Genomic DNA, 55,678 nt, shown 5'->3' with positions numbered 1-55,678 from the left:
ATACATGGGAGGTTCACACAAGTGATAACGTATCAAGCTTGTGACCCACAAATTCTCCATCTAACCAAAACTCTCAAAGCCCTTAAGACTACATTGTGAATGCTGATTAAGTTAGAAGGAACATTCCTCTATTTATAGAGTCCTAAACCTTTTCCTACAAGAAAAGGATTAGTCAATCCAAAACCTTTTCCTAAAAGGAAAACCTATTCATGGTAAGAAATTTAGGGAAAATAAAACCCAACAATTCACTCTCTCGAAATGAATGTGTGGAGGGTTTAGGATTTAGTAGTTTTGGTTTCAAAACCTCTCTCTTGAGTAAGCCAAAAACACTAAGCTAAGATTGTATTTGCAACTACAGTCAGCCACAACTACTGAACGGAATCACTTTTAAACAACAAATAAACTATCAGTTAGCAATACCCAACAGTTATATCTACCCATAATTACATAATCACACCCCAAGATGTGGGGTTTTAACTATACATAGTAAAACGCAAGAAATTGTTGCCAATCTGTGTTATGAAAATCAGAAATTACTGGTTGTAATATATCAGTCAGAAACACGAAGTAACTGAGATTTTTAGAACCAGTAAATAAGATGAACAGAAATTTATTTGTAAAAAATAATTGAATCTGTAAAACTTACCAGAATCTGGAATACTCTTTTTGATAATTTAGGAAGAAAATCAAGTCCACTGAATTCACAGTGTCCCCTTAAGGAAATTATTCCCCTCTAGTATCCGAGGTTTGATTTGGAATATAACCTCCCAGGGTAAAATGATCTTAATCAGTAGAGTATAGATACCAAAAACTCTACTGTCAGCGAATCAATCCACAGCAGGAAAGTACACGAAGAAATATGTGCTTTTAAGAAGAAGGAAGATCAGAAAATTCGTTGAAAAATATTCTGAAGACTGAATGGTATTTATAGGCAAGAAGAATATATTCTGAAAGGTTGCAACCCTTTCAGAATTGACACGACCATTAATGAAAGGTTGCAAACTTTCAAATGGTATTGACTGTTCCTGAAAGTTGCAACCTTGCAGAACAGTCATGGCGGGAATTTTTAAATATAACGGAATTTCATACGGGTCACGCGCGCGGATCCGAATCGGGTCGGGTTAACTAAAAAGTTGAAAACATTTCGGTTAACTTCTGTTATCAACTAATTAATTGAAAATAATTTTTTTGGCCATTAAATTAATTAAATAAATAACTAAAAAAAAATTTGTCCAAAAAATTATCTCTCGATCGATCATTTGCCAAAGCCGAAGCCGAAGCCGAAGCCGAAGCGAGCGAGCGACGACGACGACGGCGCGAGGGGGGTCCCTCTTTCCAACCCTTTTAACAATTAATAGGAGTGTTTATTTATTTAAACTCTCCTATTTTCATTTCCATTACCGATGAGGGACTATTGCCTTTTTCATTAAAGCATTAGAGGACTTTTCAAGTTCCCAACCTTTCAAGTTCTAAACTTTTCAAATTCCTCTCCTTCCCTCTATTTCCCATCAATTCTTGCTACATACCCAACAATCCCCCACATTGATGGGGAATAGTTATAACATAGGAATGCACGGACAATTGTGTACTTTACAAGCAAGGATTAATTGCATCTGGATAAGTAGGTTTCCCCTTGGACTTTCCGTAGTGAACATATGTCGGATATACTCGGTCAATCGGTAGATGTGATATCTTTGAACCGTCGAACTTTGGTGTATACCTAGACAACCATATGTCACACAATTAACCCTTTACTGTTTATGATTCTTACGGTTGTGTTCGTTTCAGCCATGAACACCTCCTGGTTTCATGAGTGTACAGAGAATAGGCTTTTGACATAAAATTCTCTTTGAAGCGGCTTCCACTTCACACTCACATAGGTGATTTCTAACCGTGTCATCTCGTAGATACACTATTTGGTCAAATCTACCAAACTTAGCAAATCATTAAAAACTTTAAGCTTTATTACCTCATTAACAAGCCTTAAAGTCTTAACCTTTTCCTGAACATTGTCTTCATCATGAGAATGGATTGAGTTAATTGACAATGTCGAACCGTCAGCCACAACTTTGTTTTTCTCCTTGAATCTAGCTCTTGGGATCTCCAGTCTGCTAGATAGAGTTACCGTCATGCTGACTTGTCCTAAGCCGTAAACCCATTCCCTTAGATGATCTTTCAACTGCCTCTCTCACTAGGCCTTTCGTTAGTGGATCTGACACATTATCGCTTGACTTTACATAGTCAATTGTGATAATTCCACTAGAGAGCAGTTGTCTTATGGTGTTATGTCTACGTCGTATATGACGAGACTTCCCGTTGTACATAACGCTCCCTGCCCTACCTATTGCTGCTTGACTATCGCAATGTATGCAAATTGGTCCAACAGGTTTGGGCCAGAATGGAATATCCTCTAGGAAATTCCGGAGCCATTCCGCTTCTTCACCAGCCTTATCCAAAGCAATGAATTCAGATTCCATTGTGGAGCGAGCAATACATGTCTGTTTGGAAGATTTCCAAGAGACAGCTCCTCCACCAAGTATGAATACATAACCACTCGTGGATTTTACATCATTTGACCCGGTGATCCAATTTGCATCACTATATCCTTCAATCACAGCAGGATATTTATTATAATGCAAAGCATAATGTTGTGTCCATTTTAGATAACCCAACACACGTTTCATAGCCATCCAGTGAGTTTGATTCGGATTACTAGTGTACCGACTCAGTTTACTAATAGCACATGCTATATCTGGTCGCGTGCAATTCATAATATACATCAAACTTCCCAACACTCTGGCATATTCCAATTGAGAGTCACTTTGACCTTCATTCTTTTTAAATGTACAACTTAAATCAATTGGAGTTTTGACTACATTGAAATTCAAGTAATTGAACTTATCCAATACTTTTTCAATATAATGAGATTGAGATAATGCTAGTCCCTGGGGAGTTTTGATAATCCTGACCCCTAAGATCAAATCAGCAACTCCTAAGTCTTTCATATCGAACTTGCTGGACAACATGCGCTTAGTAGCATTTATATCGTCAATTTCTTTACTCATTATTAACATGTCATCAACATACAAACAAACAATGACTTCATGATTCATAACGTTTTTAATGTAAACACATTTATCACATTCGTTAATCTTGAATCCATTTGCCAACATTATTTGATCAAATTTAGCATGCCATTGTTTGGGTGCTTGCTTGAGTCCATAAAGTGACTTCACAAGTCTGCACACTTTCTTTTCTTTACCAGGAACTATAAACCCTTCAGGTTGTTCCATGTAAATTTCTTCCTCTAACTCTCCATTTAAGAAGGCTGTCTTTACATCCATTTGGTGGATTTTAAGATCATGCACTGCTGCTAGTGCTATTAACATCCTAATTGATGTTATCCTTGTTACTGGAGAGTATGTGTCAAAGTAGTCCAGACCTTCCTTTTGTCTGTACCCTTTGACTACCAGTCTAGCCTTATATTTGTCAATAGTCCCATCAGGTTTCATTTTCCTTTTAAAGATCCATTTTGATCCTAAAGGTTTATTTCCTGGAGGAAGATCAGTCAATTCCCAAGTGTGATTGCTTAAAATTGATTCAATCTCACTATTGACTGCTTCTTTCCAATAAGTTGACTCTGACGAAGACATAGCTGCTTTAAATGTTTGAGGCTCATTTTCAAGCAATAGTGCTACAAAATCTGGTCCGAAAGAAACAGATTTTCGTTGTCGAGTACTTCGCCTAGGTTCCTCACTAGTTAGAATATTTTCCGTTGATTCTTCTCGTGGTCGTTTAGGTCTTTCACTTGTTGACTCACTTTCAGTTTTATACGGATAAATGTTTTCAAAAAACTCTGCATTATCTGATTCAATTATCGTATTAACATGAATCTCAGGATTATCAGATTTGTGAACCAAAAATCGACAGGCTTTACTATTCACAGCATACCCAATAAAGACACAATCTATTGTTTTGGGTCCAATTTTAACCCTCTTAGGTAAAGGAACCTCTACCTTGGCTAAACACCCCCACACTTTGAAATATTTCAAGTTGGGTTTTCTTCCTTTCCACAACTCATATGGAATTGATTGTGTTTTTCGATGGGGTACTCTATTGAGTATTTTATTAGCTGTAAGGATGGCTTCCCCCCAAAGATTTCGCGGTGAACCAGAATTGATCATTAAGGCATTCATCATTTCCTTTAATGTTCTGTTCTTCCGTTCTGCCAAACCATTTGACTGTGGTGTATAAGGTGCAGTAGTTTGATGAATAATACCATATTCCAAACATATCTCTGCAAAAGGAGATTCATATTCTCCACCCCTATCACTCCGAATCATTTTTATCTTTAGATTCAATTGGTTTTCCACTTCATTTTTGTATTGCTTAAATGCATCAATTGCTTCATCCTTACTATTAAGCAAATATACATAACAAAATCGAGTGCAGTCATCAATAAAAGTTATAAAATACTTTTTCCCACCACGAGATGGTGTTGACTTCATATCGCATATATCTGTGTGAATTAAGTCTAAAGTTTTAGAATTTCTTTCAACAGACTTGTAAGGATGTTTAACAAACTTACTTTCCACACAAATTTCACATTTCGACTTATCGCATTTAAAATCAGGCAATACTTCTAGATTAACCAATTTTCGCAAGGCTTTGTAATTTACATGTCCCAAACGGGCATGCCATAAATCACTTAACTCCAATAAGTAAACAGAAGCAGAATTTTTATTAATACTGTCAATAACCATTACATTTAGTTTGAAAAGACCCTCATTGAGGTAGCCCTTTCCTATGAACATTTCATTCTTACTTATTACAGCTTTATCACTAACTAGGACACACTTAAACCCGTTCTTAACGAGTAGTGCAGCAGAAACTAAATTCTTCCTAATAGTAGGGACATGCAGAACATTGTTTAAAGTCAACACTTTGCCGGATGTCATTTTCAACATTACTTTCCCAGTTCCTGCAATCCTTGCTGTTGCTGTGTTTCCCATGAATAAATCTTCATCGTACTCAGCAGGAGTGTACGTTGCAAAGGCTTCTTTTGCAGAGCAAATATGTCTAGTGGCACCTGAGTCGAGAAACCACTCCTTGGGATTTCCAACTAAGTTACACTCCGATATCATTGCACACAAGTCATCTGCATCTTCCATCTTTTCCACGATGTTTGCTTGACTTTTGCCTTTGCCTTTGTTTTTGTCCTTTCTTGGAGCATGACAATCAGAAGATCTATGACCAGCCTTGCCACAATTATAACAGTTGCCTTTGAATTTCTTCTTGGCCTGTTCTGACTTCTGCCCGTTGGACTTCTTTCTCTTTTTGTCTTTGGTAGGAGCTTCTTCAACAATATTAACTCCAATGATTGTTGAACTCTTACGCGACTTCTTTTCGGCATTTCTGTTATCTTCCTCAATCTTGAGCCGAATCACAAGATCTTCAAGCTTCATTTCTTTACGCTTGTGCTTAAGATAATTCTTGAAGTCGTTCCACAAAGGAGGCAACTTCTCGATCATTGCAGCCACTTGAAAAGCTTCATTTACTACCATATCTTCAGCAATCAGATCATGGAGAATAAGTTGAAGTTCCTGCACTTGTGATCCAACAGTTTTACTATCTACCATTTTATAGTCTAAAAACTTTGCGACCACAAANTAAAAACTTAGCGACAACAAACTTTTTCAAGCATGCATCTTTTGTCTTATATTTCTTCTCAAGTGCATTCCACAACTCTTTTGAAGTTGTTATTGCACAATAGACATTATAGAAGTCATCCTCTAAAGCACTCAAAATGTAACCTTTACATAGGAAGTCTGACTGTTTCCATGCTTCAACAATCATAAATTTTTCCNATTTTCCATGCTTCAACAATCATAAGTTTTTCCCTGTCTGGCATATCATCAGCAGGAACTGGAGTATCTTCACTTGTTAAATTTCTGCAGACCAAGAGTGGTAAGCCAGAAAAATACTCGTTGCTGTCATCCTTTGAAATTCACACCTGTGAATTTACCCGGTTTCTCTGCTTGTGATACAAGAGTTCGGGTTGGTGCAGCAACAGCCACTGTAACACCAGTGTTTTCCATTTCTGATAAACAAATTTGATACAATATAAGTAAGCAATAAATTATAATTGCAGACTTAAAGGAGTATAAAATCACAAAGATTTTTGTCTCCACCAGAAACACAGATTTAATAATTTCCTTAAGATTGTTGCCAATCTGTGTTATAAAAATAAAAAATTACTGGTTGTAATATATCAGTCAGAAACACGAAGTAACTGAGATATTTAGAACCAGTAAATAAGATGAACAGAAATTTATTTGTAAAAAATAATTGAATCTGTAAAACTTACCAGAATCTGGAATACTCTTTTTGATAATTTAGAAAGAAAATCAAGTCCACTGAATTCACAGTGTCCCCTTAAGGAAATTATTCCCCTCTAGTATCCGAGGTTTGATTTGGAATATAACCTCCCAGGGTAAAATGATCTTAATCAGTAGAGTATATATACCAAAAAACTCTACTGTCAGCGAATCAATCCACAGCAGGAAAGTACACGAAGAAATATGTGTTTTTAAGAAGAAGGAAGATCAAAAAATTCGTTGAAAAATATTCTGAAGACTGAATGGTATTTATAGGAAAGAAGAATATATTCTGAAAGGTTGCAACCCTTTCAGAATTGACACGACCATTAATGAAAGGTTGCAAACTTTCAAATGGTATTGACTGTTCCTGAAAGTTGCAACCTTTCAGAACAGTCATGGCGGGAATTTTTTTTAAATATAACGGAATTTCAAACGGGTCATGCGCGCGGATCCGAATCGAGTCGGGTTAAATAAAAGTTGAAAATATTTCGGTCAACTTCTGTTATCAACTAATTAATTGAAAATAATTTTTTTGGCCATTAAATTAATTAAATAAAATTAAAATAAATTTGTCCAAAAAATTATCTCTCGATCGATCATTTGCCAAAGCCAAAGCCAAAGCCGAAGCCGTAGCCGAAGCGAGCGAGCGACGACGGCGACGGCGCGAGGGGGGTCCCTCTTTCCAATCCTTTTAACAATTAATAAGAGTGTTTATTTATTTAAACTCTCCTATTTTCATTTCCATTACCGATGAGGGACTATTGCCTTTTTCATCAAAGCATTAGAGGACTTTTCAAGTTCCCAACCTTTCAAGTTCTAAACTTTTCAAATTCCTCTCCTTCCCTCTATTTCCCATCAATTCTTGCTACATACCCAACAGAAATTGATACCAACTGGTGTTTTCATCAAATGGGTACGATTGATACTGTCTTTACAAAGGTCTACGATGAAGAATCTTCAACATCCACTTCTAATTTCTTGATTTTGGAAATCTTCAAAATCCTCTAAATTCAAGGAAAAATGTCTCCAAACTTTAAAACTAAACTCAAAACTAGATAATTGATAGATTGTTTTCAATACTAAATCATTAACTATGAATTTAAAAATGTAATTATAGTTGTCAAAAATTGTGCTACAAAGGATCAGTCGGTGCAATAAGTCGGGATCGTCGATCCACTCGAACATCCGGCCTTTGTCATTCGTATCGCCGTTTTGCTTTTGCCTTCAACATAATTGAGGTTCTGTAACTTTGGGCGACATAGAACTGGACCGCTGAAAAGTTCGGCGACTCGCGAACTAATCCTCTCAACAGACGACTTGATTTTCTCCTTTAGGGTTTAGCACACTTGAACATAAGGCAAGACCAAGGCCATTCAGCGACTCGCCTAATTGGTTAGGCGATCCTCAGGCCTTTTTTTCTTCGTTCTTTCAGTTGCCTTGATCATTTTTTCTCCTTAGTGTCCATATTTTGTTCCTCAATCCAAATCCTTCAAAATCAAGGATTTATATAAGTTATTGGGACAAAATATGCATTTGATTGATGACAATAAATCTATATAACTAAAGCCGTAAATGGGTTCAAATCGTGGATTAATCAACACTCCCAACCTCAACATTTACGTGTCCATCATGTAAAACTCAAGTTCAACAGTTCAAAGAGGATGTCTCATACAGTGCTACACAAGATTCAATCATGAATGCACACAAAACGACTCAACTTACTCATGCAAGGATCAATTGTGCATTCAAAGATTCAAGTTCTAACTTAACATTACCAAAGAATCTCAAGCTCTCCATACTTGCTTCAAATGCAAGTTTAAGCTCAACAAAAGTGTTCAAGTGCCCTCACACAAAGAATGATTCCATATCACGTATAATGGTTTACAATTTAAAACTCCGGAATCAACTTCAACACTCACTCTCACAAAGATGAACACGATGCATGATTTCACCCATAGGCTTGCCTGTAATTTCCTATCAACCTTTTTTTCAGCTCACTAAAGATCAAAAAGGTACTTTCAAGGTTTATAATGGGACTGGGAGCAAAGGTATGGTCATTTAGGTCCAGTGACTTCTATCATCATGAAATGGGTGTGAATCACACTTCCTTCCCTTTTCTTCATCATTTTTTTCGTGCTCACAAGTCATCCCATTATTCATCTTTCATGGACGGTTGGAAACACCTTTTCTTTTTATATTTTTCAAATTTATTCTACATTTTTTCCTATTTTCTTTTTCATTCTTTTCTTATTTTTCATCTTTATTTTTTATATATATGGAGGGGTTCCATTTTTCTAAAAACCATGGGTCAAAGGGGACTTTCTTGCACTTCTTGATGTACCTTCTTTTTTCACCACACCCCAACTTAGGATTTTGGCCTAAGTTGGCTATTCACATTGACCACAACTTCATGAGGATTATGAGCAATGGATTAAGAAAGGTTATTATTTCGTCAAGTTTCTTCCAAGAAAAGGGCAAGACTCAAGGGGTATTCAATCAAGTATCACACACTCACAAGGTTGGCCACGAAAGAGGTATATGTCAAATTGTTTCACACTCTTCAAAGTTTCTTAAGATCATATCATGAGATCACATCACTTAGTCAACTGGACCGACAGGGAAAATTCTAGGTGTCATCATGCATGGTTCACAGTAAGCTCATCACATAAGACATTGATACTAACATCAAAAAAGACTCCACACTTTTGTTAGTGTGCAAGGTTAATATCAAAAGACCCAATTTGATACTTGGCAAGTCACAAAGAGATGTAAACAGTTCACATATTATCTATATAACTTTATTTGGACTCATGGTAGCCACAGATTCATGTTTGTTTAAATATGAGCACTATTCAAGTGATCGATTTAATTATAAGCACTATTCAAGTCATCGGTATTGATCAATACCGGGACTCAAATTTGAAAGGAACAACCATATTCAAACATAAACAAGAGGTAGGCAACAGTTTTCAGAAGGGTCGAAAATTATTCATAGTTTAAAATAGGAGCCACAAGCTCAATCATACACAATATGCAATTAAAACACAAGATAGAGCTAAAAACTCAATTACAAAAACATAACCATTTTCACAAAAATTCAAAAAAGGTGGGCTTCATCTCACCACAAAATAAAAATCATTCGTCCTCAAATGCAAATAACAAAAAAATATCCAAAGTCAAAGTAACAAAGAGGGAGGTAAATAGGGTATCCTCTCTAGTCATTCTCTTCATTTGTTTGGACTTGGGCCTCAATGCCCGGGGTCACCTTATAAGAGACAATAGTTGTATTAGAGTATGCCTAGAGTCTATCTGCAAGAAAGGTCTCCACAACTGCATAAACCCCCCGGGCCCATGAAGAAACAGAGCGGTCTCTGGGAGTAGTCTTTTTGTTAGAGATTGCCCTTTTTCCCTTGCCTTTCCCTTTTCCAACATCAAATAAAACATGAACTTATAAGCGAGATGTGGAACTTTGGCGAACCGCCGAGTGGTTCAGCGATCTTGAACCAGCTTAACAAATGATCTAACGTGCCTACATTCACCCAACTTCTCAAATTCAACCCGCAACGCTTGAAAAAAAAATCAAAGCATGCACAAGTTAAATTCAATTTAAATAAGATTCGTAATACCCATCACCCCGGAATACTCAGCTTCTTCCGGTTTTGCCAAATTTTATCCTTAAGAATGACGTCACCTACTCTATCATTGGGTAAATCACGACATTTAGCACAAATATAGGCTACTTAGACTTCACCCGACTAGACCCGAAAACATGCAAACACAACCCCAAAAAATTCCATTCATATTAAAGCACAAAAAACACCCGATTTGAACATTAAAAGCAATATGGGAAAGATTATCAATTAATACAGGTTCCAACAAAAACAATTAAGATCGGAGAGGCCTGGCACACTTCAACAAGGTAAGAGCATTTGCAAATGAGTACAAAATGCGATAAAACAAACATGGGCTTCGGAAAACCAATCCCTTATGTCAAACAATATAAAATTTGAAATGCTAGGCGGCAAATTTTTCCAAATTTTTCCAAATTCAACAACTAAAACACTTACAGAATGCAAAAATATTAAAAATACTAAAGAGGTGTGAGATTTGAAAGATTACAAGCGAGGGAAAGTGAAAGAGTTTGAGGTTTAAAACTTTGGCCTTTTGAAAAACCATCCAAATCTCGTATATTTGGCGACATTAGTCATGCTCGCCGATCCACTATGCGACAAGTTGATTAGTCACTTACCTCACCAAGTTTTAAAGGTCCTTGATGTACCGTGGTTTCACGGTACTTTCAATACTTTTTCCTTAAGTTTAGTGTGTGTCTATGGCCTTTTTGTAGTAATTTTATTGTGTTTTTATTTGTGTTTTGCAGGAAAGTTGTCCAAAAAGGAAATGCAAAAGGCTGTGCAGAAATCAGTACAGAAGTGACCCATAAAGCCATTGATGGCCCATCGTCTCATCGAAGGACCGTAGGTGGTGACCGTCGATTGAAGGTTCGAGCATCTGGAAGCAACTCGGGGAATTCTGACCAAGTGTGTGGTTATGGAAGGATCAACGGTCGGTCGATTGATCGACAAACCATGCTGGCAAGTCGTCGATGTGATCAGAGACTGCCCCAGTACCTGGTGTTAGAGAAAAGATTTACTTAGCTCGCTCCTTGCTTGCGGAGCGTCATACCAATAAAAACAAAAGAGTTATAGGATTGGAATCGATGACTTAAGACTCTTTCTTAAGGGCCTTTAAAGACAGACCATTATCAAACTCTTCTAAGTATGGAACGACGATAAGCATCGACGGACTGTAAGTGCATCGACGGACCGTGCTGTTGGTCCGTCGATTGGATCAGAGAAGGTGCGATTTGGAGGCTTGAAGAAGATTCTAAGTATGGACCGATGTAGGCAGTTGACGGTCCGCCATTTCATCAACGGACCGTTTGTGGAGTCATTGATTGAAGACACGTTTTGGGACAAACTCTCCTTATTTTGAACTCCTTTTAATTTAGGATTTTGTTATTATAAATAGGGTAAATACCTCGATTTTGGGGTTAGACTTTTTATTATTTTTCATACTTTAGTTCTTGGAAATTTGACTTTGAAACTTGGGCAATTATATTAAATTTCCGGAATCGATTTACAAGTGAATTTTGCTATTTCAAGTGTTATTGTTGGATTTTCTTCAAACTTGTCAAAATAAGTACATGAATTATTATTTAACAACGATGAATCATTTATTTCTAGGCATGTGCAACTAAATCTACAACTAGGGTTGTGGAATAATGGGTGATTCATAAGGTAAAACTAGCTAAATAACAATTCTAGAATAGATCTTGCATGTATTGATAATTCTTTCATATAGAAGTCTTTTTAACGAGTTCACGTGTTAGAACTTGCCCTATTTCTACTTCCCGGACCAAGGGGGTAGTTAATAGGAAAAGAATTATCAACATAGATTTAGTGGACACTATATAATAGGCTAGTTTCGATTGGTGCGAAGTAGTAACTAAGTCATACATCGAATATGATGCTTGATATGAGGTAAAGGTAAGGTTTAGTAACTTAGACACACGTAGCCGGACCAATGTACGGGGCGAAATTTTCTAAATGCCAGACCAAGGATTTAGAGATACATCACTTATCACTTTGCATGCAAGACACTAGAAAATAATTGTTATAGCTAGGATTACCGCGTTATGAACCTATAGGGAACACTTACACCCTAGTTTTTCTCACCACTTGATAAACACCGAAGTTTTAATATTGTTACTTGTTTTACTTAGAAATAACTGAACATTTTTGTTTCATAAAAACGCCCCCTTTTTAATTAACTGTTTTCGGAAAGGACTTGACTAAATAGAAGTAACCATAGACTAAAGTTAAGTCTAAACCATTTTCCTTGTGGGATCGACCCAAACCTAATAATTGAGTTCTTTACTTGATATGACAGTTTATACTTCTTTAGGAAAGTATAATTTGAGCGTATCAGTCCTCCAGTCGATGAGGGGATCTAAATGATGGTCATGATTGGGATCGACGACCTGATTGGCGATTTCCCAACAATTTCTTGGGCTCGTCGAGTTTTACAGACTTTATTTTGATTGATTCCAATGATAGTATAGGTCGGGATCTCCAACTTCTTCGGTGATTCACCAATTGGAACTTTTAGTTAACCAATTTGCACTTCTCCAACACTTTCCACACTTCAACCTGCACAATCAACACATCGTTATTTCTAAAACAAAAATAAAGCAATAAAAAGGGTCTTGGGTTGCTTCCTAATCAGCGCATTAGTAAACATCACGACACGATGCAAGTCCACACTTAAGACGCATTATAGGGTTCGATATAGTGTCACTAGGAAGCCCCTCCGTAGACTGTGACACTACAAGACTGTTAGTTAAGACCAATATTTAGGGGAGAGCTAGTAATCTCGTCTCTAATAACATATGTATTAGGACGATATTATATTCCGGTCCATTTATATATTTTATTGCGAAGATACTAAATCTGGTCCCTAAAGAACTAATTTACTAGTCTCAAATTCTAACTGAAGGACTTAATCAGGAAAATACACTTCCACCTAAATTAATAAGAAAAGCTTTTCCTTCTACCAAAATTTCAGGCACCAATTTTTTTTCGTAGAAGCCAAAAAAAAGTGAAAAACTGCTCGGTTTCTGAAAAGTAATTAAAATGTAAAAGGAAAGGTCTTTATTTTTTTGGTAATATGGTCACAACTTTACCCTAGCTATCTCTTCGAATCATCAGAATCGACACTCCTATAGTATTTTTCCAGCGAAACTCAGCCCTAATCTCAACACCTGTGTATTTCCATAGTAGCGGTGTCTTCTCGTTGTGCATACGTAATTGCTGCTTATGTTATTAGCTGCTCGATTGGTGAAAACACAGAGGTTTGTTTCCTCTTTTATGTTTCCTCTTTTAATTAAATCGAGTTGCTTGTTTCTTTCATAAAGTGTATTGATGACATCTTTTCTTGTTTTATTCAAGTTACTCTTCTTCTTCCTCTTTTCTAAAATTAAATAGGGTTTAAATTTCAATGATTTGCTCAGTTTTCTATGTACAGTTAGTAAAAGATTATTGGGTTGAGCTTTCTGATAGTTACTCGATTTTGTGAAATATATTATGAGGCTGAAGATTTATATTTTATATAGAGTGCTATGGTATTTGAAGAGGTTCATAATCTGCTCTGTTTTGTATATGATAGTCTGAAGATGTATTGTATCTATAAACATACATACATTTTACACACAGCTTATTAAGCAAGAGAAATATGAGCGTGTGCATATTTGTCGCTTCATCATATTTAAAGACAAAGGATCACGATGAACCTAGAAAGAAACAATTTCTCTATTTGTTTTTAAAATTTAATCTTATATGAAATCAATGGCTGCATTATATAAAAATATTGATTTTTTTTATGTTTTTTCGTGTAAATCTTCATAGAGTAGGAGTTAGGACTCAAACCATCTCGTTTCCACGTTCCATTATCTCGTTCTGTGCACAAAAGGTTGAGTAGGATGCTTTTTTTTTTGGAAGATATAACATTTGAACCTGAGACTTAATATATGACAGCAGGGGTGACTCAACGTAATTGGGGGCCTAAATTGAAATTTTAATTTGTGGCCTAAAATATAAATACACTTTATATAAGTATTTATTCAAAATTTATTTTTTCACACTATTTAGATGGAAATTATTAGTGCTTAATTTTGTTTTTTCATTTACTAGTTTTAGGTAAGGTTTTATCAGCTCAACATTGAAAAACATCTTTTTAAGTGAGACAATTATTATATATATTGTTAATGTAATGCTATAAGTAATAAGTTGATAAATATTAAAACCATAGAATTTGACTCAAGAAGTTGATAACTTGGCATACCTCATTTTAATATGCTTATACTCTAGTAATTCTTGAAACTAAAATTTAAAAAGACATTGTAATTCACTTTGTCCAACACTTTTTACTATTATTTCTTATTTTTAACAAATTGCAAAAGATGTTAAAGTGAATCATATAATCTATTTTTAAAAAAGTTATACTTTTTATCATAAATAATCAATTTTTCTATAAAAATTTTAACACATGATTTATTCTTGACAAAAATTTGGGGGCCTAAGGCAAAGGCCTTAAATTGCAAAACATGGAGCTGCCCCTGTATGACAATGTCTAATCTTGGATATATTATTAGATATGCACACTGATCATTTGACTGATGCATGAAGTAACACCTATGCATAAGCTTCTTGTTTGTGGTAATTGGTTAACAATGTTGCTGGCCTGACAAATTTGTTAAAATAGCTTGATTATTATCAGTTACATATTAAGTTTAGTATTGAAAAAGTTGGGTCAAATATAGAAGGGTTGTATAGCTAACTTGAATCAGTTTTGGGATTAAGGTGTCATTTATTGATCGACTTATTAAAACAGTTCAAAAGTGAGGTCATGGGGAGTAACTTTTATTCTTGTCTACCATACGTAAAGACTTCTCTTTTTTGTTGAACTAAAATCTCAAGCAATTAGTTGTGTTGGTTGCAGGTTCTTGTAATTGTACTGGATTTATTTCTTTAGGCGTAGATTTTCTTGGCCAACGTAAATGTGCAACTATTTTTTTCAAGATTTTGATTCCAGCTAGTTTTATAACTTGTTGAGATTGTTAATTAATAGCCATTTTATTCTCGAATTATGGTTGGCTAACTTGCTTCCTGTTTATTTTCTTACATTGATAAAGGTATTGGCTGGTGAATTAACTACCCAATGATTTGCATGTGGACGGTTACTCCAATAACTTTATAGTTATCTCAGTTTTCTTCTTTGAAATTTAGTTTCTTACATACTTTATTGATAACAATCAAACTGTCTCAGCTACTGGTAAACACAACCAATAGCTAACATTCCTTTCCAGGTTATCATTCATGCCAATTATTGTTTCCATCCAAGAAGTTGTCTATCAATACCTTTCCAATCCAATGATTTCCTCCAGCCATACGAAGTGTAAGGACATATAAAGATCATGTTGTCAGTTCTCTATAATATACGAATAGATGTCATTATAAACAGTAAACAATTATAAATTAACAGGCAGTACTTACCTATACTCATGCACACTGAGAAAATCCTTCTTAAGGGTAAGAAATTCCCTTACCTTAGCCTCTTTCCATTCTTGGGGAAACAAACGTCCCAAGAAAGCTTCTTCAAAACATGCCCAACTCGAATGTGGTGCATCCTCATCTCTACCCTCCTTCCACTGATCAAACCAGGTCCTAGCAACATTTTTCAGTTGATATGCTGCTAGCTCAACTCTTTCAGCATCCGCAACTTGCGTGACATCGAACACCTTCTTAAGTTCCTCAATGAAACTCTCTAGGTCCTCAGTAGTGCTTGAAGCGGTGAAATTTTGAGGGTTCATACTCAAGAACCCACAAATCCTTGAAGATTCAGCCTCTTATTGTCTAGCTCCTCGTTTTTCCCAACTTGGTTAGTTACCACTTGGCTTAACATCCTAATAGCCTAGCAGTACCCAACTTTGATAACTTCCCCTTGAGGTTGCACTTCAGGTGCATTGGGTAACTCGAGTTCCTCTACATTCCTCCTAGTTGGATGACCTCTTGTTACTCTTCGTGGAGGCATGATTATCTGAAACACGTGCAAGCATGAATTACAGAGAAAATTTTAGAGATAAACTCTAACGCACGAAAAGAGTGTGACAGAAGTGAAGGAATTCCCTTATGTTGCAGCCTACTAATTATTGATGTTGTGCGCTTCACACCGATTACAAGGACTCTATAGACATGGCTTCATACTCCTAAAGATTCTTAAACATTGTGCTCTGATACCAAGTTTGTCACACCCCGAGCCTACACCCTGGACGTGGCCGCCACCCGAAACCATTGATGGCCTCGAGAGGATCCTTGGTATAGCTTACTTACACAGCGGAAGACTTAAACACAAGAGACAACTCTAGAAATTTCTTAAAAGTAATACTTAGCCAAAATAACAACTCAAGTCTTAATCGTTTACAAGTGAAATGAAAAGACTAAAAAAACTAATACATCTTTCTATGAAGCCGCTAAAATAAAGAGGGATATTGGAACAGGACCCCCTATAATCATAACAACTGAAAACTCAAAACAATAACTGAATGATAAAGATGTCCTTCGGAATGAATAGAGGCTCACCAACTGACTCTGAGTTGCTAACTGGATCAACAGTATGTCAGATGCTGATCCTAGCTATCTGCGCCTGCATTATAAGACTATGCAAGCCAACTGACATCAGTTCATTGGATGTACAAGTATGCGAGTTGGAATGCTAAAACGACTTAAGCTTGAAAGAAGGAAAACATACCTTGACTCTGCTCAACTCATGAATAAATTAACTCAATATCAAGCAGTAAACTCATGTGATATATATTTATATGTATAAAACATATAGAGCAACTGAAAATAATCTTAGTTCATTAATGATAAAGCAATAACAAACTTAACTTAACTCATTTAAAGTAATATAACTTATGTGGAAGATTCTCTAACTGAACCATCACTATGAGCCTAATTGATGATAAAACATTCTATCTCACACTGTCGAGGACTATCCTATACCTTGTTATTGGTATAGGACCTTAATAAACATAATGGATCCACTAGCTTAACTTACGTGATCATCTAAAAATTATGAATCATTAATAACCATGATGGCTACATGGTTTATCGAGACTTTAGTTATTATAAACTCGCATTCCTATATCGATGCTCAATACTACTCCCAAAAATATACTTAGCTCATGTGTTTTTAAAATAACTTCTTTCTTTGGGTTGAGATAATTGCTCAACACTTAGCTTTAAAAGCTCTCTTGGAACCAATGTTTCCTTTTCTTTCTCAAAAATCTTTTGGGAAATCATAGTTTCCTCTTATCTTAAATGTGAAAACATTTATAAACTCTTAGGGAATACTTAGTTCCCTTATAACTCTTGAGAAATGAACTCAACTCTTTACTTAGATTGAAACTTGAGTCTTAAAACAACTCTTAGGGAATACTTAGTTCCCTTGTAACTTTTTGAGAAATGAACCCAACTCTTTACTCTTTACTAAACTTGAAACTTGAGTCTTAAAAACAAGGTTAAAACGTTTCTAAAGACTCTTGGAAAATGTTTAGAATTTTGCTTTAACTTGCTTCTTAACTTCTAGATTAACTCTTAACTTCTTTGACTTTGATCTTAACTTTCCTTGAATTGAATTATGGATTCAAGGTTCATGATCTCATGATGTTTAGATGTACCTTTAGAGTGTTCAAATCAATTAAGAAACATAGGTACATCACTTAGGAACTAGTACAAAAATATGGGGGGGAAATGGGGAGAATTGGCGTCCCTGGCACTCTATGAGGCGCGAGGCGCCAACCCTCATCATACATAGAGAAGGGTGGGGCACTCTAGCTGGCATGGCGCCCCAACCCCTATACCCAGGTTTTCTCAACTTTTCTCCTTCGTTTTTCATCTCTAAACCCTCTAAACTTCTATTGTTCTTTTCCAAACACTTAGGATCATTAGTACCCTCAATACCCAATATATTCAACCCCAAATCACACCCGGAAACATGGATCAAAACTTCAACAACACATACTTCAAGAATTCAACAAAAACTTCAACACTATTCATCAAGAACTCAATGTCTTAACATTCAAATAGCTTAGATTAGCTGAATTAAATAAAATTGGCGTGTGGTGAACTAACCCAACACTGTGCGATCTCACACACCTTTTTAGGGATCACCCCCACGAATTCCATATGCAATGCTTGAATGTTCTTGACAAATTCTTGGTTTTCTCCTCTTTTCTTATTTCTCCAAGCCCTAGCATGAATACGAAATCTTTCTAAAGTGAATGAAGTCTAATTTTACCCTAATTAATCCCTAACATTGAATTAATATGAGTAGGTAAGGAAAAGACAACTTTGCCCTTCCCAAATTCGGATTGGACTTCCCTTAATCCAACATCCCAACTTCTGAAAGACATATCTCACTCATACAATATAGAAATCGCGCAAACTCGTCGTCATTGGAAATATTATTATACAGATTTTCCAACATTATTTGGAACTACCGCTAATTCATCTTGAGCTAGGAGCTATTTTCTTTTGAAAATTACCAAAACTCACATCCTAACAAAGATAATTTCCCAGATTTTTTGTTATTCTTTCCAAAAATAAATGTCTGCAGATTTTAACCTCTTTTCTAGTCATTTCTAGTTGCGAGGTGCTACAATGGGCTACTATAAAAATCGGGTAACTGCAATTAGTAGTACACAACCGCATATAAGTGATTAAGTTATACTTTAGTGGGGTAAGCTCGTTCTAGAGCTAATTAACTAGAATCTTATCGGTTTCTCTCGAATTCTAATAAGCGGCAATTAAGAATAAACTTCGCCTTAGTCCATTCACTCTCTCGAGTCAAATGTGTGGAAGAGGGTTTAGGATTCACTCTTTCGAGCTGAACCCATGACAACCCACTAAATATAGACCATTGATTCAGTAGTTTTGGTTTCAAAACCTCTCTCTCGATCAAGTCAAGAACACTAAGCTAAGATTGTTTTACAACTACAACCCATTATATTTAACCACAACTACTGTAGGAAATCACTTTTAAACAACAGAGAAACTATAAATTAGAAATACCCAACAGTTATATCAACCCATAATCACATAATCACACCCCAAGAATTTGGATTTTACCTAGACATAGTAAAAAGCAAGAAATCGATACCAACTAGTGTTACCATCATCTGGATACGATCTATATTGTCTTTACAAAGGTGTACAATGAAGAATATTCAACACCCATTTCCAATTTCTTGGAATCAGAAATCTTCAGAATCTTCCAAAGCTTAGGAAAAATGTCAGCAAACTTTAAAACTAAACTCAAAACTAGATAACTGATAGATTGTTCCCAATACCGAATCATTAACTAGGAATTTAAAAATGTATTTATAGTTGCCAAAAATTATGATGCGAAGGATTAGTTGGCGCAATACATTGGAATCGCCGATCCACTCGGCGATCTTCCCTTTGTCATTTGTATTACCGTTTTACTTTTGCCTGCATAATCCTTGAGGTTCTGTAACTTTGGGCTATATATCACTACATCACGGAACCATTCTATGACTCGACGGCTACTCCTTTTGATCACCGTCTTGATTTTCTCCTTAAAGGTTTAGCATACTGGAAAATAAAGGGAGACCAAGGCCATTTGACGACTCGCCTAATGGGTTAGCTAAATAACAAATGTCTCAAAGAAAGGATTGCAATAAATAATAATGAACTCAAGCTGAATGTAAGGAAATAAAGGAGTAAAATCAATTAAGGCTTACTAAATACTTTCTCATCTCTGAACTCAACATTTTAAGTGACATATAAAATACTTTTTAACTCTATTTTAGAGATTCTCTAACCTACAACCATCACTATAAGCTACATGATAATATTGCATCTCTCCCACACTACGAGAACCGTCTTATACCTTTTTAAGTTATAGAACACCTCAACTAAGTGGATCCACTAAGTTATGCTGAAAAATAAAAAGGAATCATCTAAAAATTATAACCTTTACCCATGTAGGCATATATGGTTTACGGGAGATGTGAGTTGTTTGGATTCTCTCCCATATCGGTGCTCAATACTACTCTCAATAATATATACTTATGACATATGTTAAAAATAACATAACTCTTTCTCTGGTTTGAGATAACTCAAACTACTCTCTTAAATAAGGTAAGTAATCTATAAGTAACTTTTGAACTCATAACTCAATTAAAAATCTCAGTTTCTCTTTTTTCAATATAAAAACTAATGGTTCAAGAAATACATAGTCCCCTTATACTCATACTTGAAAACTCTTTCTCAAAAATATTTCAAAATCATATTATAATATGATCATTGATGAATCGGGAAGTCATACAACATAATTATTGATGGTACATCCAGATATCATATTTCTTAAACATGGATGACATACTTGATTGTCATACTAATCATGTTTTAGAAACTCTTTCTCAAAATTCATCTTTACTTCCTCAAAACTCAATTTAAAACTCAAATGTTGGCTTTAAAAAGATTCTCAAAATTTGTAACTCAATTCATAGGGTTCATGTAGAATTATGGACATGAACGATTCAAATTGGGGATCTTAATAGACTCAGAACTCAAGAAGCAAGAACTCAAGCTCACTAGTCATCTCAAGAATACGCAATTCATAGGGTTCATGTTGAAATGTAGACAAGAATTAATTAACTCAAGAATATTAATGCATAACATATAGAAATTCATTAATTAGAAATAAAACTGCAAAAAGAATCAAGAACTCAATAAATCAAAATCAACTTATTTCAAGAATACTCAAATCTAGGGATGTTATCCTAGATTTCTCTTTTATTGATTTGAAAGTAGATGTAGCGCGTGAGAAAAAAATATTCCAACACTATGATAGCCTTACATACATGAAAGAACATGCTTCTTTAAGAATCTTGAAAAATCTTGAAGACGAACTTGATTAGTAGCTTTGAAACCCTAGCTTGAATGTAAACAATCAAGAAAATCTTTTATTAGATTCTTGAATTGGTTTCTTGAAATCTCTATGGATAAGAATTATGATTTTCGTTAGTGATTCCTAATTGTACGGATGAATTTGAGTTTGAAAGGATGGAACTCTTGGAGAAAGACTAACCTTAAAGAAGAATGTTGAAAAAGATTGAAACAATCTTGAATAGAGTCTTCTACATTGATTTTTCCTTGGAATTTTGCCTTAAGGTTTGAGAGAATATAAATTAAGAGATTAAAACCTAATTGTTTTGGGTCCTTAATTAGTCAAGAGATTCTCTTAGGGTTTTCTTAGAGTTAAAAATACAAAATGCCCCTTTTCTCGTCGGTTAATTCGTCACTGCATTGTATTAGGTTAGTAAAATGGTCATAACTTTTTACATGAAACTAGGATTGATGCAAAATTGGTGGCGTTGAAAAGAAGATTCAAATAAATTCCATTTGATAATTTATGAAGCACGTAAATCTTTTTATTCTAAGAGATACTATCGTTTAAATTTGACCCAACTAAACTCTTACATCAAAACTTAATCGGTAAGGAAACTTTCAACTCAACTTTGTGCTAGAACTTTTTAGTGACCTTAGTTGATATCCAAAATCATTCCTATACTAAATAATTTACCTTTACAAATATGAGTAATTTAAGAATAGCCCGACCAGACCTTATGTGAAAATAAAGAATAGTTCGGGCCTTAGCTTAAATTTTTTTGGGGTGTTACAATATCTCCCCGTAGGAATCATTTGTCCATGAATGGCGATTAAATAGAGCATAAAAGGGAAATGAGTTACACTTATTGTATTCTAGCTTAACACTAAATCACAAATTAGTTTACATAAGGTAATTATTCTAATTTAAATGACGATATTTGGGTTTTATACCTCTATAAGTATCTCATACCAAGAATACTTCTCTCTATGACTATATTCAACCAACCTCGAGCTTAATCAAGAAACACTTAATGCATCATGCGTTCATCCACATGCGCAAACACCACATTCAGCCCTAGTACTATAACCACTCCATTGACTCCTACTAACCAATCCTTATAAGAATTCCTCATTATCACTTCCAAGAGAACTTCCATGCATTATTACTAGGAATATGGTTTATTATTCATTGTAAAACCTTATCTCCTTCTCCCTCCACATTCATAACCTTATATGGAATAAAAACACCGTCACTATCACAATAAGGATAACAATCTTCTTCTCTATCATCATATTGCTACTATCAACAACCTCACTCTCAAAATTAAAAGGGTAACTGAATGAGATTTAGGGGAAAATATGATTAGTACAATTCTCTCAAAATATCTGATAGAAGAATATGCATTGCATAACATTATGTTGCTAGTCATTGAGAGTAAATCATGAATTTGCGAGTCTAGGAATATCATGAGACATGGGTGCTTTTATGAATAGGTACATATTATGGGGATGGTATGTATAACTTTTTGGAGTAAGATGGAGATCAAAGGGCTAAAAACTTGGCCCATGATTCTAGAAACTGAGCATGGATGTGAATCTCTATAAAGTGTGTGAGCATAGCTCATAAACACAATTTTGATATAAGAAACAATATCTTGATGTTGAAATGAATGAATTTTTAGGAATACACAAGATTATAAATGTATTTATATAACTCTAAAACTCTTCCGAAAGACATCATTATCTCATCCTCAACAATTGACTTTGTTTTTCATCTTATCATCTCTCCCTTGGGTCTAAAGCTGACACTTGAAAGCTATGGATCTATGTCATCATCTCTACACTAATCTATATTTCTTTACTGTGATACATAGGAAAGGCTTTTCTCATGGATATTAAACTCTCCATATGTAGTTACTAAGACTCTTTCTGAGACTTCTTTCTAAATAGTCTTTGGCTTATAAGGCCTCTTCATTTAACTCTTAAGAAAAAAAATAGTACTTACATCATCCTATTCAACATTGACAACTCAAATATACTATCTAGGCCCACATGGAATGCCATTCACTTAATTGGAACCTTGTCTAAAATTACATACAATCTCGGTACACCTCTCAATGCTATTTTTACTCTTATGACTTAGACACACTTAATTGACCTTGTCTTAAAAGTTAGGGTCTCTCAGTTATACCACTCATATTTATTGTATCTAACATCTCGATTCCTCACTTAGTCTATGTCAAGTCTACCAAATCTGATCTCAAAACTAACATCATCACCCTCATGTTGCATTCTTTTGATCACGATGCTCATCTCAAATTCAAGCTTAATATTTATTACTTAACCCGGATAAATATGATTACTCGCTTACTATACTAACTTACAATACTAGATATAAATTAAGAAACACTCACACACTAAACTCTCATGACAAGTGGTCAAACTTTATCTCTCTTCCTACATCTTATGAAATATTGTCTCATCCAATTTCACTATTTAAGTACTATTTACTCATTCACTATACATCATTGCCTAATAAGTATTGTAACACTATGAATTTTATGGTCTCTCCCTTAAAAATCATAAGCTTCATTTAGAGATAGCATATCATGAATACTCGTGCTCTTCTAATCTACACTTACACTTGGTTATTACTAACACAATGACACATCATCATAAACTACTCTCTAGTTAAATGTACTTCTAACTCATCTATACTAACTCATCCATACTAGTAACTCTTACTCTACCTCCCAACATGAAATCTGCATAAATTCATCACTTCTTAGTCTACCCATAAGGGCAAACTCCTCATTAATAACTTACGGGGTGCATGACTATAATAACATAACTTGCCTCATCACTATCTCCCTTTCTTCGGTTACTGAACCTCTGCATGTATTTCTTCTAACTTTGGGCACTTTTACTACTAGTGATTATAATCTCACAAAACATACTATTTTTTTCGGGTGAAAACACTACCACAAGCTCTAAAACACATTTCCCTATAAGAGTCTCAACTAAAACAAGGTTTAGGAAATTTTTTTCTGAGAATACATCTTGCTTTAGCTTGAAATCACGAATCATATGAATAAGAGTGTATTCTTTTGAAACTCAACACTTAACTTATTCGTAGACTTCAATCAATTCCTTCTAGAGTCTCATGACTTTCTCAAGACTTTTGATGAGAGCGACTCATCGATAAAAATCCAACTATGGGGGTAGTGACACAACTCTATTGCATGATTTAGAATATGAAAGAAGGGAAACCTTTCTTGAATGTCTGTAGTCCCTCATTTATAGAATTGGAGCCATCACAACCATAAATACGATCCTACTTGACACAACTTCATAGACACCCTATGACACTTGAACTTTGTGCTTTGATACAATGTTTTTTACAACCCAAACCTATACCCTAGACGTGGACACTACTCAAGAACCATTGCTGGTCTCCAAGAGAAACCTTATCTTTGTTGAGTACAAGCCGAAGAATACTATGAGCATACATAACCATCAACTTAAAAGAAACGTTTAAAAATAGTTTACTGAATCTCAAAATTTCACTTAATATACTGAGTATGAAACATTAGTTTTAAATAAAATATCTGAAACAGATATGCACTCCAAAGTTGTCTATCTATGAAGCCTAATTTATATATTGAAGTGTGTAAGGATAAGATCCAAGACTCCTCAAAAGAACTACTACTAGCAATTCATAAAACTAGAGTACTCTGAAAGCAATGAGGTCTCACTCAAAAGTAAACGAGCGAATGAAGTGCGCTACGTGATGATATAACTTCTCGCCCACTCTACCAAAAAATGTCCTATACCTTGCCAGGGTATTGAACACCTGAACTAAGTGGATCCACTAAGATATGCTTAAATCCAATAAGGAATTATCTAAAAAGTATGACCCTTGACCCATGTTGGAATACATGGTTTATAGGGGCTATAAGTTGTTTGACCTTTCCCTGATATCAATGCTCAATACCACTCCCAATAATATATACATGATCATATGTTAAAAAAACATAACTCTTCCTCTGGTTTGAGATAATTGTTCAAACTACCCTCTTAAAAGAGGAAACTACTTTATAAATAACTTTTTAACTCACAAATCTTAAAAACTCTCAGTTTCTCTTTTATCAATGTAAAAATTGATTCCTCTAGGAATACATAGTCCTCTTATACTCATACTTGAAAACTATTTATCAAAAACATTTCAAAATCATATTATAATATGATAATTGATGAATTAGGAAGTCATACAACATAAACATTGATGGTGTATCCAGACATCATACTGCTTAAACATAGATGTCATACAGGATTGTCTTATTAATTATGTTTTCGAAAATCTTTCTCAAAATTAATCTTTACTTCCTCAATACTCACTTTAAAACTCAAGGGTTAACTTCAAAGAACTTTTCAAAATCTATAACTCAATTCGTAGGTTCATGCGGGATTATGAACATGGATGATTCAAATTAGGGATCTTAATAGAAATATGGAAAATCAGTACTCAGAACTCAAGAACGCAAGAACTCAAGGACACTACTCATCTCAAGAATACTCAATTCATATGGTTCATGTTGAAATATACACATGAACGAATCAACTCACGAATCTTAATGCATAACATATAGCAATTCAATAATTAGTAATAGTACTTCAAAAGAACCAAAAACTCAAGAACTCAAAATCAAGTTATGTAAAAAATATTCAAATCTAGTTTTTAATGAGTCCAAGATTTGGACTCATTGAGGGCTTTGTTTATATAGATTTAGTGCCCTGAAATACTTTATTTGATGCTATAAACGGATGAAGAATCCTTTATTTTAAGGTACACGGATTGAGGAAAAAATCAAGGACATTAAAATTCAAAAGGAACAAAACAAACCGGAGAATTGAAAAAAGGCTGACCTGCTGATCACCAAGATCGTTTGGCGCATCGCCGAAGGGTCAGTTCCACCGCCTAAAGTTTTAGTGTGCTAGCCTTGAGGGAAGAAACCAAATCAGTGACAAGAAGGAGCAGTCAGTGCATCGCCGAGTAGTTCCTATATGCAGTGGTAGATCGCCTAAAGTTATAGATACCAAGGATGCTAAATGACAAAGTGAAAAAGCAATGAAAGAGAGTAGAGGGTGGCTCATCGAGTGGTTCGGCGAGGCCGACTTACTTCACCAAATAGTCTTACGTAGCTTACTTTCGCTGACCATAAATACGTTTTTAAAAATTTATTTTAGAATCTTTTTGGAATCTAACATATAGTTTTATAACTCTTTTACATCTGGAGACAGTTTTCTCTAGACTTTTTCCTTAGCTTTGAAGGATTGACGAAATTCACTTTTGAGAAATTAGAAGTGGGTCTTTGAGATTTATCGAATTGAAATATTGTAAATACGCCAATTGATGGAATAATCAATTTGGTAACTGTGTTTACATTTTTATAATGTCTAGTTAAAACCCCAATTTTTGGGGTGTAATCATGTGATTATGGGCTGATTTAGCTTATGGGTATTGTTAACTGTTAGTTGAAATGCTATTTAAAAGTAAGTTTAATCATTAATTGTGATTTAATTTATGAATTGTAGTTGAAAATGAATTGTATGTGTGTGTTCTTGGCTTTCTTGAGGGAGAGCATCTAGAGCCAAGGTTTTTGATTGATGGTTTGTGGGTATTTGGTCAATCTAGGTTTAGCTAGAGAGAGTAAATCCTAATCTAATCCCACACATTTAGCTCGAGAGAGTGAATGCATTAAGGTATGAGATGCTTTTAATATCATGCTTGTTGATGTTCGAGAGAAATCACCTGATTTGGCGTAAATTTTTAAGAGAAAATTACCTCCCTTATAGCCTCTTCTACTCATTAATACATAGCAATTTACTAATAGTTGCAATTACCCAGATGTCTATATTTGCCTATAATTGTTGACATACCAAGAATTCGTCTCCATATTGTTATTTCATAATTTTGTGTATGCTTGTAGTTATTAATCTAAAACCAACCAACCCCCCCCCCCCATCATACATTCGTGTCACTCTTTTTGTTTGATATGTCTTTTATGATAATGTTTATTCTATGGTTGAATTGACTGCATTTATACTTCCCAATCGAATTTCAAACACGTACCTCTCCATGGAGAATTCGACCCCAACTCATTTAGATGTGCTTTATATAGATTTACGATTGTTGAACACCCAGAAGTGGATGAGGTGCGTTTGAAACATTAAATAAAAATGGCGCTTTTGCCTGGGAGTGGTGTTGTTTGAAATTATTTTGGTGAAGTTAAATTGTGTTTTTTTATTTTATAATTTAATCCATTTATTTTTCTTCTTGGTTTTTTTGTTGATTGGTAAATAGAGGAAATGAGTGTCAACAGAAACAATGGTAACCAAGTGGACCACCAAGATGACATCGGGAATCTCAATGATGTCAATGAACTGAATGTCAATGACCCCAACCAAATGGGTGGTGTTGGTGCCATTCGTTTGGCTCCAGCTAAGGAAATGTTGTTTTTCACATCACAAGCACCATTTTGCACTTCCTACAACTAAAGGGTTTATTCGGTGGGTTGGATCATGAGGATCCCCATGAGCATATATGTAATTATTTTGATGTTTGTAGACCTTTCTCCTTTAAGAACATTTCAAGAATTGGTCTAGATGAGATTGTTCCCATTTTCTCTATTGAGGAAAGCATGCAAGTGGTTGACTGAGTTTCCAAGAGATTCTATTACTTAGTGGGAAGAACTTATTACCGCATTCTAAGTGTGATTTATCCCTCCTTCGAAGTTGATGAATCTTTAGGACAACATTCAAAGCTTCAAGAGCTTGGAGGGTGAGCCAATCCATGTGACTTGGCTAAGGTTTACGAAGATGGTGTTTCAATGCTGAACTCATGGACTTCTTGATAATGTACTGCTGCAATACTTCTATAGAAGCCTCGATTCGGTGAACAAGTGAGTGGTTGATCAACTTTCTATGGGAGGTTGAATGCAAAAACCTTATGTAATAGCAACCCAACTCTTTGATGGCATGACTAAGATAAATTGGGCATGTTACACCCGTGAAGATCAAGTCTGTCCTCTAACTTATAAAATGACAAAGCAGCAGATCCAAAAAGATCAGGAGAGATACTAAAACATGGCAAAGATGATGACCCAAATGGATATCTTGACCAATAATGTTATGGATGCTGGTACAAGGAATGTTAATGTTGTCAGTATTGATGGTGTAAACCCTAAAGAGGCCAAATTTGAAGTGTTGTACAATGAGTAAGTGAACTTCTAACCGACCAAGAAGGAGGCTATCATGTTAACTACCCAAGACCGGGTGGAAAGAAAGGTTGTAATAAAGATGAGGGTTAGAGAGACCGTGATAGAGAGAGGCGTGATCATAATGACACTTGGAAGGAAAGAGAAGGAGAGAAGGATAGGTATGTTTCTCTGGAAGAGCGTCAAAATCCCAAAGATTATCAGGGTGGCTGAACGGAGGATATGCTCTCACGTATTCTCAACAAGGTTGAAGGGTCCGATAAATTTTTGAATGAAATGAAGGAAGACGACTCTCAACCAGAGGGTAACCTCACATTTGGTCTCTATCAATTAGCTGGAGACCCAAATAGATCAAATTTCTTCACATTTCAACCCAAGACAACAAGGGGGGTTTCCTAGTGAAACTATGAAAACCTCAATAATGAAGCTTGAGTGGGTACCTCTGGTGTGCCACGACGAAAACTAAGGTGATTTTGGGAGACAACCTAAGTTATTTTGCTTTATATTTGTTTTTGGAATAACGGGAGTTAATTTTGCTAGTTGAAGTGTGGAATGTGTTTGATAAATGCAAATTGGCAAGCCAAGAGTCCAGTCGGCAACTCGATGAAGAGGTCGGTGAGCTCGGCATGTCCGCCGTTGGACCCACAAGAATCACAAGTGCAAACCTATAAAACTCGGCAGGCCCATAGTTGAGTCGTTGACTCACCAAAATAGGTTAGTGAGCACTATTCTGTCTGCTGTTTAGACACCCAAATTAACTGGAGGTCTGTAAAACTCGGCGAGGTAAGTAACCTCTTGGAGGATCACCGAGTGGCTCGATGAGGATGACTAATATCGTTGAAAGGTCCGCAAACTGAAAGGTTTTAAAAGGCCAAACGGTTTAAACTTTCAAAATCTTTCATATTCTGTCATTTTGAAGCGTCGTACTCTCTCATCCTCACTTTAGATTTTAATATTTTCTTATTTTATCGCTTTTTGCTCTTGATATCGTGCTCAGAGTTAGATTACATCACCTCCTAGACTTTCAAACTCTTATTTCGACTTAAAGGTTTGTTTTTCGAACCCTGGACTCTTGATTATTGGTTGAACTTAAATATATTTGTTTAAATCTTGTTTTTGTGTGTTGTACCTGTACTGGAATCATAGTTGTTATGCTAGTTTCCCTATTTTAGTTTCAAATCATGCCTAAATTGCTTAAATTATTAATTTCCCGAGTGTTGTGCTTTAAAAGTGATCATAAATAGTTGGGTTGTGGTAAATTGTTGTTGGTTCTAGTCAAGTGAAGTCTGACTAAGATCAATTGTGCTAAATGATGTACTTTGCCCAATGATGGAGTATTTGGCGTCATTCTTAAGGATAAACATCGTCAAATGACCAATTTTGGCCAAACTAGAGAAAGCATGAATACCCAGGTTGCATGGGTCGAATGGGTCTGAGCTTAATTGCATAAGTGTATAGTTTGATTTTATTTTTGGGGGCTGCAGGCTTGAATTTAGGAAACGCAACTGAAATTTTGCACGGTTGACAGCTTAGCGAGCTAAGTCGAGCTTTCCGAACCATCGATGGTTCGCCAATCTCCCCCTTGATCGCCCTTAATTTCATGGTTTGTTTAGATTAGAGTCTGTAAGTTCTGGTGGGAAGCCTGAGCTCACTGAGTTCACTCGGTTACTTGCCGAAAGTCTCCTTTTATCGCCCTTTCGGCGTCCCTATAAAAAAAGTGTTAATTTTGGTAGGCTAGTCTGAGCTCGCCGAGTGATGTCGGTGATTCGTCGAAAGGTTCTGCACATCGTCGACTTGCCATTAATCTGGAAAATTTTCAAGCCATTCCTTTCGGCGATCCCAATATGGCTTACGAAAGTGACTCACTGATTGGTTCAGTGAGTCTTTCTACTACCTCTATTCTGCATTTTTCTTTAATTATTTCTAGCTCTTTTTTGATGAATTTTTCAGATATTGCTAGATCAAAAGTAGCAGGAAGAGGTATGTCGCCCTACAAGAGGCAAATGGAATCACTATCAATGAGGATGCAACTGCATCCAAAGAAAAAACAACAAAACTCCCTACCACGGGAAGGAAGGGTAAAGGAAAGGGCAAGGCACATGTTGTTGAGTCACCGGAGGTCAACTCCAACATCGAGGGAGCTTACAATACTCACTTCACCCCCTCGAGAGTGAGGGAGACCACCAAGACCCTCAGGCTTATATTTCTGAGCTTGAGGATGATCAAATACTTCTATCCCGGAGAGATGAATGCTCTCCAAGAGGATGCATGATCCATCTGAGACCTAGGTGCCTCAGACCACTACTTATCCTATTCAAGACCAAGTTATGGTCCAAACACCGTGTGCATAGGGTCCTCTTACCCGGACCCTCAATGGACTAAAGGTCGACGGACTGAGGACCATCATTGAGGAGAAGAGGTTGTCTATGTATAGGGTGATAGACTGACACCCAAAAATATGGTGCACCTTGAAGTCGCACTTGATTTAGGTCTTTACTAAACCCTGGAGTCGTTATGTTCTTTTTTTCTACTAAAACAAAAGCTAAAAAAATAGAAAAACACTATAGAAGAAAAGGAAGAAAAAACAAAATAGGGGAAAACTAAGATAAGACACAATATAGGAAAGACCAAGAAATAGAAATCTTCCCTATCGATCAAGAGCTCCGCAAGGGTTGCTGATCGATGCAATACGCACAGAGTTGAAATCATGGAGGTAACACTTTCTGAAATGATCTTAGAGCCTGTTTGGTTCAGCTTAAAAGCTGGTCAAACTGAATTAAAAGCTGGTTTTTGACTTATTTAGCTGTTTGGCAATACTCAAAATAACTTATTTTAAGTTAAAAAAAACTTATTTTAAGCCAAAAGTTAAAAGCTGGGGTAGGGGTGCTTTTTTTTTTTTTAGCTTATAAGCTGTTTTAAGTTGACCACATTTTTATCTTTTTGTCCTTAATATTTTTATACAATCTCCAAATTACCCACATAACCCTAACATCTCTTTCTTCCATTTTTCCCTTTTCACGTTCGGCATAGAAACTTCAGCACTTTTATCCAAACGCATAACTGCTTATTTTAAAAATAAGTTTCAGCACTTTCAAAAGTATTTTTTTAAAGCTGCTTTTATTAAGCCCATCCAAACGGGCCCTTAGTCATTTATTTGAAGCTTCAAAAGATAGGTAGATCTAACTTGAATCATTTTTTAAAATGCAAAATTAAGTTGGTTTCATGGTCCGATTCTAATTTTAGCAGTCTCAAAGCTCTCACTAGACGCTGCCGAATCAATATCAAGATGAAGTTGAACTCAATCCGATTTTCTATGCAACAAATAGATGATTCAAAGGTTTCTCTTGCTTTTTATTCTCTTAGCTGAAGCAACAAAAATTAGTTGGTTCTAATTAACTTTTGTTCAAACAAAATTTACAATGAAATAAGACTAATACAAGCCTAATACCACCATTTGTAAATCTATTACTCGAAACTTCAGTCAAATAAATCCAACAAGAAAATTACTACATGTAGTTTGATGTGATGTTGTATAAACACTTTGTTTTTTGTTATATGTGATGAATATGCCTGCTCCTTTGCCATCTGTAATTCATAACATCAATCAGACTCTTTATTTATGAATGTGCTAAATCGTATTTGTGGTATTTGTTTCTTTTTGATGTTGAGTAACTTTCTATCTTGCGATGGTAACTGCTGAAAACAAGTAAATTCTATAGCTTTTGTACCTGCAAAGAAAAACTTCATTAACTTAAAATATCAGCTAGTGCATTGCCTTCCCTAAAGATGCGGGCAAAATGCACTAGCCCTTTACTCTTCCAAAACTTAATTTTGTTCATCTAAATTTTAATCTTCCATGGAGTTTTTCATCTATCTTCAATCATATTGACCATAGATAATGAGTCTGACTCTATTAAAACTGAAAACCTTGATGTTCAATACAATATCTAACACCTTCCTCTATAGTTGTAGCTTCTGCACAAATGTTTATAGTTATCCCTAATCTTTTTGATTCATATTATATCAACTCTCCATTAGAATCTCTCACACAACATCAGGTTTCATCCATCTCACCAATTGTGACCTGATTAAAGGTCTCTATTGCTCAAGGTCATGAATCAATTGAGGCCACTCATTTGGAATTTCTTTCATCCAGGGGTCTTTCATTTTCACTAAATTCACCAAATTATTATTGATGTCTTGTATAACCCTGTCTCTAGTCATATAACCTCCATGATGAATAACATTTCTTTTTTTCCGTAGTTGCCAAGAAACAAAAGCAAGGATTGTCTGATAAATAGGATACAACTTGGCCGAACTCTTTAAGTCCCACCATTTTTTCATTGCCTGTTGTACCTGAATAAAAGGACCATGTAGTCCAAATTAACTAGCATAGTAAGTCCATATTGAGGATGAAAAATCACCAGTAATAAATAAATTAACAACAGTTTCCTCTCTAACATGTTCACAACATCTACACCTGAAAAGTAAATTGATCTTGATTCTTTTAAGTACCTCATCCATTGTAATCTTATATTTCCATATTTTCCACAGCAAGAATGAAATTTTATAGGGAACTCCTTTAGATACAATCACAATCCTTTATTTTCCATCCTTTTTGTCTAATTTCCTCCCAAGCATTTCTAATAGTAAATTTACCCAAACTAGTTTTCATCCACCAAGAAGTATCAGGAAGATCTTATTTAGTAGCGTAGTTCAATGTTCTAATAACATGAGTTGTTGTTGCTTCTGGTAGATAGTCCGGAAGCTTGTCTCTGTCCCATCCATTAGGAGTTATGAAAACACTCATGTCTTCTACAATGTTGGCTCTTGCAATTTCTGGATTAGTCACTTTAATATCCCCCAATTCAGTCCAATTAATCCTCCCAAGTGTCTGTATTACCACTCTTTGGTTTCCACCAAATGAAACCATCCGATTGATCTGTTGTCTCTATCATTTTCTTCCGAATCTGAGAGCCATTTTTCCATATTACTTCTGTAGACTTTAGCTTTTGCAATATTTATTCCACATGAAATTTGACCATAGAGAAGATGTGGTTCTAAATCTCCACTATAATTTAATAAAAGGAACTTTAGAGATGTCATATAGTGACCTAAAGCTCAAACACCCTTCCTTTTTTGGCAGACACAACTTTGACCAGGAAACCCAATGTTTATATCTTCCTTCCTCCTTAGTACTCCAAAAATTCTAGAAAATACTTTGTGTGTCTCATTGATATTGTACTTAGTTGGGATGACATCGGATAACAAGTATATAAGGAATACTTTGAAGGACGCTTTCTGTAACATACCTTTCTCCTTTTTTATTAATTCACTGTAGTACTCCTTCATCTTCCTGTTATGAAATTTTGGACAAACCAAATACTTGAATGCAAACTCTCCTCTAGAGAAACCTGCCACATGTTCTACTAGATCCAATAGACATTCTCCTACTTTATGAAACATATCAAAATTACCTTTCTCTTTGTTAATAAGTTGCCTAGACACTTCTTCATATTCTTTCAAAACTTTCATTACCTACTTTAGAGACTCTTCCTCTGCTGAAGTGAAAATAATTATATCATCTACATATGATGCTTAATCTTTTTACTCCATTTCAACAATCCAAATCCTACAAAGGATTGATTTTCGAACAAAGAATTTAAAGTTCTTGAAAGCACTTATACAGACAAAATAAATAAAGCAGGTGGCAAGGAGTATCCATGTTTCACCCCTCTAGTAGAATGAAAAATTCCTTTGGTTGACCATTAAACAGAATGGAATACCAATTATTAGCAATCAACCTCCATACTATGTCCGTAAAATGTTGTGAGAAGTCCATGTTTTACAAGCAATTTAATAAGGTACTGCCAAGATACCGTATCATATGTCTTGGTCATGTCAATATTAATAATCACATTAGCAGGCTTTCCTCTCTTTCTGATATTCATGACTATTTCTTGAGTAAGTAACACATTCTCAATGAGACTTCTACCTTGCACAAAATCGGACTGATTAGAAGATATAAATTTAGAAAGTACCTTCTCCACCCTCCCATGAATGACTCTAGAAAAAACCTTGTTAACAAAATTACTCAAACTTATAGGTCTTAGGTCTGAATAAGCTTAGACAATGTCTTTTTGAGTGAATGTGTAATTGATTTGGGAAGATTCTTACCTTGAAAGAAACAACAAACCAATCTGAATATGTCAAGCCCCACTATATCCCAGCTTTTCTTATAAAAAAACCTGAAAATTCATGAGGACCACTAGATCTATCACCATTAAGTTTAGACACAACTTATTTTACTTTCTCCATGGTAATCATATGACTCAGTAAGTCACTATCTTCTTGTGTAACCACACAAGGTACATGTTGAAGAATATCTTGACTAGTACTTTCTTCTTCTTGAGAAAATTGATTTTTGTACCATTCAATTGCTCCAGTTACCATTTGTTATTCATCTTCTATCCAGTTACCATTCTTGTCTTTGATAATTTTGATTTTAATCTATTTCATCTCCCGTTCACTATATCATGAAGATAATTAGTGTGTCTATATCCTTTCACCATCCAATCAATGTCTGATTTTTGGTTTCCAACACTCTTCTTCAAAGTGAAAGTATCTTTTTAATTCTGTCTGACTTTGTTGAAGAATACATCTGTTGTTATGACTTGGATATTCCCCAAATAAAGACTCTTTCAATCTCACAATCTATCCCATGATGATAAGTTGTTTAAAAATATCACTGTATACTTTATTGCTCCACTTTGTTAAGACACTCTTCATTCTCTTCAGCTTATTGTTAAAGGTAATGAAAGGGTTTGGTCCCTCTTCTGCAAACTAATTTTGTCTAACCTCGTCCAAAAAATCAGCATGTTCAGTACAAAAATTTAAGAACCTAAATGGTTTAATAACATTTTGGGCCTGAGTATCAAACAAATAGCATAGGGGTATGATCAGATCCAGTTCTATCTAGGTGTTCCACTCCATCTACCCGAATTGTGCTTGTAATTGCTGATATACAAGCATTCTGTCTAATCTTTCAAAAATATAGTCTTCTCCAGCCCTTTCATTCCACCATGTGAATGGGCTCCCTTTAAAACTGATCTCTTTTAGTTCACATGAATCTATACAAAAGGCAAAATCTTCAACTTCTTGAGGTTGTACTGGCAAATCTCTAATATTTTCCTCTCCATTCAAAGTCTTCTCTAAGCATACATAGGCATGAAATATTATTTTCCTGTTGGTACATCTCATCCCAAAGTTCTAATCTTTCATTAGAATCACACTTTGCATAGACTAGAGTTACCATAACCTCTATACTATGATCTTGAAGAAACAGCTGCAAAGTCATTTATTGGGGTTTATATTCTATTACCTCCACCTGAATATCATGAGCAACAAAAAAACCAGATCTTCCCATTGATATTTCCTCCTGCAATATTCATACAAGTCTTCTTTTATACTTCTCAATATGCTTTGCTTGTTTAGAAGGCTCCATTAATCCAATAATATAGAATCTATGATGCCGGTGTAACATTTCTAGCCTATGAAAGGCTTGATATATCTTCACTGATCTAATATTCCAAAAAATGACTTAATCATCTAATTGATTTGATTAGCCAAACTCCTTTTTAGAATTATAGAAGATTGTGATTTTTCTACTTCTAAATCTTTGTTTTTTCTTTTTATTCACCCCTTGATAGTTAGATTTTGGAGAATATCAGCCTACCTTTCAGCTTCATGAAGTGTGCTTCGTATATAACTTTCCTTATTGTCTTTATTTTCAACCCTAATCTTATCACTCTGTATTTATAGAGGATTAATTTTGTGAGTCACCAAATCATGTAATACCTTATTTGGAGATGGGTACTTATGTTCCTAATTGGGTTAGAGAGTATGGAGCTCTGGTGGTCCAGGGGAAGAGGAAGGATTCTACATTCAAACCCATAATTATGTGTTCGTCAAGGGCAAGAAAGTGAAGTGTGATACTGATGATATCAATGCAGTGTTGGAGTGCACCAACAACATTGCAGATGACTACTAATACATGATCAAGACAAAATACATAGAAACTATGAAAATTTGGTTATCCCCCCCTTTATCTGATGGAACTCCTAGGTGAATCGAGGCCGGAGCGCCCATAGAGAAGAAAACTTTAACATTAGCAGCCTGATATTGGTTTGGGTTCATTACCAGCACAATTATGTTGTCCAGAATGAGACTATATTTCTCCACACGAAGCTATCCTGCCTTGGTGCCATCATTTATAAGAAGAAGCTAAATTTAGGCATGATCATTTGATAGGATATGAACATGAGGGCAAAGAAGAACCAAATATCTCTCTTTTTTTTCGATGTTGATCAACGAGTTGTGCAGACGAGCTCAAGTGCCACGTGATGAGAAGGACATGGAAGTGATGCCCACCTCCTCAACTACCATTCAACGCATTAAGGTCGAGTACTTGAAGGATGAGGCTGAGAAGAAGAAGGAAACCCCGGTGGACTCATCCCCAGCAGTTGACATTGAGACCTTATAGGCAGAGGCAGTATTTCTTACTCCGGCCACTAGGTCTTCAGGTATCTTTAACTCTGTCCTTTTTATGACTTCGAGTTCTTCTATCGATCCCTTGGATCCTACATTTGTTGCTAGTGCTGCTGCATCTTGACCTCCATTCATCCAAGTTGGATACTAAGGATGGGTCCTCTAGCCTATTTTGCCGGTTGGAAGTCTTCAAAGCTATAGAGGCTACAGTCCTTGGAATTATTAAGAGAGTTCTCATTGCTGCTGTGGCACCTTTGAAAGAGTCCATTGATTCCCTACCAGAAAATATATAAGTGTGTGAGAGAAGCTAGGGAGCCACTCGTGAGGTGACAGCCCTAATAGCCACAATTTCTGAATTGAGAAATGATGTGGACTACCAGAAGTCCACAGATATGTCAATGATTTTTGGAACTGTGGAGATCCCTGATATGCCAGCCGATTTTGATGTGCCTCCGTTTACCATCGGAGATGAGGTTCGAGGATAAGAACTAATGAGGAGCACCTCGATCTCCAAGAGGAGACCACATATGAGTAACTGAGAGAGGTTGAGGAGGTTATGATACATTCATCCGTGCAGATACGTCCATGGCAGGCTCTACTAGATCCAATGTTGATGGTACCCGGTGCACTAATGCCTAAGATCAGAGTTGGAAACCATGCAATGATGCCCTGACATATGGAGTGACTGAGAGACAGGACCATTATTTACCTCCCTTTTTGTTACTTTATTGATTTTTGTTTTTTTGGTTGCATTTGAGGACAACTGCTTTTCATTTGTGGTGGAGTGATATATTTACGTACCTACCTCTTGTGATTGCATTTTATGTATATACATATTGGGTTCTTGTGTTTTAACTTGTGTGTTGATTATATCTTATGGCTATTTGAGCTTGTGGCTCCTTTTTCTTGAATTGAAATGGTTTTCGAACACATCTGAAATTTTTTGCCACCTCTTGTTGTGTTTGAATGTGGTTGCTCTTGTGAATATTTGAGTATTGGTTATGATCAATACCAATGCATTGAAGAGTTCTCTTAATCGGACAAAACTGAATGTACATGTATGATAAGGACAAATAAAGTTCCATAGAAAATATGTGGATTTTTTGCATCTCGTTGTGACTAGTCGGTTATCAAATGAAGTCTCTTGTGATGAACATTTCACACTAGCTCGAATGAGTCTTATTTGATGTTGGTGACAATGCCTTCTCTGATGAGCTTACCTTAATCATTATGTGTGGTGACACCTAGAATTTGCCCCGTTAGTCCGATTGACTATGTGATGCAAGTTCCTTGAATGATCTTAGGCAACAATTTTGAGGAGTGAAATAATATTAAAATATACCTTTTGTTTGTAGCCAACCTTGTGATATATGTGAACCTTGCTTGAACCGTTTTGAGATTTATCCTTTCCGTGGAAGAAACATAAACAATTGTGACCCCTCTTTATCCATTCACCCATAACTCTCATGAAGTGTAGTTTGTTTGAATAGACAACTTAGGCCAAAAGCCTACGTTCAAGTAGTGGTGAAAAAAAAATGTAAATCAAGAAGTGTGAAGAATTTCCTTTTGATCCATGATCTTGAAAAACTGAAACCCCTTTCATATAAAAAAAAGGAAGAATGCAAAAAAAAAGTTGTGAAACGTTTCAAAACTTTCAAAAGAAATAGGGTGTTTGGTAGTCCATTGGAAGTTAATTAATGGGGTGAATTTTGAGCATCAGTAAAATGTTGAAGAAAAGGAAGAAAATGATATTCAGGCCACATTTCATGAGGGTAGCAACCAATAAGCCTAAATGACCATACCTTTACACTCAGCCCCGTTACAAGCCTTGAAAAGACCTTTCTTGATCTTGAGTGAGCTGAAATGAATGTTGATTAGAAAATAAGATCAAACTTATGGGTGAAGTCATGAAAGTGTTCATCTTTGTGAGTGTGAGAGTCATATGTGATTCTGAAACTATAAATTGTTGAGAAATTGTGTGGGAGCACTTGAGTACCTTTGTTGAACTTGAACTTGCATTGGAAGCAAGTATTGTGAACTTTAGAATCTTTGATAATGGTGAGTCATAACTTGAATCTTTGAGTACACAATTGATCCTTTCATGACTAGTTTAGTCTTGTTGTATGCATTCATGATGAGTCTTTTGTAGCACTGTTTGAGACATCCTTTTTGAACTGTTGAGCTTAATTTTACTTGAGCACAAGCAAAAGTTTAAGTTGGGGGTGTTGATGAGTCCGAGATTTGGACTCATTTAGGTCTTTGTTTATATAGATTTAGTGTTCTCAAATGCGTAATTTGTGCCATAAATTGATGAAGAATTCTTGATTTTCATATACATAGATTGAGGAACAAAGAAAGGACACTAATATGCGAGAAGGAACAAAAAACTGAAGAAATGAAGGAAGGAAGGCTGGTGATCACCAAGAGCATTTGGTGAATCAGGGGATAGTTCCACCGCCTAAAGTTTCAGTATGCCATCCTTGAGGGAAGAAACCAAATTTATGACTCGAAGGAGCGGTCGGCGCATTACCGAGTAGCTCTGCGATTCAATGATAGATCACATAAAGTACAGAACCCAAGGAAGCAGAATGACATGGTGAAGAGGAAATAAAGAGAGCAAAGAGCAGCTTGCCGAGTGGTTCGGCGAGTCTGACTTATTAAGCTAAATAGGCTTTCATAGCTTATTTTCGACGACTATAAATATGTTTTTTGACATTTAGTTTAGAATCTTTTTGACATATGAGGTGTAGTTTTATCAATCTTTTACATTTGGAGACCGTTTTTTCTAGTGTTTTTGCTTAGCTTTGAAGGATTGAAGAAATTAACTTTTGAGAAAGTGGAAGTGAGTCTTTCCAGATACATCAAATTAGAGCATTTAAAAACGAAATAACTCTTACACAGTTGATGGATAATCAATTTGGTAAGCTTTTTGTAACGCCCCATAGCTAAAACAGACAATAAATAAGTTTTTCAGAAAATCTGCAGGTGCAACAGACGAGACCATCGACAGACCGTAGCCTAACCCACGGTCCGTCCGGCACAACCGTCGATGGGATCAGAGACTCCCAAAAACTTAGCCGTGAAAAAATTAGCTAAGTCTTGATCAATGGACGGACCTGCGGTATGTAGTCAATGACCTTGGATCGATACCCCCATTCGCCCACTCTCTGACAAGAGCTACGGATGACTAGCACGGTCCGTAGGTGGCCTACGGACCATAGGTGGAAAATTTGCAGACAGTTAAGGGGAAATGCAAGTGGGTCAACTTCAAATGGTCATAACTATTAGTACAAAATGAATTAGGTGTCTCATGACCTACCCACAAATACATAATTGAATTATCTTTCCATATCCACCGACCTTTCTAAAATCAGACCTTTGAGTAAAAAGTTATGCCCATTTAAATAAAGGCCTGTTGAACAGGCCAGTCAACGGACCCAACGATGGGGCGTCGGTCAGACGATGGACCGTCAATCCTGGTTGTCGTTTGGTCTGACAGCAACTTTCCCAGGGGTCTTTTTGACCTTTCCCACTTCATTTAAACCTTAAGATACGCCGTTCTGACCCTAAATCATCAGATTTTAGTCAGTTTATGCCTAGAAACATAACTAAAACATATGTAAGTCAAATCATTAAATCAAAACTTAGAAAATTAGAAGCAAGAGAGGAGAAAAAGCTCAAGAACCCTAGTTCAAAAATGCAAAAAGTTCCAGCAGTTCCAGCCCCGAAACTTAAGTATTTTTCCGTGGATTTCATCACCGGGTATGTGGGATTTCACTAGTGGGATCCTTTCACCCATGGGTCCCTAGTCTTTAGTCAAATTCTTGATTCCCATATCGTGATTAGATCTAGGGTTTCTAGAACTTCAAAAGAACTTTATTAAATTATTAGTTTTATGTTGCAAATCAGATTATCATGTTATTATTCAGGTTATTGCATGAATTTCAGAACCCTAGCTTTGTATTTCTTTAGTTCTTGAATTACGTATGCTAGGTCAGATATTTCAGACATTTCAGATATGCATGCCTCAATTATAAATGCATAATTACCAAACTAATTATTGTATTCTCTGTTTGCATGTTCAATTTTGGGTTATCCAGTATTTACAGAAATTCAAACATAATCGATAAATTTAAAGAATTCATGGGAGTAGCATTATACCGAGTTAGACTAGGGTTCAGCGTACCCAATTAGTCCCAGAACTACTAGACAAGTAGGTTGTAAGTCCCCTCTGTCGGCAATCAGTTAAGTGATCACGCCAGCATGCCTTTATACCTTTGGCAGGATATATTGGGTCCTCTCGATGGGGAATATACATCGGACTCCACATTTAGCTCATATGATTTTATTATCGGTTATTAGTAGCTCCCACAGATCAGTCAGACTCTCTGCATTGACCATTTATCAGTATATTCAATATTCAGTTTTAGCATGTTATAAATTGGTCATTGTATCTATTTAGCTCAGAATTCAGTTTATCATGTCAGATTATTATACTTGCTTTTATGCTTGTTCAATTATGTTTATTTAAGCTTTACTCTATCCTACATGCTCAGTACCTTTCAAGTACGGATGCATACATGTGCTACATCTTCTCGTGATGTAGGTTCAGGTTCTCAGCATCCAGATCACGCATAGATCAATTTCTAATATCTAGTTCAGCAGATTCAGTGGTGAGTCACCATTCTCTGAGGACAACAGTAAGGAGATTCTTTTCAGTATTTTAGTCATTTAGTTTCAGTTTTTTTTAGATTTAGCTGGGGGCTTGTCCCAATATTTCTAGTCCAGTTTAGACGCTTATTTCAAACATAGTTAGTTTCAGCTTAGTGTTGAGTTAGTAACTTCATTGTATTAAATTCAACAGTCTTCATATATATCAGCTTTAGTATATGGGTATTCCCCCTATTTTCATTATAAGTTAATATTTCGCTTTTGCATTAGTTTATTTTCTATAGTATGCTCATGATCATGACAGTATGGTTAGCTTGGGATCACTTATGGTCCTAGGTTCCGTGTTCGCGTCTCAAGGGTAGTTCGGGGCATGACAAAACTTGGTATCAGAGACTAGGTTCAAGATTCCTAAAATGTCTGAAAAAGCGGCCTTAAGTAGAGTCATTTTCATGGGTGTGAAGTGCACCACATCTAATGAGAGGGAGGCTATAAAGTGTTCAAAGAAAAACTTCACTTTCTTGATAGTCTTATCGTGAGTAAGATATGATCAAATTCCATTCCAACTTGACGTTGGGTGCTTAAGATCATGCCTTCTCATCGAGCTTAGGCATGGAATGCTAATGGATGCAATGCTAACGCAGTTCCTCTAGCACCAGATAAGGAATTTCAAATAAAGAGTTTCAGAACGCCAATTCAGCTATTCGGCTCAGAGTATGACCAACCAGAACAATCAGCAGGTTCTAGTTCCTACTAATAGAAATGACCGATTAGTGGCAGCAAGAGTTTGTAATTTTATTAGGATGAACCCGCCTAAGTTTTTAGGGTCGTAAGTTGGTAAGGACCCACAGAAATTCATAGATGAGATCAAGAAAATATTTGGTGTGATGCAAGTAAATGATAGTGATAGGTGAACATGGCCTTCTACCAGCTTAAGGATGTGACTCTCATATGGTTCACTCAATGTAAAGACAATAGAGACTACTTTGTATTTTGTAACTCAATATAGCACTAAACTTTAATATTAGTCCAGAAACTCTCTTAGAACCTTTCTTAGTCTCTACTCGAGTCGGTGACCCAGTTATAGCTAGACGGGTATACAGAAATTACCTTGTCACAGTATCTTAGAAATTCACCTCAGCAGATCTAGAATAGTTATAAATAATAGACTTTGATGTCATTCTAGTCATTGATTGGTTACATTCATGTTAAGACTCAGTCGATTGTAGAACTAGAATTGTTCATTTTCACTTTCCAGACGAACCAATCTTAGAATGGAAGGGTAGTAGCTTAGTGCCTATGGGTTGATTTCTTTCTTACCTTGATTTATTTCTTGCATTAAGGCCAGAAAGATGATATCTAAGGGTTATCTCTATCATCTATTCCGGGTTAAGGATTCTAGCGTTGAAACCCCAACTCTTGAGTTAGTTCTAGTAATCTGTGAATATCCAGAAGTATCTCCAGAAGATATTCCTGGAGTCCCTCCCGAAAGGGAAATCGACTTTGGAATTGATATCCTTCCAGATACCCAACCTATTTCTATTCCTCTTTATAGAATGGCTCCAGCAGAGCTTAAGGAATTGAAAGAGCAGATGAAAGACCTTCTAGATAAGGGTTTCATCAGACCTAGTATTTCACCATAGGGTGCACTAGTCTTGTTCGTAAGGAAGGAAGATGCTTCCCTCAGAATAAGCATTAACTATAGACAGTTGAACAAGGTCACAATTAAGAATAAGTATCCCATCCCCAGGATTGACGACTTGTTTGACCAACTTCATGGTGCTACCCATTTTTCAAGGATAGACCTCAGATCGGGTTATCATCAGCTTACAGTCATAGATAGTGACATTCCGAAAATAGCCTTTAGAACTCGGTATGGTCATTATGAAGTTGTAGTTATGTCGTTTGGACTAACCAATGCTCTTACAACTTTCATTGATTTGATGAACAAAGTGTTCAAATAGTACTTGGACTTGTTCGTTATCGTCTTCACTGATGATATCCTTATTTACTCTAGGAATGAGGAAGAACATGCGAGTCATTTGGGAATCGTTTAAAAGAATCTCAAGGATCGCCAGTTATTCGCTAAGTTTAGCAAATGTGAGTTTTGGATGCAATTTATTGCTTTCCTTGGTCACATTGTATCTAGCGAATGGATCCGAATAGATTCACAAAAGATAAAAGCAGTGAAACAATGGCCCAGACCTACCTCTGCTACAGATATTAGAAGTTTCTTAAGTCTAGCATGTTATTACAGAAGGTTTGCGGAATGATTTTCATCCATAGCATCACCATTGACTAGGTCTACTCAGAAGATGGTCAAGTTTCAATGCTCAGATGATTATGGGAAAAGCTTTGCAGAATTGAAAACACGATTGACTATAGCTCCTGTCTTGACTATACCAGAGGGTTCAGATGGTTATGTGATCTATTGTGATGCATCTAGAGTTGGCCTAGGTTGTGTGTTGATGGAGCGAGGTAAGGTAATATCTTATGCCTCTAGACAACTTAAGGTTCATGAGAAGAACTATCCAACTCATGACCTCGAGCTTGCAGCAGTGGTGTTTGCACTCAAGATCTGGAGACACTACTTGTATGGTGTTCACGTAGATGTGTTCACTGACCATAATAGTCTTCAGTATGTATTCACCTTGAAAGAGTTGAATCTTCGCCAGGAGATGGCTAGAGTTCCTTAAGGATTATGATATGAGTGCACATTACCATCCTGGTAAGGAGAATATAGTAGCAGATGCTCTTAGTAGATTATCTATGGGTAGTGTAGCCCATGTTGAGGAAGAAAGGAAGGAGCTAGTGAAGGATGTTCACAGGCTTTCTCGCTTGGGAGTTCACCTTATGAGCATATCAGATAGTGATGCAACAGTTCAGAATGTGGCAGAAACTTCTTTGGTAGTCGAGGTTAAAGAAAATAAAGACAATGATCCAATTTTGGTTGAACTTAAGAATGTACTCCACAATCAGAAAGTGGAGGTCTTCTCCCAAGGGGGAGATGGTGTACTTCGCTAGCAGGGTGGATTGTGTCTTCCTAATGTGGTCGAGTTGAGGCAGCATATTCTTGAAGAATCCCATAACTCTAGGTATTCTTTTCATCCAGGTGCCACTAAGATGTACCGCGATCTGCGGGAACTCTAGTAGTGGAATGGCATGAAGATGGATATAGCAGACATCGTGAGTAAGTTCCCTAATTTCCAGTAAGTCAAGGTAGAACATCAGAAACCAGGGGGTATGACTCAAGAGATCGACATTCCTACTTGGAAGTGGGAAGTGATCAATATGGATTTCATCACAGGGTTACCGCGTACTCGCAGACAGCATGACTCAATTTGGGTGATAGTTAATAGGATGACTAAGTCTTCTCGCTTTTTGGCGGTCAAGACTACATATTCGGCAGAGGACTATGCCAAGCTTTACATTAATGAAATTGGGAGGTTGCGTGGGGTTCCTTTGTCTATCATCTCAGATAGAGGTCCTCAGTTTACCTCTCATTTCTGGAAGTCCTTTCAGAAGGGTCTTGGTACTCAAGTTAACCTTAGTACAACATTTCATCCACAGACGGATGGGCAGGCAGAGCATACCATTTAATCATTCGAAGATATGTTGAGAGCTTGTGTGATCGATTTCAAAAGGTAGTTGGGATGATCACCTTTCTCTTATTGAGTTCGCGTACAACAATAGCTACCATTCCAGCATTCAGATGGCCCCTTATGAGGCTTTATATGGGCGTAGATTTTGATCTCCTGTTGGTTGGTTTGAAGTAGGTGAATCAGCTTTGATAGGGACAAACTCAGTCCTTTGTGCTATGGGGAAAGTGCAACTCATTAGAGATAGACTTAAGACAGCCAAAGTCGTCAGAAATCTTATGCAGATATAAGGAGAAGGGAACTAGAGTTCCAAGTTGATGATTGGGTTTTTCTAAAAATCTCACCTATGAAAGGGGTGAAGAGATTTGGACGGAAAGGGAAGCTCAGTCCTAGATATGTAGGCCCTTACAAGATCATGAAAAGGGTTGACAAGGTGGCATATGAGTTAGAGTTGCCAGCAGAATTAGCAGCAGTGCATTCGGTCTTCCACATCTCACTCTTGAAGAAGTGTGTGGGTGATCCAGCCTCTATAGTGCCATTGGAGAGTGTGGCGGTGAAAGATAGTCTTTCTTATGAGGATGTACCAGTTGACATTCTTGACCGTCTGGTCAGAAGGTTGAGAAACAAAGAAGTCGCTTTAGTTAAGGTTTTGTGGAGGAGTCAGTCCATAGAGGGAGCTACTTGGGAAGCAAAAGCAGCCATGAAAGCCAAGTATCCTCACCTCTTTCCTTCCGATTCCACTCCATCTTGAGGTACTAGTTCTTCTTCAATTTTCCAGTCATTCATATGTAAATTCAGTGTTAGAATCATGTTCCCTCAGTTTGTACTTGCATTTTCAGCGTATTCGCATGTACTGGAAACTTAATTCAGTTAGAAACTCATTTCTTCGTATTTAGTAGTGGGGTTTACAACTCTCTCCCTTTATTTCAGTTAGATTAGTCTTCATTCGAGGACAAATGTTCCCAAGGGGGAGATAATGTAACACCCTGTAGCTAAAACAAAGAAAAAATCAGTTTTTCAGAAAATCTGCAGGTGCAACAAGCGGGACCATCGACATATCGTAGCCTGACCCACAATTCGTCCTACACAACCGTCGATGGGATCAGACACTCCCAAAAACTCATCCAGGAAAAAATTGGTAAGTCTTGATCGACAGACGGACCTACGGTCCGTAGGTTAGACGACGGTCCGTAGTCCGTGACCGTCGATCGAGACCCCCATTCACCCACTCTTTGATAAGAGCTATGGATGACCAGCACGGTCCGTAGGTGGAAAATTTGCAGACAGTTAAGGGCAAATTAAGTTGGGTGAACTTCAAATGGTCATAACTCTTAGCACAAAATTAATTAGGTATCCCATTACCTACCCACAGATAGATAATTGAATTATCTTTCCATAGAAACCGAACTTGCTAAAATCATACCTCCAAGTAAAAAGTTATGTTCATTTTAGTAATGTCTTGTCGAACAGGCCCAGTCGACGGACCGAACGACGAGGCGTCGGTCAGACGATAGCCCGTCAGTCCTGGCCCTCGTTTGGTCCGACAGTAACTTTTCCTGGGATCTTTTTGACCTTTCCCACTTCGTTTAAACCTTAAGATACGTCGTTTTGACCCTAAATCATTGTATTTTAGTCAGTTTAAGCCTAGAAACATAACTAAAACATATTTAAGTAAAATCATTATATCAAAACATAGAAAATTAAAAGCAAGAGAGGAGAAAAAGCTCAGGAACCCTAGTTCAAAAACACAAGTAGCAGTTCCAGCCCCAAAAATTGAGTATTTTTCCGTGGATTTCATCACCAGGTATGTGGGATTTCACTAGTGGGTTCCATTCACCCACTGGGTCCCTAGTTTTCAGTCAAATTCTTGATTCCCATATCATGATTAGATCTAGGGCTTCTAAAACTTCAACAGAACTTTATGAATTTATTAGTTTTATGTTCCAAATCAGATTATCATGTTATTATTCAGTTTATTGCATGAATTTTAAAACCCTAACTTTCTATTTCTTTAGTTCTTGAATTGCACATGCTAGGTTAGATATTTCAGACACTTCATATATACTTGCCTCACTTATGAATGTATAATTACCATATTAATTATTGCATACTCAATTTGCAGGTTTAGTTTCGATCTATCCAGTATTTACAGAAACTCAGACATAATTAGTAAATTTACAGAATTCATGGGATTAGCATAATACCGAGTTAGACTAGGGTTCAGCGTACCCAATTAGTCCAAGAACTACTAGCAAATAGGTTGTAAGTCCCCTCTGTCGGCAATCAGTTTAGTGATCACACCAGCATGCCGTTATACCTTTGTCAGGGTATATTGGGTCCTCTCGATGGAGCGTATACATCGGACTCCATATTTAACTCATATGGTTTTATTATCGATTATTAGTAGCTCCCACAGACCAGTCAGACTCTCTGCATTGACCATTTATCAGTATATTCAATATTCAGTTTTAGCATGTTATAGATTGGTTATTGCATCCAGTTAGCTCAGAATTCAGTGTATCATATCAGATTATTATACTTGCTTTTATGCTTGTTCAATTATGTTTTATTTCAGGTTTACTCTATCCTACATGCTCAGTACCTTTCAAGTACTGACGCATACGTGCGCTACATCTTCCCATGATGTAGGTCAGGTTCTCAGCATCCAGAGCACGCATATATCGATTTCCGATCTCAAGTTTAGCAGAGTCAGTGGTGAGTCCTCATTCTCCGAGGACAACAGTCAGGAGTTTCTTTTCTGTATTTAGTCTTTTAGTTTCAGTTTTTTCTAGATTTACCTGGGGGCTTGTCCCAGTATTTAAAGTCCAGTTTAAAGGCTTATTTCAGACATAGTTAGTTTCAGCATAGTATTAAGTTAGTAACTTCATTGTATTAAACTCATCAGTCTTCATATATATCAGCTTTAGCATATCGGTATTCCCCATCTTTTCATTATAAGTTATGATTTAGATTCCGCATCAGTTTATTTTCTATAGTATGCTCATGATCGTGCCAGCAGAGTTATCTTGGGATCACTTGTGGTCCTAAGTTTCGGTCCGCGTCTCGGGGGTAGCTCGGGGCGTGACAATTTTTATCTTTTTATAATGTCTAGCTAAAACCTCAATTCTTGGGGTGTTATAATGTTATTATGGGTTTATTTAGCTTATGGGTACTGCTAATTGTTAGTTTAATGCTATTTAAAAGAATGTTTAATCATTAATTATTGTTTAATATAAGAATTCTAGTTGCAAATGAAGTTCTATATTTGTGTTCTTGGTTTGCTTGAAAGAGAGATTTTAGAACTATGGTTTTTCATTGATGGTTTGTGGGTATAGGGTTGATATGGGTTTAGCTTGAGAGAGTAAATCCTAAACCTAATCTCACACATTTAGCTCGAGAGAGTGAATGAATTAAGGTGTGGGCTGATCTTAATTTGCATGCATGTTTATTTTTGAGAGAAATCACCTGATTCGGGGTAATTGTTCTGCAGAAAATTCCTACCCACCTACCCTAGTCTAGCCTATCACTAATATCTAGCTATTTACTAATAGTTGCAATTACCGATATGTATATATTTGTCTATAATCGATCATATCCCAAGAAAATATCTCCCAATTATTATTTCATAGTTTTGTGACTGCTTCTAGGTATTAATCTAAACAAAAAAAACTATATATCATATATGTCACTCCTTATATTTGATGTATCTTTTCCCGATAATGTTTATTCCTATGGCCTAATTGATCGCATTTATATTTCCTAATCGAATTTGAAACACGTACCACTCCGAGTGGGATTCGACCCTAACTCATTTAGTTGGATTTTATACTGATTTACAATCGTTGAACACCAAGAATTGGATTGGGTGTTCTTGAAATGTTTAGTCGGGGATATAATCCTAGTTTTCTCTTTTACTTATTTGAAAATAGATGTAGGGCATGTGGATGAAGTAGTCTAACACTATGATTGTCTTACATATCTGAAAAAACAAGGTTCTTAGTACCGCCCCGAGCCTACACCCTGTCGGGACTAGAACTCAAGAACCATTGTTTGCTCCAAACGAACCCTTGGCCTGGCTAGACTCTCAGCGGAAGACTATACGCATTAACAAAGATATCAAAATAACACAGAATATTTTAAATATAGACATTCGACTTAGTCAAAGTGGCAAAGCAAGTCTTAGAACAAATAACTAATAATGGAACGACTAGAGAACTATAACTATCCGTCTATGAAGCCTTTAAAACTATGAGGGATGCCGAGAAAATACCGTCGATCATCCTAAAAACTGAAATAACAAAGCAATAAAAAGGGGATCCTCTAGAAAGCAAAGAGGCTCACCAATTGACTTTGAGTGCTTAACTAGATCAACAAGGTGCTGGATGTTGATCCTGGTTATATGTATATGCATCATAAAATGGAGCAAGCCAAATGACATCAATATATTGAATGTAAGAGCATGTGAGGGGAAAACTAAACACGGCATAAGCTTGAGCTGAATTCTGAAAGAAACACTTAGCTCGGCTCAACTCATGGATACTCAACTCAAATGCAGAATTAAACAAAAGTTAAGGTGCAGTTTATATAAAGCATTTAAACAGTATATAACAACTCAATGTATTTATGTTATAAATAAATATAATTTTGTGGGAGTTTCTCTAATCAAAAATCATCACTATGATATGTGTGATGATACAAAATCTCGCTCACGCTGCCAGAACATTCCTATAACTTGCCTGGGTATAGAACGCCTCAACTAAGTGGATCGACTAGTCTATGCTAAAAAGTATTATGGAATAACCTAAAAAGTATGACCCGTTCTACCCATGTTGACTACATGATTTATAGAGAATTGAATTATTATGAACTCATCCCCGTATCAGGCTCAATACTACTCCTAAAATACTCACCTGATATGTCTAAAAACATAAGTTTTTCTCTGTAATTTGAGGTTACTACTCAAAAAGCTTATATCATAAAAGATGTTGAACTCAACACTACTCATGAAAACTCATTTAAAAATCGGTGTTCTCTCATCTTAAATGTGAAAATATTCTCTTTGGGTGTACTTAGTCCCCATACTCATTTCTTAAGTCTTTTAAAAACAAGTTTAAAATGATTATAGAAGACTTTGAAAAGATTTAAGAACTCTCTTAACTTGATTTTTAACTCTACCTTGAATTTGATTTATGGATTCAAAGGTCATAATCTCATGTCATAGATGACTTGGCGTCCCTGGCGCTCTGAGTGGCGCGGCTCCCCATGCCTTTTCCAAGATTTTTGATGAATTTTCTTGGTCGTTTTTCAACTATAAACTCTCTAACTTCAACACAATCCATCAAGAACTCAATTTCTATACTTTCAAGAACATAATTTCGCTGAATTAAATCATCATTGGTGCGTAGGTGAACTAACCTAATGCTATGTGATGTCACATACCTCGTAGGGATCAACCCTTGGAGGAATCCACAAGCTTAACTTAAAGAACGCGATGAATCCTTGCTTTCTTCCTCTCTTTTCTCCTCTTCTTTTCTCTTCTCTCAAAATCCTAACTTAATATTGTGAAGCATTAAATGAACCACTACAATTTAGACCCCAACTTAATTATCAAAAACGAATTTAGTTAATTGGATAAGGAAAAGACCATAATCCACTTCTAACATTTGGTTTTACCTATCCTTATCTAGATATCCCCACTTCATATGGGCATATCTCCCTCATACAAACTTGAAAATGAGAAATTTTGGTGGCGTTGGAAAGATAATTCAAATACCATTCCTACGGTATCTTATAGCACACCTAACTAATCATGTGCTGGGAGTTATGGTCATTTGAAGTTGATCCAAAACTCATACTTTTCTTAACTTTGTCAAACTTTCCAAATTTGACTATTTTCAAAAAATGATTTCTTTCTAGTTCTTTTAAACAATGAGGTGTCACATTATTAAAGAATTTTGAAGAAGAACTTCATTAGAAGCCTTGAAATCTTAACTTGAAGGTAAATAATCAAGATTATTTTTTTTGAGATTCTTGAAATCTCAGTGTCTAAGAATTATGATTTTCGTTAGCGATTCATAATTGTATGGAGCAATTTGAGTTGGAAAGAATGGAATTCTTGGAGAAAGACATATCTTGAAGAAGAATCTTGAAAAAGATTAAAAGACTCTTGAAAGAGATTGAAAAAATCTGAATGGAATCTTATACTTTTGATTTTTCCTTAGTGTTTTGCCTTAGGGTTTAAGAGAGAAGAGACTAATGAACTAAGAGATGAAAATCCGATTGTTTTGGGTCTATAATTAGTCAAGAGATTCGTTTAGGGTCTTTAGAGGTAAAAAGACAAAAAAAAACCTTTTCAATGTTTTGCCATCGATAAATTCGCCACTGCACTATATCATGTTACTAAAATGATCATAACATTTTACTCGAAACTATGATTAACGCGAAATTGGTGGCATTCGAAAGAAGATTTGAATACTAAATTTGATAGACTATGGTCCACGTAACTCCTTGTATTCTAAGAGATATGGCAGTTTAAGGTTTACTCAAATAAACTCTTACATCAGAACTTAATCGGTAAAGAAACTTTCAACTAAACTTTGTGCTAAGAGTTTTCACTTGACATTAATTGATATCCAAAATCATTCCCATAATAAAGAATTTACCTTTAACAATATGAGCAATTTAAGAATAACCCGGCATATGCAAACAAAAAGTAGTTCGGGCCTTAGCTTAAAACATTTCGGGGTGTTACACTAACTTTCAGAATCAGAGCACAAAAGAAGCAATTTCCCTTTGATCATATGATTACAACGACATTTTTCTACTGTTGGAATTGACTCATAACCAACAATTACAACATCATAAAAGAGATATATAAAAATAGAGACACATCGAGTTAACTAAATAAAAATCTACAAACAACAATCATCTAACAGAACCTGAATAAGAACTTGCGTAAAGTAAGTACTCACATATAAAATATGTACAAAAGCATATTTTTTTAAAAAGAAGTCAGTGAAAGCATTAAGTTTAGTACGATTCAGTGAGCAGAAATTTGCATCCAAAACATAGTACTATAAACAAAAGTTGCTGAAGATAAAGTAGCACATTTCATATACTAGTCTGTGTCTATTTTGAACCCCTCATCGTCCTCCTATTCAGTTTCATCATCCGTTTCGCCTTCATCATCTCTAGAGTCTTCTTCTAATTCATGGTGCTCTAACAACAAATTCTCATATATTGGCTCAACCATTTCATTTGCCTCCCAATTTGAACCACACAGAGGTATATTTTCATCAACAATAACATTCAAATCTATCTCATGGACTTCAAATTTTACAACTTGGAATGGGAGATTTGATTCAGCTATCATAATCCCTCCCTCATCAAGTGATTCGATAACATCTCGAGGTTTGACTCTTAATACAGCTAACCAATCAGTTGTGCCCCTCTTTGTGCTAAGATAAGGCATATAACACACTTGCATTGCAAGAATAAAAGGTTCATATTTTTAAAATCGGTGACGATGATTAACATCTACCAATTTATATCGACTGTGCTCCTTAAAACCAACATTCATTGTTGGATCAAACCATTCACACTTGAATAATATAGCTTGCTTTAAAGATGCTATATGATATTCCAATTGTATAATTTCGTGTATCCTTCCATAGTAATCAACAAAATTTGGATATGAAATACAAACTCCACTGTTCGTTGTTAATCTTATACTACCGTGATGTATTGTATGAAACTTGAATCCATTGACAAAACACATTGGATAAGCACATGCACTTATTAATGATCCATGAGCAAGACTACTCGAATATTCATTTTTTATATGGTTGGATCGAACCTAGTTAAAATACTATAAAATTTAGTCTAAATTCACAAGATAATTTTAAAAAATCATTTTATTAAAGAATAATGATTGTTTGAGGCTTACATATTCCTTGAACCATATAGAAAAATATGATTCGGAACTCTCATCTATTTGATCTTGAGGTAGATTCGGAAAGTCTTCTTGCAAACGTTGTATGTACATGCTTCATAGCAACAAAATAAGCTATATAGAAAATCATAAATCAATTTTTTTTTTTATCTTAAACAGGTACAATCTTAAATTGTGACCTTACAAACGGCTCAACATGTTGACAGTTTAGTAGAATATAAGTTTGGGCAGCCTTAAGTTCTTCAAGGGATAAATCTCTTTTATTTTTCCGTCGTCCGATTGCTTGGATGGGTGAATATGGATAAATTTCCTTCAAACATCTTTCATAGCACCAACATCATCATTATGGGTCACAATATGATGACGTGCCATAAGATGAGGTTCAAAATAATGAGAAAACAATTGTGTTGACTCTACCGTGAAGTATGCTTCACAAATGGAACCTTCAACACTAGCATTGTTCCAAATCATATTTTAAGAGTTCGGAGGTACCTTAAATTATAATGTTATTGTTATGCCGTAATTTTACTATCTTTAGAAAAATTACTTTTTGAAATGTTCCAAATATAAAATAATTGAGAAAAATACTTAAAAAAAGAGTCGACACTTAATTTTTAAAAAAAAAATTAAGAAAACTTAATTTAAAGGACTTCAAGTGATTCAGTCTTTCATGAATTTAGAGAAAATAGGCAAGCGATTCACATTTTCACTTTAAAAAGGTTTTTTAAAATATTTAAAGTATCCGCTAACAAGCGATTATCTAATGACTTGACTACAAAAATTTGATTTTTTTTGAGAAATTGATGATGTTCATTTATTTGTACTTTTTGAGTCTTTAGAAAAGGGATGAAATATAACTTAAACCTTTGAAATAAATTAGAGGTGATTAAACTATTCTAAAAGAATGACTCATTTTTTTAAAAAAATAAAATAAAAATTAACGTTCAAACTAAATATAATAAACTATAACTTTAATAATAGACTCTGTAGGAAAAATGTCTGAAATATATTCAAACTTTGATCAAAGTTTTCGTCACAATACCTTAAAATGACATTTTACCTCTCTGCACTACTTAATAGTATATTATAAAGGTATATATATGTGCACACGTCGACAACATAAATGTTGCTTAATTATAAATAATAATGTGTTCACGTGGACACAGTATACCCTTAAAATACATCATTAAATAGTGCAGAGGGTAAAAGATCCTCCATAAAATTTGATATTAACAACAATTTCGACCAAAGTTAGAGTAATTTTTCAGACCCTTTTCCCTAAAAATCTAGCGAAATCATTATAAAAGTAATAACTTAAACTAATTTAGTCAAATAAAGACAAGAAACTATCTTGAGTTAATTAAACACAAGTGAAGATTTCGATTAAGAATTTTGATTAAGTAAATAAAGAAGGATAAAATTACATGGATTGGTACCTTTTAATAAATGATTATCAATTTTAGTGATATTTTTTATTTATTACCATTTACAGTAATGTATAACAATAATATGTTAAATCTGCAATGTGTATTAAAAGTAAATTATGCATGCAATATATATGTATTACAACAGTTTTTAAAATATATTATGCTTCTTTGGTAAAAACTTGACACATTGAATTATAAGTGTATTAAAATGTGTAATAAATGTATTATCCATCAATAAAACTTGTATTATATGTGAATAATAAATTGTTCTTTGTAATATGTATAAAAGTTATATTATAAATGTATTAAAGGTTATCAAATGAAACAAAATATTATTGCTATAAATAAGAAATATTTTCTTATTATAGTATATTTATGCAAGTTTCCCAGTAAAGAAGAAAGAGTTGATAAATAGAATGTGTTACAGTATACCAACATAAAGAAAACAGTTCATATTTTGGGAAATTCTATGAAGTTAATTAACAATTCTAAAGTTAAGAGTTAAAAAGTAAATAATAAATAATTTAAGGGTAAGGGAGAAATTAAATTTGGACATAGGCCCCAATTAGGCCTTTGAAATCCTGCATATACACCAAGTGTATACAGTTGTATATGGGTCGTGTCTTGACGAGAGTTCCTATATATTGAACCGTATACCAACTTTAGACCGTCCCCACTTTGAGCCCTGAAACCTGTATTTTCGTTTTTAGCCACGTATTTATTGCACTAGATCTGTATATCAGTGTATACTTTGTGTATACACACTGTTTAGAGCTTTCCGAAGTGTATTTTCAGTTTCCCTGTCCTGTATTTCAGCTTCCAACGAACTAAATAAAAGAGAGGCTGACTCGAGACAACTCAAGAATATGCAATGGAGGAGTCTGTATGGACTCATATGGGAGCACTTGTGTAAGAAAAGAAGATAAGGATTAGTAAGGATTTGAATTAATTCAGCAGCTATCATAAAAAGAAAATGACACGGCATAACACATTCAAAGTTTTCATAATTAACAAGTAGTAAGTAAGATGCCTAACAATAGTGATGCTCTCCGCTAGTATGTCCACAATAAATTTCCCACAGATTATGTGAATGCCTATACCCATATGGGACTATAAGATGCAGTGGACGACAAATTTTAAAAAAAATGCTAAAGACAAGGATATTATGAATAAATATGAACAATCATGTGACAAGGACAGTAACCAAAATCAACCAATTGGAACTAAATTTAGGTAAAACTCTTACTACGCAGACAACAAGTGAATAAATATATATATATATATATATATATATA

The 55,678-nt window shown here is 35.6% G+C and overlaps 1 long non-coding RNA gene across 1 annotated transcript; it reads left to right on the top strand.

Annotated features, from left to right (window-relative positions):
• The first annotated feature begins 13,020 nt into the window (after nt 1–13,020).
• LOC114077919 lies at nt 13,021–39,508 on the top strand. The gene is made up of 2 exons (XR_003579301.1): nt 13,021–13,290; nt 39,079–39,508. It is a non-coding gene; the product is annotated as an uncharacterized LOC114077919 (long non-coding RNA).
• The last annotated feature ends 16,170 nt before the right edge of the window (nt 39,509–55,678 follow it).

Source organism: Solanum pennellii, chromosome 7, assembly GCF_001406875.1.
Source record: "Solanum pennellii chromosome 7, SPENNV200".
In the NCBI taxonomy this organism is placed as follows: Eukaryota; Viridiplantae; Streptophyta; class Magnoliopsida; order Solanales; family Solanaceae; genus Solanum; species Solanum pennellii.
This window is presented reverse-complemented; position numbering and strand designations above follow the sequence as displayed.